The sequence below is a fragment of the Marmota monax genome, unplaced genomic scaffold (assembly GCF_021218885.2).
Source record: "Marmota monax isolate L192 unplaced genomic scaffold, Marmota_monax_Labrador192_F-V1.1 WCK01_AAM20220418_F8-fsc00016, whole genome shotgun sequence".
Classification (NCBI taxonomy): Eukaryota; Metazoa; Chordata; class Mammalia; order Rodentia; family Sciuridae; genus Marmota; species Marmota monax.
Window position 1 is genome coordinate 5,240,068 of NW_026695209.1, and position 72,089 is coordinate 5,312,156.

General features: G+C 33.0%; 2 pseudogenes; both read left to right on the top strand.

Annotated features, from left to right (window-relative positions):
- The first annotated feature begins 8,002 nt into the window (after positions 1–8,002).
- LOC124083740 (large ribosomal subunit protein uL30-like 1) lies at positions 8,003–22,044 on the top strand (annotated as a pseudogene).
- Positions 22,045–40,600: 18,556 nt separating this feature from the next.
- On the top strand, positions 40,601–40,727 carry LOC124083811 (U2 spliceosomal RNA; annotated as a pseudogene).
- The last annotated feature ends 31,362 nt before the right edge of the window (positions 40,728–72,089 follow it).

Genomic DNA, 72,089 nt, shown 5'->3' on the forward strand with positions numbered 1-72,089 from the left:
AGGCCAATTGCAGACGGGAACAAAAAGGAGCCCAAAGAGAGAGGAAACCACAAGATTCGAAAACCAGTTCTCTGAACCATGGAGACAATGTACCCTGGAAGAGGAAAAACCACTTTACACAGAGAAGTGAAAAAAAAAATTCTATTGTTTTTGAGCATTAAAAGTCATTGAATCAACTTGTTCAAATAGTTCCCATTCTGCAAACTAACATCATAAAGACACTAATATGATGCCCCTACAACACACAAAACTTGCCATTTACTAAAACCACCTTTTGTTCACTATCCTCTTGCTAATTGATATACTCTGTTTTTGCTGTTTTCACTAATGTACTTATGGACTAGAAAAAAGTTTGATACTATTACTTACTACTCTGCAACCTTCTTTGAACTAGAAAAGGGTTGCTTTGCTTACTTATCTCCAAAAACTAAACAGCTTTAACAAGAGGTAAAATTAAACTTTGCTGGTCCAAACTAATTAGCAATTTTGTACCACAGGTACATAATTTTGTTAAATCATTTGTATTCTTAAATTAACAATACAAAAATTAAAGCCTGTATCCAGCTAATTTTTGCTCTATTCTACATGAATATCTTTTTTGTGTGCCTCTTTGTCTGTTAAGCCCAGCTCTTCAGCTCTTCTCCATTTGGTTTCATTTAAAACATCAGATATAATGAAGGAATAATTTACTTATTTGAAAGTAAACTCACAGTATATACCTCTTTTTTGTGTGTATGTGATAGGCATGGTAAGTATGGATGATTGTAAGGGATGGCATAATTAATCTCAGTGAGAAAAATAGTACATTAATATTCCCTTTCACCACAGGGCAATAGTGGCATTATCTCTTCTGCTTTCCTCTTTACATCTACTGGTGATAGATTGTGATGACTTCCTTAGCTCGTTTCCTGGATTATGTTGGCATCTTTTCTATGCATCAGATTATCTTCTTTCCAATTAAACACTTCCGAATAGATTTTTTTCTTGTCAGGGCCATGACTCATGCATCTCAGTGAATGTCATGGAACAGGGACTGAGTTCCATCTTTGGTTTGATGTTTCTGAAAAGTGTCTAAAAACAGAACTGAGACAGATTAAAATACGAAGCTGACTTTAAACATTGCTATCATTTTATGTCCATAAAACATAAAAGAACCATTTGGTATTTCTTCAGTGTTGGTTCCAAATATGTTAAAATACACAAGCATAATCAACACTTTAATGTCATAGCACATTTTCTCAAAGCTTTTTACTCTTAACATAACTTTAGACACAAATAATCACTTTCTTTTTGTACATTCATGTCTCAAATGTCTCCTCAACACTGGGAGTCTACCTTTCCTATCCTAGTGACACGTGCCTATGTGGATTTTTCAGCAAAGACAGGAGACGTGCAAGTAGCTATAATGGTAAATCTCGAATGAGATCAAATACTTCACAGAAGACAATGAAACTTTCTTGGAATTTTGAAAAATATTGTGGGCAACATTAGAAGATAATATTTCATAAAGAAAAAATTAAGACAAATCTCAAATGGCAGGGAATCCCTATCAAAAACTTGAGTGGCACAAGCCTGAAACATTAAGCAAAATGTTTATGTTCTACACATGAACTTGTGTCATTACACTCCTTGAATTCTTATTTATTTGCATAAGTAGATCTTGTGAAATATTTGTATTTCTTTGTTGTACATTTGCTGTACATATTTAGTTTTTGTGCAAGACTAAATTCTTGCAGAACAGAGATTTTGCATTAAATATAAAGACCAAAGTCATCACTGCAACAAATAGGTTGATTTTTTAAAAAATTCTCATTTTCATTAGGGTTTTAGGGATAAAAAAGACCAATAGGACATGTTAGATATATTAGAGGTTATTTGTTATGGAGGTCAAAAAGTTCTACAATATTCTGTATACAAGTTCTAGACCCAAGAAATCTGGGGGTGTAATTCAGTCTACATCAGAAGACTTGAGCACCTGAAAAACCAATGGTGTAACTCCGGGTAGTAGACCGAGATCTCAAGAAGCGGCTGCATGAAGAGGATAGCCTGGGTCTAAAGGTTCAAGAACCAGGAACTCCAATGTCTGCAGGCAAGAGAAGACGGATTGTCTTAGTTGGAGAAGTGGGAGACAATTTGTCCTTTCTCCATCTTTTCTCTTCATTCTGCCTTTAACAAGTTACATTATGTCTGCCACATATGTGAAGGTACATACTTTTCACTCACTCTGGTGATTTCAATGCTGATCTCTTTTTGGAAACACCCTCATAGACACACTCAGAAATAATATTTTGCCCTCTATATGGGCATCATCAAACCTAGTTGGTTTGACACAAAAAATTAAACCATCCAACTTAGTGTCCTACACTATAAGCTACATTACCACTTCTTCACTTCTTCCATACCCAAACATGGCAAAGTAATATGAACATCTCTAAATAGTAGAACCTTCCATATAGCAAGAAAAATGAGAACATTATGTACTCTTATACTCAGAAGTTCTGTTTCCCTGCCTTCAAATCCCTTGTTGTCTGTTCTTTATTTTCAGTAACTAGAATTTTTCGAGAATCCTATTAACCAGTTTCATTTTTTTGTTTGTTTGAAGGGCTGGTATACTTAGAGATTTGATAAGAAAACTGCTTGAAGTTATAGTTTAATATTTTATTTCCCTGTTTCTTTGAAATATAGTCACATGTTATATATATAGTTGACTTCTGGATTTTCTTGTCTCTGTGAAACAGTTATTTGTTTTGTTTTGTTTTTAAAGAGAGAATGTTCTCAGAATGGAGAGTAAAGGAAGGAGGCTGAGGAATGTAAGGGAGAAATAAATGATTTAAGATATCTCTTTCTTCTCTTACTCTACACAAGTTACTCTGTCCCTGTAGGGTAGCTTCTTACCTAGGTATAATATCACTCTACTACTCTTAGTGAAGATTTTTTTTTCAATCCTTAAAAATTATTTTCTATCTGTCCATATTAGCACTTGTTTACAATTGTATATAACATTTGTGTAGTCTGTAAATATAAGTAGATTGGACATTATTTTCCAGGAAGTTGGCATGAATGATCTTCTTTAAAAAATAAATCTTTGAGTATAGTTTGATGGTCTCATATGAATTAGTTTATACAGTACAATTTTGGTTTTGTATATTTATCCATTTTCATTGTATATTATTTTTTAAAACTCTTATTTTGTTGATCCTATTCACTTATTGAATGTATCATTTTACTTCAGGTAATAGTATATGTTATGGAATATAAAACCTTGATATTATTTAGAATAGTAAAAAATAAAATATTTTAAATATACATAGTTGGTGAAAGTTAATATTTTTTAGTATTTTTTACTTATTTACTTTTGTTGTTTTATATATACATGACAACAGAGTATATTTTGACATATATAGATGGTGTGTATTTTATTGTAATTAATATTCCATTCTTGTAGTTGTATATGATATGAGATTCACTGGGGTATACTCATATATGAACATAGGAAATTATGTTGAATTCTTTCCACTATCTTTCCTATTCTTACCCCCATTCCCCTTCCCTTCATTTCCCTTTGTTTAATACAGTGAACTTCAATTCTTCCTCCTCCTTTGTTGTGTGTTAGTATCTACATATCAGAGAGAACATTTGACTTTTGGTTTTGGGAAATTGGCCTATTTCACTTAGCCAGATAGTCTCCAGATCCACCCAGTTACCAGAAAAATTTATAGTCATTTCTTTTTATGGCTGAGTAAAAGTCTACGATGTATATATACAAGAATTTTTTCATCCATTCATCTGTTGAAAATCATCTAGTAGTTGGGTTCCAGAGCTTAGCTATTGTGAGTTGAGCTGCTATAAATCAATGTTACTGCATCACTATATTACGCTGATTTTAACTCCTTTAGATATATACAAGAAAATGTGGTATATCCAGTTCAAATGGTGGTTTTATTCCTCATTTTTTTTTTTGAGGAATCACTACGCTGCTTTCCAGAGTGATTGCACCAATTTGTAGTCCCACCAGTAATGCAGAAATGTAATGAAAGTTAATTTCTTGATGCTATCCAATAATGAACTTTATGAAGCAACAGAAATACACAGTAAAATTTGTCTTAACTACACTCTTGGTGCAACAAAACCTCATAAATTATGAATTTATCAATAGCTTAGTTATAAACTTATTACATAAACTTTTCAACTCAACAGAAACCACCAACAGCCACCAACTATATCTTTCCTCCTGTTTGTTATGAATAGGTTAACAAATTAATTCAATGTATATTACTAATACCCTCGTACATGCCACATCTTATGCCAGGTTTTTGCTATAAACTAACCACTTAAGAGACCTCTTTCTTTAAATGGAAATTAATCAAGTGTTTAAGTTTAAAATATCAAATGTGACAATTTGTTACAATGAAGAGTTTCTACAAAGAAGCTTTAAAAATATATTTGACTTAGTAAGCTAAGTTCTTATCTGAATGAAGCATAAACATTAAACTGATGGAGTAGGAGCAAAAGAGAAATAGTTTGTAGAAAGGCCCATGATAGGAAAGACTGAAATTTGGTGTAATTTGGGGATGGACAAACAGTAGAGTTAGTGCATTCAGAAGAAGCAGACATCTCAGAGTGCGGAAGCTTAGGACTGTGATTAATAATAATATTCTTATTATTTGAACAGAAAGCTGCCATTAAAAGGTTTAAACAGAGAATTGACTTATTTATCAGAGAAATTTCAGCAGTCAGAAAGGGTACTGGTTTCCAGGAGACTTACATATTCAAATAAGGAATTTCAATGCATGAAATGAACTTAAGACAGTGTATATGAGAGATATTTGTGGAATAAAATCAACTAGAGTTTTAGTAGGTCGGATATACATTTATTGAGGTAAACATTCAGGAAGAGACACAATTCCCTTACCCTTATTTTACCATCATGGCCAAATACATTGACTGAACTATTTAAAAACAAAACAAAACAACCCACAAGCACTCCCCTTTGGAAGTACAAAGCATAGAGTGAAATCTCCACTGTTTAGTGACCAAGTAAATGCAATAATACAATACAATCATGAAAAAACAAGGGCTCTGCTTAGAGACAGTGGGATAGGCACCTGTCACTGTAAAGACAGGAAAGGTGACATGGAATGGTTAGTGCCAAAAGCAAAGCAAAGCCAGGCACCATGTAGGTATTTTAAGGAAATTCATTTTGTATATGGATATCTCTTTTCTATTTGTATATGTGATTTTTGTGTGTTTACCTTTTTTCTTTAAATTATTTTTTGATAACTTATATGGAATTTCCCCCCTATGTACATATCCCAAACACTGCCTAAAATTCTGAAGTGTTCTCCATTTTTCACAGGTACAAAACCATTGTATCTTTAATTCATGGTGAAGGAAAGCAGATAGTGGTTACCATTCAGGAGTGGTATCAAATAGAAGATTTTATGAAGGAACTTTCTTGAATGAAGCAAATAATTCTTGAGTCTTTGTTTATATGATGCCTGCAAGTCAAATTATCAAGCTGTACACTTAAATATATAAGAACTTTTATATGAAAAATTTCTTCAATTAAAAATAAGTTAAGATTAATTTTAAAATGGGTGAGGTAAATAATTCTATCAGATCTTTCTGTGTCTGAGGTAAGGGATATAAAATATTAAACTACCCGAGTGAAAAAAATGAACGAGTGGACATTATAATTTGAATAGAAATAACTGAAAAGAGACCTGATAATTTTTAAGGCATTTAAATTATTATTGATTTCCAAATAGTGTTTAAATAGACTTTGTAGCTTCAGAAGTGAAACGAAAATAAGAGATAAAATTAAGAGTTGGAGATTAGTGTTAGATTTCAAGGAAACTTCTAGAACATTTGATACTTCTTATAATAGCAACATATTGAGGTAGGAAGCTTAGACAGAGTATGTTCTAATCAGACACAAGATGAATGGTTGACAGAGATATTAAGACACATTTCTACTGGTAATGGAATTAGCTAGGAATCCTTTCAGGCTTTTACTGACTTTGAAATTCTAGGATTCAAAAATTTCTATTTCAACATACCAGAACTTATTACCCTAGCACAGCTGTTCTTGTAAGTATCTGAAGGCTGAGTTTCACATACCATTGATAATACCTCACTGTCTGACACATTTAACATGTTTGTTATCACCTTTGTAGTAGTATCTTTATAGACTTGGGTAGAGTGTCTAGTAGTGTTTTATATTAAATTTATTTCAATTTTTATGAGTTTATTTGAGTCTTATTCCTTGTCTTATTTCCTATTTCAAATTCCATATATTCTAGACTTAACAAAATAAAATTAAGCAAAGACTTTTTTCCTCAATTATTGTCTAAAGAAACATGCAATAAAAATACATTCACTACTAGCATTTATTAACATTTAGTTTTCTGGTATATTCAGCTTTTAAAACATCCCCAATTATAAAATAAAATGGTAAAGGAAAACCTCAGCTTGACCTCGTTTTTAGGAGAATATTTCCATGAAGTATCAAAATAGTATAACAAAGATTTTAACGTATTTTTGGAATTCCTGGATTATACAATTATAATAAATAAATGATACGTGAATAAGTACTTGGAAATAGAACTGATCTAATATCAAAAATTTACTTTCACATGTAATGTCTATATTTAAAAACATATAAAACAACTAAAATCTAATGTATTATTATTTTATAGAAATATAAGGAACTTTAAAGGCCCTTGAAAGTAAATCAAAGTAAGGAATGCTATTCATGATATTTATTGGTATGGTATGATCAAATGACCCATCAGAACATACATGGGCTAATAAGACTTACTGGTTTATATTGACTATCATCACTCTTGGATAATCATAATGTTGAAATTAAAACAAAATAAAAATGTGCATTAACTACATTTTGTGTGGTTTTTTTTTTCATAAAAAGCCATTGCATTGTCCTTTTGTTTACACGTTGTCTGGGATTATAAAATACTTGCTTCGCATGAATTGTTATTCTCCAAAAAATACTTGGGCAATGCTGATCTCAAATATCTTCCCAAAAGGTTCATGAACACTTAGGGGGATATCAGGAATGGGGGAAGGCAGATTTCACATGGTACTTATTGAACCATATGCTTTGAAATCTAATATAGGAGATGGCTCTCTCAGACCAATGGAGTAATCTCTAAGCTCTGTCTTCAAGAAGGCATACAGGCTATTTCAGCTACAAAATAAATATGAAATGCAGTATTAGATTCTATTCCTTACAAAATTTTAAATCTAGTTATAGAGACAAGGTGAATGTATTGAAATGATCAAAATATTTAATGTGATGCATAGAAAGAGATGAGAGTACAATAGTGCCAAGATACACAGCCAAGGGGATAATTTACAGCAAAATACTTATTTTTTGAAAGTTAACTTAATCTAGAAAGAGATTTTTTAATGCAATGAATTATATTTATGCTTTGAGATACATAAGATTTTTAAGCATGCTCACAGCATATCCAGCAAGGCATATGGCTCCCTATATTTAGATATCAGAATCTGAGTTTAAAGTGTGAGAATGGACTAATCTGGGTGGGAAATGGCCATATGTGCATCTCTGCTTCGTGCTCCACAGGAAGTCTATGGTTTCCTACATATGGTTAGATGGGCACTTAATTTGACGGTGCTAACTCTGTTCCTAAAATAATTTGTTAAAGATATTGTAGGTTGAAGAATTTTAGCATTCTGTGAAGCCACCCCCCAAAAAAATTATAGTAGACTGAACAAATATTTGGGTTCTAATCAATGAAATAGTGCATATTGTTTTATAGGCAAAAAGATTTATCAAATATTTGATCAAGTTAAGGATCTTGGGAAAGGAAGATGTATTAGTCAATCTTCCATCTCTATGCCCAAAATACCTGATAAGAACAACATAGAGGAGGAAAGGCTTTTTTTTTTTGATTCATAGTTTATGACATTTCAGACCAGTCAGCTCCATTGGTCAAGCAGAACATCATGGTGGATAATCATGAAGAAAGAAAGCTACTCATCTTATGGCAGCCTGAAAACAGAACAAGAGGAACATGAAGAGGCCATGGTGAAGGTGAATTCTTCCAAGGTAGCTCCCAGTGACCTTCTTCCTCCATATCTGCTCCACTTCCCAGATGTCTATTCTGTCATCAGCAAGGTGAGTGTTCATAATCCAATTATTTCCTAAAATCCCCACCTCTGAACAAATGAGGCTTTGGGGTCTTTCTAGTTATAACAGAAGGGTTTCCTGGATTATCTGGGTAGGACAAAATGTAATCACAAGTGTCCTTATAGAGGGCCATAGAGGGATATTTAAAGACAGAAGAGGAAGGAGGGAAAGTAAAGAATATAGGGAAGGCACTAAGCTAAGAAATGTCAATTATTTTCATCTATTTTGTGGTATTTTAATAGAACACATGAGATTCAGTAATTTCTAATAAATAGACACTTATTTCCCACAATTTTCACCTTGAGAAGTCAGAGATCAAGGGTCTAGCATGTGGCAAGTTTCTTTGAGCTTCATTTTCATGTGGCAGAAGGCAGAAGAACAGAAGAAGAAGAAGAAGAAGGAGGAGGAGGAGGAGGAGGAGGAGGAGGAGGAGGAGGAGACAACAAGGAAGAGGAAGAAGGATAAAAGAAGAAAAAGAAGGGGAGTAAGAGGAGAGGAAAGATGAGTCTATATTCAAATTGTTGATGAATGGATAAAAAATGTGGCATTTACACACAGTGCAATATCACTCAGCACTAAAAAATAACAAGATCATGGCATTTGCAGGGAAATGGATGGCATTGGAGCAGATTATGCTAAGTGAAGTTAGCCAATCCCTAAAAAACAAATGCTGAATGTCTTCTCTGATATAAGGGGGTGGGTGACTCAACAGAGTAGGGAGGAAGAGCATGAGAAGAAGATTACCACTAAACAGGGAAGAGAGATGGGAGGGAATGGGAGGGAGAAGGGGAATTGCATGGAAGACGGAAGGAGACCCTCATTGTTATACAAAATACATATATGGTGTGAGGGGGAAGGGAAAAAAGAGAGAGAGAAATCTGTCACAGTAGGTTGGGTAGAGAGAGATGATGGGAGGGGAGGGGAGGGGGGATAGAGAGGGCGGCAGAATACAACAGACACTAGCAATATACGTGGCTGTAAAACCAATGTGATCCTGAAATCTGTACACGTGGAAAAATGAGAATTCATACCCCATTTGAATCAAATGTATGATATGTAAAGATCATTGTATTGTCTTGAGCAACTAACAAAAAAAATAAGAAAAGAAAAGATATTACAAATTGGACAAAGGATTTGAACACACATTTCTCAAAATGAGACATACAAATGACTGACGGATGTTTGAAGAAAATTTAGTCTCACTAATCATCAGGAAATGCTACCCAAATCCAAAGAAATACCACCTTACACCTGATGGAATGGCTGTTATCAGAAAAATGAAAGATAGCAACAGTTTGAGAGAACGCCAGAGAAAAAGGAGCCCTTGTAGACTGTTAGTGGGAATATAAGCTGGGACAATATTGCTAAGTCAAATGAGATGCAGGAAGGCACATATTGCATGATCTCACTTACATGTGGATTCTAAAAATGTCGAATTCAGGGTTGGGATGTAGCTTAGTGGTACAACATTTGCCTAGCATCTGCGAGATCCTAGATTCAATCCCCAGCATTGAAAAAACAAAAGTCAGATTTGTAGAATTAGAGAGTAGAATTGGTGAGTGACAGGGATTGGGAGGAGTAGAATATGTGGAGAGGGTGGCTAAGGAGTACAGCATTTCAGTGGGTAAGATAAGCTATAGAGAGCTAATATAAAACAATGTGACTATATTCAACAATATTACATACTTGTAGTTTACTTAGAAGATAGATCTTAAGTGTTCTTAACACATAGGTAAATATATGAAGTTAAGATGTTACTTAGCTTGATTGTGGTTAATATTTTACAATGTCTACATATATCAAATTATCAAGTTGTACACCTTACAAATATATACAATTTTTAGTTGAAAACTGACTATCAATAAAGTTGGGGGCAAAAAAAATCACAAGAAGATTTAAGGTGGTGTGTGTGGTAGTGGACAAAAGGGATTATCAGGCTTTTGAATGAATAAAGTTTTATGAATAGTTATAAAAGAAAGAACCCAGTCCTATAATAACCAGCCCACACCTGATCTAAGAATAGCAATGCATTCATTATGGTAGAGACTTCCTAGATTAATCCCCCCTCCAATTTTCTATGATTTTTGGTCTCTTTAGTCTCATTTTGAACTTTTTACCTCCATAACTATAATACATTTGTTTTAACCCATTAGGTTTCTGGCAATTTGTTATAGTCACAACAAGAAAATAATACATCAGTGTAGAAACACTTTTGCTTTTCTTAAATATGTTCTGATTTCATACTTAAATGATGTTGATTTCAGTGACTTCTAAAATTGGCAAATAGCCTCACTTCCTGCAATTATCAACTGTGTACTATTATTATATACTTACCTAATTTTTTAATTAGATGGCATTTTCTGCACTGCCAGATTCAAGGTGAAGTCATATTTAGTATTATTTTTGAAAGAGCTTACTGAAAATCAAATAAAATTAATTTATACCATCTCTTATTGGAATCTACATAGCTCATGAAGTTGTGAACAAAGTAGGGCCTGTTTGACTGCATGTTTTTTTCAAGGAAATAAAATAATTGACAATAAGGAGGCAATTTACATCCTCTTCAATTAATGCTTAAATGTTAAAACAGCATTTCAAATCTATATACATGTATAAATGTGTGTGTGTGTGTATGTGTGTGTATGACACAAATATAGATTAAAGTGACCACTATCACATAAGTTACAAAACTGTTTTCTAGAGGATACTTACATGGTCATTTTAGGACTAGACCGAATTTCCTACCATTCTCAGCATTCCTGGCAACTACTGTTTGTCTATTTCTATAAACTTGAGACTTTAAAAGTGAATGGGAGAGCTGGGGTTGTAGCTCAGTGGTAGAGCACTTGCCTAGCATGTGTGAGGCACTGAATTTGATACTCAGCACCACATAAAAATAAATAAATAAAGATCCATCCCAAAGTAAAAAAATATTAAAACAATAAGTGAATGGGACGAGCACAATTTTTGGAAGGCAAGAACTCTAACTGGTCCTGCACCATAAGCTGTGGCATATGAGTGCCCAAGAGCCTGGGTGATTGGCAAACAATTAGTTCCGTGGGGAAACCAAGCAGAATTTGATATTGGGAGTCCTCACAAAAATAAATCATAATCAAGGATATCATGGAAGAAAATTATCACTTAACTTGAGCAGGACATTTGCATATCCTTAATTTAGATTTATAAAAACTTCAACTCCTAGTTATAATAGAAAAGCATAAGGGTAATTTAGAGGAAGATAAATATTTTGATTTTGGAAGCATATTTCCTGTATAAGTTAAAAAATAATCTGCAAAGTTCTTTTTGTGAAGAAGGTACTTTTAAAAGAAGTACAAATATGTTCTATACTAAATTCATCCTTTTTACAAAAGTGAGTAGATAGTAACCACGTGTTCTTTTTCTTAAGTTCGTGTATAACATTATGATCATGAGACAGGTCTATTATTTTTAATTAAAAAGTTGTTGATTTCTTTCCACAGTCATAAAATACTTTAAAACCATTTTTACTAGTGACCTGTATTAGTACAAACTTGTGTAAAATAGATTTAGACTTTTAGCTTCTTGAAAAGAAGAAATGCCCTCCTTACATCCTAGCAAAGGGCAAATCCCATTTCTTTCCTCAAATGCAACCACAGGTGCGAGTCCTGAGCAGGGAAGAGGAGAGGAATACAGTTTGTGCAGGAATAAGTCAGAAGCAGTTCACGGACTGTTTTTAATGAAATTTCTGCAGAATTGTACTTTTCATAGGTTCTATTGCAGGAAAAATACCACAGTGGGATTTAATAACATCAGAGGTTAGTAATAGAAAGAACATTATGGGAAAATAAAAAATAAAATAAAATAAAATCTTCCACTCCATAAAGTGTACCCTTCCCACAGAAATTACTAGCATATTATGTATGAAATTGCAGTAAAAGGAAAAAGTGCATAAATTTATGATATTTTTTACACTTTATAAAATGAATAGAATGGCTTTTTCTCTTTACCTGCTAAGACCTGAGTTCAGGGATCAGTTCTTCCGCAAGTGATTATGGCTTATGAAATGATCAAAAGACTGTTTTCTCCTCTGAGCTTCAGGTATTAAACTAAAACTAGAGACAGGGGAGAAGCCAGCAGGAATGGAAAGACTGTTTCAATTATATATGACTATATATTTTTGTGATATAGTGGTCATATTTTATTGACTTGTTATAGTGGGAAGCTTCATGGGTGCTAGTTAAAATAGAAATGTCTTTTTGGAATATTGTTTTTCTTATAAACAGATTAAGTAAGTACCCTATAAATAGAACAATAATCATAATTTTGGAACTAAAAATTAGATAAAATAATATTATAATGAGTGTTAAAACCTATAATCACTCATGAAAATATTACATGGGGCTGTTTTAAGGACTTAAAAACTAGTATAGGAATTTAAAAAAAACATTAAATAAGAATACAGAAGTAAAATAAATCCAGTCTTTGTTTTGCATTTGTTTGGATGGCAAAAAAGAAAGGGAATTAATGGCATATGAATCAGAAACTCCAGTAGAATAGGATGAAACACAAACTCTCTGTGAAAAATTGAGTGCTTTTTAATCTATCTGTTCATTAAGAATAAAAGGAAGTTTCAACACAAGACAGTTAATTTATACTCAAGTGGAATATCCTCCAAAATATATTGGATTGTCATATTTTTCTCCTTTAGAACATTTTTGTGGACTAGGAAATGCCTAGATAGAACATGGACATAGTTCTTATTAACTGCCAGCACTCAGGTTTAAGGAGGAATACTCTCTGACCATTAACTACCATTTATTCTTATGGAGCACTTTGATGCATACAAATATTATGTTTCAGAAAAGAAGATCAGTGTGCATTAGAATGTCAAGGAGGCACACTGGAGACCAAGTTTGATAGACAAGGCAAAAATGATGTCTTCACAAAGACAAGGCAAGAGAGAAGCCACCAAAGCATATATGAAAATTTGGAGAATCTAGATTTATAATTTTATATCATTTGTAAAGGTCTGATTAAAATAGCTGGGTGTGGTTGTGCATGTCTGTAATCCCAGTGATTCAGGGAGCTAAGGCTGGAGGATTGTGAGTTCAAAGCCAGCCTGGGAACTTAGCAAGGTACTAAGCAACCCTGACTCTAAAAAAAGAAAAAAAAATACAAAAATGGGTTGGGGATGTGGCTCCAACTTAATCAATATGACATTTACCCATTTAATCAATATAACATTTCCTTTTTTTCTGAAAGAGAAAAGAACAGAAAATATAGTATTTCTTGCATCTAGTTACACATATCATAATGTGTACATCTGATAAGTTGAAAGAAAATGAAATAGAGTGGGGAAATTTAATATAAGGAAATTAATTTAATATGAGGAAAGCAGGGTAGAATTCTTGGGTAAATGACCTAAGTCAGGCAAGAGGTGGTAGAATATGTGTCTGAAAGGAGGAGTTGGATCTATGGAAGAGCCTCCATGGTTTGTCTGTGGTCACGTGCAGGTATGTGGTTTGCAGATTCATCTAGGGTCGGGAAGTTTGTGGGGTTCTTCTTCTGATTGCTTGACTCAGAGAAGTAAGAATCAATATATCAGCTAAAATTGAAAACAGGAAAATAAGTTTGAGAGGAGAGGAAAGGTATCAAGGAGTCTGGAGTGTGAATACCTGAAGAGTCTAAGGCAGAATGCAAGGTTCTCTAACAGCACCGAGAGCACTTTGTGGTTATGAAATTTTTTTTTAGTTCAATTAGATGACAAATAAATGCATACATAGTAGTTTCATCAACTGAATAAAATCAAACAAGGAGAAGAAAAGGTAATATTGGACACATTTATTTCAAGCAAGGAATGGAGTAAGATCATCTAGAGGGTGAAGGAGAAGGAATAGCTTGTCAGAAAAAGACACTGGATTGCAGAACTTTGTGGGGCAGTGCCCTAGAAGAAATGAGCTCAAAATAAAGAACCTGATGGACAGGAAGTGAAGGCCTGAAATTAAGACCATAGAGGAATTGGTAACTTTAAACAAAACATACACCACCAGTAAACAATAAGGAAAAACTAATAAATGACCATCCATAGGAGTAAACATGGATAAAATTTCAAAACAAAAATAAATTTTGACATAAAGATCAAAAAACTAGCATGTTGAAACATTTTCCAGGTTCATATAGACATCACCAAAATTAGAGCCAAAGTTCAAGTGGGTAGGGTATAAACTGTCATTTGAAATTGCCATAGAAAAAGAAAAAAATTCAATGTCACTAAAAGACAACAATAATGAAATGCCATGCTGATACAGTCTAATAAAATGAAATTTAAGGCTGAGAGCTGAGGAGGCAGGAGGAAAATGATTTAAAAGAGAAATGGCAAAAATTATGGTTCTAACTTGAAGGCCCAGTGGGAAGAGTACCAGGGAAGGGTGAGGAGAGGGACTGTCTCTAACAGGACTTCAGGAACACCAGTATTCTCAGGGTAAAACCAGATTTCTGTTGTATAAATCAAATTAAAGAAACACTCAGAGAAAAGGTTGGATGTTTGGGAAATTTCACCAAGAATTAAATATGAGTTCCAGGAGGTAGATCAGAAGTGTCAACAAATCAAGTGTTGTGTATTAACACAACAGAGTGCACACGATGTGAAGCCTAGGAGTAGAAATAAGGTATACATTTCAGAATCAGTAAGTGTAGTGGATGGAATCCTTGAATATTTCATAGTGAAGACAGGCAGGTAGAACAACTGAATATGTGATAAAATACTATGTGGAGCACTGATTAGTGAACACAGCAGGAGTAATGTAAGAATTATAAAATGAAATTGAAGTTAAACAAGAGGTCAGGTGAGCAGTCTGGTCAACAGGTGAAGTACAGAATATTTATTACACTTTTTCTTGTATGTGATGTGCCACAATAGGGGATTTGTTGCTGAGTCTGTGTTGGTGACATTAAGAGAAAATATTCCCCATGACAGTGAATGAAGCTATCATAGGTAATCTAGGAGGTATGGAGAAAAGTGTTAGGAGGTAAATTCATTGCAATTTTTACATAATTTCTCCATGAACATCTTTTGAGAAAAAAAAGAGATGAGAAAAACAATAAGGGGGCCCTCAATCATAAAACTGGTACTAATGGCCTTGGCAATGAACAGATTTGTCAACAAGCCAAACACTTAGAATAAGGCAAACAACAACAAACAAACAACCCCCCCCCCAAATTATAGCAACAACAAAAAACCCTGAAATATTTCTGCACTTTCTCACAGTTTAATTTGTTCATGAGGTACTAAAAGATTTAGTGCATTTGTTTTTTTTTTTTTTTTTTGGTGAAGATTCTGACATGCTTTTCTCACCCATGGATAATTGGCCTTTGTCTTTTTTTATCCTATTGTCCAATGCAAGAATTAATATCAGAAATTTTAAAATATCTAGTGCCTTCAGCTTTTACCCAACTAAACAGTTTTGAATATTATGTTGCTGGTCAACAATAAAGATGAAAATTATCAACAAGATATCTATATAAAAAATTAGATGTCACAGTGGGCATATGAAATATAGAAGGAACATGAATGGTAAGTGGATGGATATAAATTAGTAGGTTTTGTTATTTATACTGAACTCTTCTTTTTCTTATTATTATTCAAAGAAGCAAAAAAAGAATTCATAGAACTCAGTTCATAAATTTGATGCTTTAGTTCTCTATAATATTTTTTATATCTGCTTCAATTTTTAAAAAAGGCAACTCTTCTTGCAGTTAAAATCAAATTGTAGAAGGAAAATACAGGCGACAATAAGCTTCAGAAGAGAAACACATAATTTCAAGTACTATTTTATATTGGTGAGAGCTGAAAAGCAAGGAGATGAACCATTTCTCAAATAAGTTTCCTGCTGTTATCAAACACCCTGGGGTGAACGCACAAGACTTATGGATATCTTTGGAAATGGTTGAATGCTCCTTACCTATTCTACTCTGAAGATTGTTTATCACCTAAATAATATGGTGGCATTGATTGTGTTGCTATAACTGGATTGGCTTCATAAAAAATAGTTTATGCTCTACAATCTCAGTTTATTGTTGCTTGAGAAATTTCTTCTATACTTATCTCTTAGTTGCTATGCACAGTGTCTACAATGTCTCTGCCCTGATTATAGGTTGTATTTTATGATGGCTGGCTTTGATTGCATATTAGAAGCTTGTGCATTTTCAGGGTAACCACCATTTATACTAATTAATGACTTGCTTATTTTTCTTGGGAAGAGAAGCCTGATGATTCTAGAAAAGAAAAACTTTAAATAGTAAAAACTAATAAAAACACAGAAGCTTCTATTATTTTCTTAAATTGATAAGAGGGACGCTGGTTAATTCAAACGTTATTATCAACTCTTGAGAAATGGATTTGTTGCACGAAATAAATGTAGAAGGAAAATAGAGAGATAAAAGTAAATCTGATTTATTTTTTCTCTGTTTCTTGAATTTTCCTTTCAACTTTCACTTAAAAAAAAAAACTTAAGTATGCAAAAACCTAGGACATTAGTAAGATAGGGAAAAGTAACTGCTTTCAACACTTATAAAATCAAAATACTAAGAAGTGACTACTTTCCATACATATTAGCCTTATAAGGAATTTTTTAAAAAGGCTTTATGGAGAATTCACAAAAAATGGGACTAGAGCTTCAGCTACTACAAAATATTTTTCAATTTCCTAAAAAGATGCAAAATTACATCTCTTCTAAGTTAGTGCTTCTCTTATGCATTTCAAGAAGCATAAGTAGACTATATAAGCCATGACCATAAAAGAAGTAATAAATTAAAATTAAATCACCTTAATATTTAAGTCATATGGGAATATTTTCTTCCACTTAAAGGCTGATTAGGCAACATTATTTGTAAATGAGAAACACTTAATAAGGAAGAGTTTTTTCATGGTTTAATATCAATGAAAGGGATAAACAATTAAAGGATGGTTTCCTAGAGATGTGTCTTCCCTGTTGAAGATGCCAGCCACAGTTACATATTATTTCATTATTATAACTGGGTTCTTACTCTAATTTACCATTAATGAAACTAGCTGCTGGGGATACAATAATTAACAAATTGATATTTTCCTCATTAATAAAAACACATTTGTTATACTTCAATTTGAAAAATTAATTTTATGTGGTAATTTTTCTTTATTAAATAAGGCTTAATCAGCTTAACTTATTATTACTTTAACATTTTATAATTGTTTCTGAGTTTCACTTTCTATAGATTATTAAATATCAATTGAACTTGGAATAATTTATAAATTTGGGGATTTTTTTGTTTATAGGTGATGATATGAAGCAGATAATAAAATCCAAATCATTTCATTGTAAACAGTAAAGGAAACTGCTTTTGTAGCACCCAAGCAGCAAGAAAATGATACTCTATCAATTTTTAAAAGGTTTGGGAAAATCAATTTTGAAAAAAAAACTGAATAGTCCACTTATTCCATAATAGGAAATAAATAAATGTCTACAGAAATAAGCAATTATATTTACTTGCAATTTGTATTACTACTTTAGAAATAGAACAATATTAAGTAATGTTATGTTTGATCCTTTAGTAAAAAGTCAATAAACATGGACCCTCCTGAAATTCAAAACACAGCAGAATATCAAGTTAAGCATTGTTAAAATGAAACTTATTAGAATGTAAGAAATGAAAGAAAGAGGACAAAACTGAAATACAGGCTGGATGTGGTGGCACACACTTGTAATCCAAGCAGCTAGGGAGACTTAGGCTGGAGGAAATCAAGTTCAAAGCCAGCATTAGCAACTTAGAGAGGCCCTAACGAACTTAGTAAGACCCTGTCTTAAAACACAAAATTTTAAAAAAGAATTAGGTTGTGGCTCAGTGTTTAAGTGTCCCTGGGTTCAATCTCCAGTACAAAACAAAACAAACAAACAATTGAAATTCAGAAATACCTAACAGAAAATTATATAGTATTTAGAATATAGAGATTTTAATTTTAATAAGAAAATGTAGTTGCTATAGTTAATGTGTACTTTCAAAAGTATACCACAGTGATGACATACTATGGCACTGAAACATTGCATGCCTCAAGAGCACTACTTATCTTTTCATGAATAAGAGGGATTTATTTGGTGGTAGTTGTTTAGTAAAAAGTCATTCAATGGTAGTTCAAACCTATAACAGTCAAGTTGCACTAGTTAAAGTTGTGAGGGCAGTTTTTAAATCTCGTGTTTCTCCATCTTTTTATTCATTCTCACCATTGCAAAAGAAAAAAAAAAGATTAAATCAAAATGTTCTTATTCATAATGTATATCTTGTAATTATAACAGTTTATTTTTTTCTTTACTTTTCAGGTTGAATCAGTGGGGTCTCTACTCATGTGACTTATTCTGAAGCACCCTCTGTCTGTCACACACCATCACTGAAACACAAAGAGAGCTGGGAAAAGCACTTGAGGAATCTCAAATCATATTCTTATAACTGACTGTAAAACAGGTTCTGTGTGCACTGGTTACCCATGTGTCTGAGTTCAGGGAGACAGGACACACTTCTATGCAACAAGTAACATAAAAATCGATTTATTACTTTACATATAGAAAGCAAGGAACAACAGAAGCTCCCTCAAGACTTAAGAAGTCACCATGGTCCAGTCTCTGATTCAGTTAAGTCTCCATCTTCCCTCTAGTTGTGCAAGTCAGAAATATGAGGACTTTGTATATTGTTCCTTTACACCTCCAGATTTGTCTTATCTGTGGGCATGATAATTTTTATTCTGAACTATATCTTGAGTCAATGTACATTTCAATAGTTGCCCACTACCTCTGGTCACATTGTCTCTCCCCTACGTGTTTGCAATTAACTTAATGTCTGGTACTCTCACATCTCCCTTCCCTACCTAATCCTTTCATACTCAAACACTTTAATCACTGAAGCCAGTGTAAACATTTAATTTTCATATTTATCATCTGTCCTAATTTCCGATTACTTTTAGCATAACCAATAAAGATATGCTTCACATGTTCATTTTCCATCATGCTCCTTCCATTTCTATCTATTACAACCACTCTGAGCTAATTTATCTCTCTTCATGCCTCATGCATAATAACTGCAAGAGACTTGGCCTGAATCCCTCTCCTTACCCTATTCATTGTTTTCCATCAACCATCAATCTCAATTTCATTAACTCGTCATCAGGCCCCTTCTAAGAGGTTTTTGATTAATTTAAATCCCCTATTGTGAGAGTGCTGTATTTGGGATTGGGGTCTACAAACTTCGTGACTGTGACATACTTGGTGACTAGGAAGTTTCTGTGCAAAGACACAGAATTCTTGGCCGCTAGGATATATGTGGCTACTGGGAAACTCCTGTGAAAAACCACAGGGTGCCTGGCTGTCATAGCAATGTCCTTCACAAGTTTACCCTGCTTCCCGGGCCTAGGATGCCCAGCCATCTCCCTCTGAGGTAATAAGGTAACTAGGCAGGCACTATCTGGTTTCCACAGTAATGCCCCTGGAGAATAAGGGCCCCATGTTTATTCTCACATGGACCTTATCTCAGCTAGCACTCAAGGTTAAAGAAATATTCATTAGAATATAGTCATAGTAATGGGAGGTATGTGTTCTTTGAGTTAATAAACTACCAGGCAGGGAGGAGCGGACCCTTCACTTCTGCACCTCTTCTTCACAATTTCACCTCACTCTCTCTGCTCCATCCTGTCTGCCTGCTTGTACCCTGTGTCTATGTCTGTTCGTTGTGCATCTCCTCACAGGCTTTCCCTACCATGTTGCTTTTCACCTATTGTTAGCACTTCTATGGCCATTCATTTCCATTCAGAGCACTTGCCACAGTACAAAATTCACTTTACTTGATTATTACTTAATACTTATCTCTACTACCAGTTCTTAGCTGTGTGAGTTTGGGAGTTTGGCTTTGTCATCATTGTTTTTCACCTTTATTTCCTCGGCAACAAAAATAGAGAATGTCACATAATAGGTACTTGATGAATATCTAGTTGATTATTCATCAGTGCTTAAATCTGACAGCAGTAGGTGTGAGTTTAATTTGAATTACAAGGAATACACCAAAATAATAATGATAGTAATAACAATAAAGAGGTGTATATACATAGGTAGTTCATCATTAGCATAATTCAGAATTGATACTACCTAAAAATTCATCAAAGTACTTATCCAATTATAAAAGAAAATATAGGATGAATATATTTGAGCTACTCCATTTACTATTTTTTGCTCTATTGATCTGAAGGAGTAACCTATTACTAAAGGTAGGAAAGAAAATTACTGGATACATATTCATATGTTATGTACACAGATGGATACCAGGCATTTAATGACTTAACATTTTTAGTTTACAGCATTAAAATTTAATCTATAAAGAATAATTTAGTTTAGTCTATAAGAATATTTTGTTCTTTGTCATAAATTAAAACAAAATATTTGCATCATCTTTTGGAGGATCAAGATATTTATCTAGATATTTGTAAGACATTTTCCATGAAGAAAATTCATTTTGCTACATATTTTTGTTATTTTGTTATAATTTAATGAGACAACCTTCTTCATATTTTATTAGCATTCCTTATTATCTAGTTAACAATATATGACTAGTTAATAATATGTTCTTGGCTTTTAATTGTTTTTCAAAGCCTTGGGTCTACTTGGAACACACTAAATATCTAATTTTAAGATTTTCATCCTGAACTATTGTATTTTACCCTCAGAAAATTTCATGATTTATACTACATTTTTTATTTATTTTTATGGTCATTTATTCTCCAAGACATACTAAAAAATGTACTTGAGTTTGCCGGTCAACATACTTAAATTTATTTCTAACGCAAAAGCAGATACATTCAAATGAAAGTGTTTTGTGAGTGTGTGTGTGTGTATATGTAGCTTAAAAGGAAATAGATGGCTTTTGGAAATGGCATAGGCTATAAAAACTGTGAAAGGGTGTGCATCCAGGCACCATGACGTTCATGAATTTTTAAGGCATTGGATACAAGTAAATATTAGGGCTCCATTTTGAAGACTGGAGTGAGAAACCACAGGTTTCAAGACAAGCACAATGCTCAGGAATTGGAAGGAATCAGTGTTTCCAGAAGTACAGAGAATTTAACTATTTTGGAAATCATTGAGCATTTGTTCCTAGATATTATTATTCCTGATCTTAATTTTCCTTATTAGGCAAATAGAAAAGATCCTTTTGATTCCAGAATATCTCGTAAAAAGTTGGAAGTCTTATAGACTCTCAAAGCTACTTAGGCAAAGCAGGTACTTTTGACAGAAATGATGAAGAAAGGAGAAAAAGTTCACATTTAAGCAATTGGAATCTTCCTATGTGATTCCTGACTAGAAGTGAAATGACATGCTTTGGAAGTTCCTGAAAAACATTCCTTGGCCTTTTTTATATGTATCCAAAGGGTTGATGGGGTGAGTTGACTAATGCAGAGAAAATTGCCAAACTTCTTTAGAAGAAAATCTTCAGTGGTTTTTTGTCAAAGTCACCCCCTAGAACCAAAAAATGCTACAAATAATAAAACTTATATGACCCGGGGACTTCCAAATCTGAATTCCTCCCAAAAATTTATCTTGAAACATGGAGAGGGGAAGGTCAAGAATGATACCATCCCCTTGACAGGCAACACAGGGATTGAGGAGCTCCTTGGGAGGTTTGGTGTCTTTTGCCTGAAAGACCTCATTCATGCTATTCCATTCCAGGTAAGTATTTCTAGCAGATCTTCTGGTTCTTGAACCATGTCCACCTCTCTGTGAACTGTCATGCTACCAAGAATAGAGTTGGCTTCAAGGAGAAGAGCTCACCCCAGTTATGGTGGTGAACACAGAAATCAGCACATCCTCCAGCTGAACTAAACCCAGAATATCTGAAAGCAGTGCATTGGAAGCATATGTTTTTGTTTTATGGAATTGTTATCAAGTATGTTCAGAAAAGATTATATTCTGCAGTATCTTCAGAAACTGGAAGGAAAGGATTAGGTTATTATCATGGCCGACACCTCTCATCACAGCCCAGTTCCAAATAAAATCCCATCATTGTCCACATTGGCCACCTTGGCCTGTGAAATCAACACATTTCATGGAGGAAGGAGTCCTGCTTCCTCACATCTTCTATCCTAGGGTTTAATGTTGATGAATGAATATCCCAAATATATACGTAAGCCTCCCTAAGATTTTTTGCTATAATGGACCAAGCCCAGTAACATCCTTGAATCTGGGGGTCACCAGAGCCTTTGTTTTGAAATGACTTGAAATACTTAGGGAGAAATCCCCAAAACCAAGTGCTCATTTTTCTCTACTGTGGGTCCATGTTCCACCATCTCAGTGACAGCTTTGTAAGTTCTCAGACTTGCCTTGACTCTTAAGTGTGTCTGGGAACTTTTCTATTGTAGCCTGTCACAGACTTAAGTTATTTTCTCTAGCTCAGAATTTGAGAAAGAAAGGACACTTCACCCTAAACGTGTATATATTCAAAAATTTTCTTGGAATTTTAGAGTGTTCATAGACCCTTCACTTTCAGCACCTATGCATGTTATCTGAGGAAGCCCTGTTCTTATGAGAATTTGGTCACCCAGGCTCTAATCTTGCTACATATAATATTCTTTAGCTCCATGCGGTATAGAAAACAAGAATTTACCAAGAAAATTGGGTGTTTTCTATGAAGAACATAGTGACAGATTGTTTGCTTCCTGTATCATCTGTAACTTTGTCTTTCCAATCACTCCCAATCACTTTGTCTTTCCAATCACTTTCCAATCACTTCTAGGTTTCCGTGATGATCTGCCTCCTCCTTAAAAACCAGATAAGGTAGAAGGGAACCATTTTCTTAGTTTGGCATGGATTAAATTACCACAGTTTGACATTTCAAGCTCTCAACAGGCAGCTCAATTGGATCTTTTCTTTGCATATTGTGTTCTCCGGAAGTATTGACCTTTGTCTTCCTAGTAATGATGTAGTAGATAAACAACAAGCCTTCTGGGAATGCTAATTCTGAAAAAAAGTCGCTCTAATACTGTTTGTGTTTTCATCAGTGTCTACCCCTATATGGGGTTTTCTTTTATTCCCTCTCAGTTGCCTCAGCTTACCATCTAAGCAGTTGGTGAGGATGTGTCAGAGCCCAGTTAAACTGGAAATGTGCTTAGCCATTATGTTCCTTGGTCCTTTGAAATCAGATTTGCTGCAGTGTTGACTCTTGGGACCCTTAAACTTATCTGGGAAAATTGAGTAAGAGGTATAGGAATGCCTGAAGATGTGCCAGATTATGAGGCAATTAATTAGGTTGTTTTGTTCTAGAGTTTAACCTGCCAGAAACAGATATTCTAAGTGTTACTCATATAGGAGAGCACTATGAAAACAGATTATTTTAAAATGATGTATGCAAAGTCGTGGAAAAACAGTAATAGGTATAGAAGTTTGTGTTTTACATTGCAGAACTGTCTTACTAAATAAAGGAACAAGGCTGGACTATAGCTCAGTGGTACAACCCTTGACTAATATGTGTGAGGCCCTGGGCTCCTTCTTCAGTACCACATTAAAAATAAAAAAAGAAAAAATAAGTGAACAGTATTTCTACTTTTGTCTGTAAAATTGAGCTGATGTCTTCTAGCTTGTTTGCCTCACATGGTTATTAAAACAACTAAAGTAATAGTTTTAAACTTATAATCTTAAATAAATAAAGATGATCATAAAATACATAATGAGATATATGTGGTTTTATTACTATTTAAATTGTAAAATTACAGAAATATGGAATACATGTTTTAAGAAAGGGTTACCCTGTAAGGGCTATTTGATGTTTGTCATTCAGGATAGATGGCTGAGAAAGCTGAATGTCATCAGAGAGAATGTGATATGCATGAAGCCAGTACAACTCACCAAGTCTTAAGTGATAAACTGTCTTTGAATGGAGAGACATAAAAATGCTTCTTCAAACCTGTAGACTTACACTCTAATCTTTGCTAAATGACTTTACTCCAAAACATAGCACTGTTTATCTGCATATCTACAATCTCAAAGATATTCAAACACATATTAAAACCAGCATGTTAAAGTAAGAAAAACAATAGTTAGATGTCAAAGTCCTAGGTTTACATCCTTACTCTAGAACATTTTCCCAATGTGGTTTTGGAGAATTTCACTTTGCAGTAAATATTTAATCTATACAATGATTTTTAAAATCAGAATAGAATATGCAGAACTAAGGGGGAAATGTAAGATAAATGAATGATCTAATGAAATTATGAGAATTTTGTAATTATAACAAAGTTATTTTTTAACTATCTTTATTATAATGGAGAAGGCTAAATATGTACATTCATCCTAATGAATGCATATCAACAACCTTATTTTATTATAAACCATAATTTGACATGCCTGGATATGATTTTCATTTTTAAAAGACTGGTGGAATAAAATAACAAATTATTTATAATCGCCCTTTGGAAGTTTGGGAAGATTAGAAGTTGCATAGCAAGTGGTGCATTCTCTGACCCAAGGGTCAGGCAAGGTCAATTTCTCTCCAGCTTGTTGCTCTCTTGTGTTTTCTACACCAGCAGTTAAATTACAGCTTTCAGAGGTGACAGATTTAATTGGCCTTGGGAGGTAGTGATAAGTCTGAGTCCACAATTCCCTGTATTTGACAGTTTTGATTGATAATATAATTGTACATTTTGCCAAACAATTAAGTTTGAGAAATTATAGTTCTATACTTAGAAGTAGGCTAGAGAAAAAGATGCAAAAATTACTACTATAAGTGCAAATGCACAGCCCATTGTTATAATTATCCATGACTAGACTGAACAGCCTGGAAAATGTATTGCTATTAATAATCATAACTTCTTTGAAGACCCAAATGATCCACACATGAATTCTGCTTATGCACATAATCAAATATGGAACAGCAACTGAACTTTCAAGAAAGATCTGTTATGCCAGGCTCAGTGGGGCACAACTGAAATCCCAGCTCAGGCAGAAGGATCGAGAGTTCAAAGCTAGCTTCAGCAAAAGCAAGGCACTAAGCAACTCAGTGGGGCCCTGACTCTAAATAAAATACAAAATAGGGCTGGCTATATGGCTCAGTGATTGAGTGCCCCTGAGTTCAATCCCTGGTACCAAAAAAGAAAAAAAAAAGATCTGTCATACCAGGAAGCATATCGCTAATCACAACTATATAGGACATTTTAATTTTTAATGTTATAAATCAAATGGTAATGTAATTAATATCTGCTGTTAGGTTCCAAGTATCCTTCATAAGATTAGGCCATGTATTGGTCATTTTCAACTTGACTCATCTTGGGCAACATGATAAGGAAGTTATATTTCTTTTGGCATTTTATTACTTGGAAAAGTCAGCAAGTATTATTTTAGCCAAGTTGTCACAAAGAAAAGCAATGTGAGCCCCTTTCAATTAATTTTGTAAACAGGGCTTCAAAAACTACTTACAAAGATTCCTTTTCCTTGGATGGTTGTATAAATATATCACTACTAATTAATGACATTTTTTGGAATTTTGCCAGGGTTTTTCTGTAGTATAATTGCTCCTAAGGTGACAAAGACAGCTTGAAGGTCTATCATGGAAAAGTTTACATTCCTGGATATCTTGACTCATACATTTCCACACAACCCAAATTTTAGAACAGTTCACCTGCTATTCCTACAAAATTATGAAGAAAAATGGCTGCTGTTCACTGAATTTTGAATGAAAATTGTTGGCTACTTTTTTCAAATCCTTACGTTATTTAATTCCTACTAATCTTCTTTATTCTATTTCTTGTCAACTGCACTTCTGAAGACTAGTGTTTGTTATTTGAATAAATAAAAAACACTGACATTTATCTTTTAAATAATTACAAAATTCATGAAACAAGATTTATTTTCCTAATTATATGCAGAACAATTAGAATTAGCTTTTTAAGTAGAGTAGTGGAGATTGGATTGTTTAACTATTTAGGAAGTGAATGGGTATTCTAACTGTGGTTAAAAATAGAATACTTTGGTAATATACACACTTTATAATTTAATGGAGAACATAATGCTTTAGCTTCTCTTTGAAGATATCTAAAAGACATATCCTAAAATGCACAATTTTCTGAAGCCCCAATGTCTAAATTTTATTATTTATTCATCAAATACAAATATTTTAAAATTTTAATTAAAATAATTCATGTTATGTATGAAGATGTGAATTTGGTGTCAACACACATTATATACAGAGATATGATAAATTGTGGTATAAAGGTGTATTAAGAATTGTAATGCAAAAAAATAAATGAATAAATAAATAATTCATGTTATAAAACTCCCATGACAGATACTTTTACAGGATGGGCATCCATTATGTTGTTATTCAAATCAAAAATCACTGAAAGCAAACAAAGGATTAGTTAAATGCATCTATTGTGGTTAGATTTGCAAAGTCATTCAAATGCTTTTGGAGTTTATAACAAATTTAGGATATTTTCTTGGAAAATAATAGCATTTCAACTTTTATATCTCTAAAAGTTCCTTATTATTGGTATTCTTCACATATATTTAGTGTCTTGTGTTGCCGTATAAACAATTAAATTGCTCTTTAAAGTCATAAATAATGCATATGCAGTTAAAAAAATGGCAGATAAACTGTTAGTGTAGGAGCTGAGGCATAAACTGTTAGTGTAGGAGCTGGGGCTCAACAATAGAGAGCTCGCCTAGCATACATGAGATCCTGGGTTCAATCCTCAGCACCAAATAAAAATAAAATAAAGGTATTGTATCCAAATACAACTAAAAAATTAATATTGTTTTAAAGAAAACTGTTAGTGTCAATGAGGGAGATATGTCTTTCTCACTCAGAATAGTATAGAGAGATGAAAGATTGCCCACATGACTAAGTGCAGAAAAAAATTTATATATATATATATATATATATATATATATATAAACAATGATGTCTTACAAAAGAGGATCCTGTCACAAATGATTACTGTAAATTTTTTCTTGATACATCACTTTAAATCATTTTCCAGATCAAAAATGTGGCTTACTTGTATTGGAATAAAAATTGCATTTGTTACACTTTTACTCTCACTGCACTTTAGGAGAGGGTGACATGAGGGATGCAGTTGGCAGCACTCACTGGAAGGAAGTACTATGTAAGTGCTTGCTGACTTCAAATGCTTAGAAAAATAAATCTGCAGTATTAATGTATTACAATTGTGATTAAGTCCATGCAAAAACATATTTAAATTTTCCTCTTCTCCATAATTGCTAGTGACTTTGCCACTCCATTGGTGCTGTTACCGACTTCTAACTTGCTAGAGTTTAAATGGTCAATTCTGAACCTGTGTTGTGTTCAGTATTTGTATATTTGTTCAGATTCAAAGAGTAAAGGGAGAAATCTTAATTGTCTAAAATAGTTTTCTCATATTCAGATTGCAGACTTAAACTTCGTTAAATAAATTCGCATGACAGTTGTTATTTTAAAATGTATATAGTTTTGTAAAGATCAATATAAAACAAATTCATGTGCAAGATGAACCTGGTAGAGAATTTCACTAAGACATGATATATCAGAAGAATTTCTTGAGAGATAAGGAAGTGAAAGAAGGTTGGCTTCCTGCCTGAAATTCACTTAGTTTTTCTGTCTCTTCACCGCACCAAAAGTAAAAGAGTAAAATTACTCGTTAAAAACATTATTCTTATTGGGCATGGTGGTGCATGCCTTTAATCCCAGTGACTCCAGAGACTGAGACAGAACGTCAAGAGACTGAGATACTAAGGTCAAGGCCAGCCTCAGCTATTTATCAAGGCCCTAAGTAACCTAGGGAGACCCTGACTCAAAATTAAAAATAAAAACAAACAAATATGTCTCTTTTTTTTTGCTTTTTTTTATTAGTTGTTCAAAACATTATAAAGTTCTTGACATATCATATTTCATACATTTGATTCAAGCAGATTATGAACTCCCATTTTTACCCTATATACATATTGCAGATTCACATTGGTTACACATCCACTTTTTAAACTACTGCCATACTAATGTCTGTTGTATTCTGCTGCCTTTCCTATCCTCTACTATCCCCCCTCCCCTCCCCTTCCCTCTCCTCCCCTCCCCTCCCCTCCCATCTTCTCTCCCTACCCCATCTACTGTAATTCATTTCTCCCTCTTGTTTTTTTCCCTTTTCCCCTCACTTCCTCTTATATGTAATTTTGTATAACAATGAGGGTCTCCTTCCTTTACCATGCAATTTCCCTTCTCTCTCTCTTTCCCTCCCCACTCTCATCCCTGTTTAGTGGTGATCTTCTTCTCATGCTCTTCCTCTCTATTCTGTTCTTAGTTGCTCTCCTTATATCAAAGATTACATTTGGCATTTGTTTTTTTAGGGATTGGCTAGCTTCACTTAGCATAATCTGCTCTAGTGCCATCCATTTCCCTGCAAATTCCATGATTTTGTCATTTTTTAGTGCAGAGTAATACTCCATTGTTTATAAATGCCACATTTTTTTTATCCATTCATCTATTGAAGGGCATCTAGGTTGGTTCCACAGTCTAGCTATTGTGAATGGTGCTGCTATGAACATTGTTGTAGCAGTGTCCCTATAGTACGCTCTTTTAAGGTCTTTAGGGAATAGTCCAAGAAGGGGAATAGCTGGATCAAATAGTGGTTCCATTCCCAGCTTTCCAAGGAATCTGCATACTGCTTTCCAAATTGGTCTCACCAATTTGCAGTCCCACCAGCAATGTACAAGAGTACCCTTTTCCCCACATCCTCACCAGCACTTGTTGTTGTTTGACTTCATAATGGCTGCCAATCTTACTGGAGTGAGATGGTATATTAGGGTGGTTTTGATTTGCATTTCTCTGACTGCTAGAGATGGTGAGCATTTATTCATGTACTTGTTGATTGATTGTATGTCCTCCTCTGAGAAGTGTCTGTTCAGGTCCTTGGCCCATTTGTTGATTGGGTTATTTGTTATCTTATTGTTTAATTTTTTGAGTTCTTTGTATACTCTGAATATTAGGGCTCTATCTGAAGTGTGAGGAGTAAAAATTTGTTCCCAGGATGTAGGCTTCCTATTTACCTCTCTTATTGTTTCTCTTGCTGAGAAAAAACTTTTTAGTTTAAGTAAGTCCCATTTGTTGATTCTTGTTATTAACTCTTGTGCTATGGGTGTCCTATTAAGAAATTTGGAGCCCGACCCCACAATATGTAGATCAGAGCCAACTTTTTCTTCTATCAGATGCAGAGTCTCTGATTTGATATCAAGCTCCTTGATCTATTTTGAGTTAACTTTTGTGCATGGCGAGAGAAGGGGATTCAGTTTCATTTTGTTGCCTATGGATTTCCAGTTTTCCCAGCACCATTTGTTGAAGATGCTATCCTTCCTCCATTGCATGCTTTTAGCCCCTTTATCAAATATAAGATAGTTGTAACTTTGTGGATTAGTCTCTGTGTCCTCTATTCTGTACCATTGGTCCACCCGCCTGTTTTGGTACCAGTACCATGCTGTTTTTGTTACTATTGCTCTGTAGTATAGTTTGAAATCTGGTATCGCTATACCGCCTGATTCACACTTCCTGCTTAGATTTGCTTTTGCTATTCTGGGTTTTTTATTTTTCCATATGAATTTTATAATTGCTTTATCTATTTCTACAAGAAATGCCGTTGGGATTTTGATTGGCATTGCATTGAACCTATAGAGAACTTTTGGTAATATCGCCATTTTGATGATGTTAGTTCTGCCTATCCATGAACAGGGTATATTTTTCCATCTTCTAAGATCTTCTTCTATTTCTCTCCTTAGGGTTCTGTAGTTTTCATTGTATAAATCTTTCACCTCTTTTGTTAGGTTGATTCCCAAGTATTTTATTTTTTTTTGAGGATATTGTGAATGGGGTGTTTTTCCTTATTTCCATTTCAGAAGTTTAGTCGCTGATATACAGGAATGCCTTTGATTTATGCATGTTGATTTTATATCCTGCCACTTTGCTGAATTCATTTATTAGTTCTAGTAGTTTCTTTGTAGACCCTTTTGGGTCTTCTAGGTATAGAATCATGTCACCTGCAAATATTGATAATTTAAGTTCTTCTTTTCCTATTTTTATGCCTTTAATTTCTTTTGTCTGTCTAATTGCTCTGGCCAGTGTTTCGAGGACTATATTGAATAGAAGTGGTGAGAGAGGGCATCCCTGTCTTGTTCCAGATTTTAGAGGGAATGCCTTCAATTTTTCTCCATTCAGAATGATGCTAACCTGAGGCTTAGCATAGATAGCTTTTACAATGTTGAGGTAAGTTCCTGTTATCCCTAGTTTTTCTTGTGTTTTGAACATAAAAGAATGCTGTACTTTGTGGAATGCTTTTTCTGCATCTATCGAGATGATCATATAGTTCTTATATTTAAGTCTATTGATGTGGTGAATAACATTTATTGATTTCCGTATATTGAACCATCCTTGCATCCCAGGGATGAATCCTACTTGATCATGGTGCACAATTTTTTTGATGTGTTTTTGTATCTGATTCGCCATAATTTTATTGAGGATTTTTACATCTAGGTTCATTAGAGATATTGGTCTGTAGTTTTCTTTCTTTGAGGTGTCTTTGTCTGGTTTCGGAATCAGGGTGATGTTGGCCTCCTAGAATGAATTTGGAAGTGCTCCCTCTTTTTCTATTTCCTGAAATAACTTGAAAAGTATTGGTTTTAATTCTTCTTTAAAGGTTTTGTAAAACTCTGCTGTATACCCGTCTGGTCCTGGGCTTTTCTTGGTTGGTAGTCCTTTGATTGCTTCTTCTATTTCATCCATTGATATTGGTCTGTTCAAATTGTGTGTATCCTCCTGATTCAGTCTGGGCAAATCATATGACTTAAGAAATTTATCGTTGTCTTCACTATCTTCTATTTTATTGGAATATAGGGTTTCAAAATAATTTCTAAATGTCTTATGTATTTCTGTAGCATCTGTTGTGATATTTCCTTTTTCATCCCGTATGTTAGTAATTTGAGTCTCTCTCTTCTTCTCTTTGTTAGCATGGCTAAGGGTCTGTCGATCTTATTTATTTTTTCAAAGAACCAACTTTTAGTTTTGTCAATTTTTTTCAATAGTTTCTTTTGTTTCAGTTCGGTTGTTTTCCGCTCTGATTTTAAATATTTCTTGCCTTCTGCTATATTTGCTGTTGTTTTGCTCTTCCTTTTCTAGGTTTTTGAGATGACGTGTCAGCTCATTAATTTGTTGTTTTTTTTTTCTTTTTTTGAGGAATGACCTCCAGGCAATGAATTTCCCTCTTAAAATTGCTTTCATTGTGTCCCATAGATTCCGATATGTTGTGTCTGTATTTTCATTTGTCTCTAAGAATTTTTTGATTTCCTCCTTTTGTCTTCTGTAACCCATTGATCATTCAGTAATATATTGTTCATTTTTCATGAGATGTATGATTTTTCCTTCCTTCTTTTATCATTGATTTCCAGTTTCATTCCATTATGATCAGATAAAATGCATGGTATTATCTCCACCCCTTTATATTTACTGAGGGTTGGCCTATGACATAATATATGGTCTATTTTTGAGAAGGATCCATGTGCTACTGAGAAAAAAGTATATCCACTTGATGATGGTTGATATATTCTATATATGTCAGTTAAGTCTAGGTTATTGATTGTGATATTGAGTTCTATAGTTTCTTTATTCAACTTTTGTTTGGAAGATCTGTCCAATGGTGAGAGAGGAGTGTTGAAGTCACCCATAATTATTGTGTTGTGATCTATTTGATCCTTGAACTTGAGGAGAGTTTGTTTTATGAACGTCGCAGCACCATTATTTGGTGCATAAATATTGGTAATTGTTATGTCTTGTTGGTGAATGGTTCCTTTTAACAGTATATAATGTCCTTCCTTATCCCTTTTGATTAACTTAGTCTTGAAGTCGATTTTATTCGATATGAGGATGGCCACCCCTGCTTGCTTACGAGGACCGTGTGCGTGGTATGTTTTTTCCCAACCTTTCACCTTCAGCCTGTGTATGTCTTTTCCAATCAAATGTGTCTCCTGGAGGCAGCATATTGTTATATTGTTGGATTTGTTTTTTTTTTTTTAATCTATGTTACCAGCCTATGTCGCTTTATTGGTGAGTTTAAGCCATTTACGTTTAGAGTTACTATTGATATATAGTTTGTACTCCCAGCCATGTTTGATTATGTATCTTTTTTTTTTTTAATTTGCTTTGTTTCTCCATGATTAGCTTTCCCCCCGCTCTCTGGCTTTACTGAGGTACTTCCCACTGTTGGTTTTGGTTATTGTTTTTCATTTCTTCCTCGTGTAGTGTTTTGCTCAAGATGCTTTGCAGTGCTGGTTTTCTGGCTGCAAATTCTTTTAACTTTTGTTTACCATGAAAGATTTTATTTCATTGTCGTACCTGAAGCTTAATTTTGATGGATACAAAATTCTTGGTTGGCATCCATTGTCTTTCAGTTTTTGAAATATGTTGTTCCATTCTCGCTTTCAGCTTCTGTGATGAAAAATCCGTTGTTAACCTTATTGGTTTACCCCTGAATGTAATATGCCTCCTTTCTCTTGTAGCTTTTAATATTTTCTCTTTGTTCTGTATATTGCATATCTTCATAACAATGTATCTTGGCGTTGGTCTACTGTGATTTTGTATGCTCGGTGTCCTGTATGCATCTACAATTTGTACATCCATTTCCTTTTTTATATCTGGAAAGTTTTCTATAATTATTTCATTCAACAGGTTGTTCATTCCCTTGGTTTGAACCTCTATACCTTCCTCTATCCTGATGACTCAAGTTTGTTTTTTTTTATTTTATCCCGTATCTCTTGGATGTTTTTCTCATGATTTTTTACCAGCCTTCCTGAGTTGGCTAGACTCTTTTCAAGATAATATATTTTGTCTTCATTATCTGACGTTCTGGCTTCTACTTTCTCCACTCTGTTAGTGATACTCTCATTTGAGTTTTTAATTTGGTTTATAGTTTCCTTCATTTCTAGAATTATTGTTTGATTTTTTTTATAATCTCCATCTCCTGATAAAGATGCTTATTTGCTTCTTTTATTTGCTTGTGTAATTCATTTTCAATGTGTTCTTTCATTGTTTGAATTTGCTGTCTCATATCCTCTTTAAGATTCCATTCCATCTGTCCAAGGTATTCCTTGAGTTCTTTATGTGACCATTTTTCTGATGCCTCTAGGTCCTCCTGTATATTTAGGCTGTCCTGCATTGTTTGTACTCCTTTTCTTCCTTGCTTTTTCATGCTGCTTATGTTACTTCTTGCTCTGTTTGACTGCTGAGTTACTGTTTACTCCTATAAATTTATTTGGTTTTTTGTGTCTCTGGGGTCTCTCTTTTGTGATGGGAGACTGTGACTATAGATGATGAGTTTTGTTGCACTTTAGTGCAGACTTATTCATTTTCTAAACTGTGTACGGATTCTGATGGAATATAGTGATCTGTGGTTTGGTCGTGGGACTTATATTTAGGTCAAATGATATGATGGTATTGAGGTTGGTATCTCTTGGCAACCTTGGAAGGTTGCTCTACTGACGAGGGATATTAACAGGAGAATGGTCTGGAGTATTTGGGGGAAGTTAGGGTCTTGGTAGCACTATATAACGTCTTGGAACATTGACCTATACATATTTAGTAAATTACATAAATAGCGTCGTGTTGCTTGGGAGGAAAGGTATTAGAAGGGAAGGGAAGAAGTCACTAAAGAGAATGAGAGTAAACAGATAGAATTCAAGGAAAGGGGAATAGGGAGATTGAAAAGAAACGAAAAGACAAAAGAAAAAAATAGAAAATATAAAAAGAAAAAAATTTAAAAAAATAATCAAAAAAATAAATAAATAAAAATAAAAAATAAAAAAATTATACCAAAAAATATTTTAAAAAAATTAAAAAAGAAAAAAAAATAAAAATTAAAAAAAAAATTTTAAAAATGCAGTCTTAGAGTTCGATTAACTTCTCTTCCTGTAGCTGGAGCTGTGCCCACCGGGCCAAGCTTCTCCTCTCAATGCATGGGAACCAAACACTGTGCAGCAGCTCCTCCTCCCCGACTGGGCGGGTCTCCACTCCTGAGTGCCTCGGGCCGTTTCTTGTGTCTAGTCACCTCGCCACTGGCCCCGTTGACAGGTGACGCTCACCACAATACTGGTTAGGCGCCAGGTCTGCTGCTCATGGGAGCCCTATTTTCTTGAACAACTGGGCACACTCTCCCTGCTTGCCAGTGCCTCAGCCCCTAAGGTTGTGGAGCTTGGGTCTGAGAACCCTCAGCATATTTTGCTTGCCCTCAGGTAGCCATGTCCCTGGGAGCTGGTGCAAGAGACCTTAGTCGTCTGCGCTGGTGGGAGCGGTAGCCGGGGGTCCCTTGCTGCGGGTCCCACACCACTCCTGAATCCCTCAGTCTGATTGTAGCGCTCACGGGAGAGCTGGGAGGGGCCCTTGAGGTTTCCCTGCTGTGTGGAGAGGGAAGGCTAGGGCGTTACACACCTGCTGCTGCTGGCTTCAATGAAGTTATCTCCTCTGCCGCATTCTGATGACGTCATTTCTCTGTCATGGTGGTATCCCATGTGAATGGCAGCAGTTCATTCCCTTTGCCGGGTGACCGAAGCAACGGGTGGGTCCTGACTGGCCCTCCCAAGCCCCGTCTCAATCCTGTGGCCACTGCCTATGAAGGCTCGGTTGATATTTACCTCCACAGGATCCGTTGGGACTGGGACTGACAAGCATTTTCCGCGGGATCGTTTAGCACTGAGCCAGAGTGGTTTGTCTGCGAGACACAGGTGAATGGGAGCCTGAATTCGGCCTCTCCGGGCTCAGTGTGTGTTCTGAGAGGAGCAGGCTATTCGCCCCAGATCCAAGTTAGCTCAGCAATGCCTAGTGATCCTGAGCAAACAGCATTTAGATGGTTTAAGACTCCCTATGCCTGCACAGCTGAAGAGGTCAGAAATTTGATACCTCCGTGCCTGCCGCCATGTTGGATCTCCCTAAAACAAATATGTCTTAAAAATTAAAAAGAAAAAATGGGGATGTGGCACAGTAGTCTTAGTGGTTAAATATCTCTGGATTCAATCCCTGGTACTGAAAAAAATAATAATCTTGATCAATTATGAAATTTTAATAAGAACAAGAGTGTCAAAACCCAAAATTTACTCACCAGTACTTGAAACATTGTGAGGGGTTAGGAAATGAGAATTTTGCCAGAGAAACTTCCTCTCCTTGGTTCTCCATTTCATATGTTGAAAACTTTTATAGACTTTCATAGACTTTCATTAATCAGAACAACAATCCAAACTCAGGATACATTAAAACTAATAACCAAAGTCACAACTTTGACCTTTCAAAATAAATTTGCTGTATCCTACTCCCTTTTGGATTTCTGAACTAAACTCTTGTATTTTCTTTCCATATTTTCATCTTCCACTATGAGAAAATAATGTGAAAAGCAAACCCCTAATCCCAAGGCACACCAGAAGCTCATTCACTTCTATTTTCCTTTGGCCATGAGATTTCCCCACTCAGTTTCAGGAATAAACAGCTTCAAAATGCAATCTTTATAGCTTTAATAGCTCATGGCATTCACAGTCTCTCAAGCCCAAACCTTGCTTTAAAAGTCCCCTTGTTCAAACACTTGAGGCTTCTGGATTCAGGCACTCAGTGCTCTGAAGTCCCTGGGGTTTTCTGCTTTCCTTTCCTCTAGCTTCTTTTCTTCTTAACTGTATACATTTGAACCTGCTCTGTGTCAATCTTTTCAGTGAAATAAATCACTGAAATATTTTAGAGCTGTTTACACAGCTCTCATATAAGCCTTCCTGCATTTGCCTGTACGTTGACTTTGAGATATCTGTGTCTGCATTTGACATATTATCATTTTTATAAGTTAGGGTAAACTGTTTGTTTGGTAAAGGCAGCTAGGAAGTATATGTTCTTTTAAATTATTAGAAGATGTGGCTCTTGTGGAAGGTAATTCTTTTGACAAAATCATCTTGTATGGGAATAGATTAAATGTTTCCTTAAATTATTCTAGGACTTCAAGATCTAAGATGGAACACATTGGCCACTTATGGCTACTTAACATGAAATATTGTGAATCTTAATTGAGATCTCCTCTAGGAATAAAATGCAACCTGACTTTCAAGATTTAGTATGGAAAAAAAAAATGCAAACTATGTCTTTGGTTTTTCAGTAGGTATATTTTGAGTTCATATTTACGTATACTGGATTAGTGAAGATATATTATTATATGTAATGTGACTATATTATTATACTTAATATATATATGATAATGTACGAATAATAATATGATATATAATATTAATGTAATAATTTATATTAGAATATGGCTAAAATTTTGAATTTATTAATGTGGCTTGCATTTATTACACATGTGATTTTATTATACAACATTGGCAGATTAATAAAAGATGATATATAGACAGGGAAAGTTAAGTTATATACTTAGATTGAATCAGTAAACAGTTAATGATGATTTATAACATGTATATATTTATCTATATTCAAATTTATATGTACAGTGTTATGGACTGAATGTTTATGTCTTCCCTAAATTCTAATCCCCCCAATAAAATGTAATGATGTTTCTATATGGGGATTTGGGAAATTAATCCAGATGAGGACATCAAAATGGTTCCTATTCTGATAGAATTAATGTTTTTACAAAAAGGGACACCAGGGAATTCTATTACTGCGCATGGGAGACACAGTGAAAGGGTGAATATTTACAAGACAGGAAGAGAGCCATTACCAGGAACTCTATTGAGAATAACCTTGATCTTAGACTTCCCTGCCATTAGAACTGTAAGAAATAAATGTTTTTATTTTGTTACTTCCTGCTTACTTTTGAATTTCTAAGCCACATATTCTACAGTATTTTGTTTTCTAGCCTGAGATAATTAATATATACACCTACATCCTTATGCATGTTTATATGTGTAATACATGAGTATATGTTTATGCACAAATACTTGAACATATGCTTGAATTACAGCTAGTGAAGCAGCTCTCTAGAATTTTGAGGCTTGTATACTTTTCATTGCCATGGCATATTCTGCATCTGCTATTGGAGCTTTTAAGTGGCTTTTAATTTTTCTCTGCTGAAAAACAAGCAATAAAAAAATGTAGCCAAATATAAATAGAAATACAGAGGTTAAATTTTTCATTACTTTTTTATATGTGTGAAAAGACTTCTCTAAATTCACTTTGTTGCTTGAAAGAAATTAGAATTTTCTCAATTAGATTTGAGATAGACTTTGTTTTGCTATTGTAGAAATATAATCATGTGTTTTTGAAAAAAATAATACCAATGTTTACTTTTTAAATGCAGCAATAAAGCAACACTTCAAAATAACATTATTTCCTACTATTCATTTGTAAGGTCATAATTCAGGAGTGTTGTTTATACCAAAAAATCTACAAAACCAAGAACAAGAATCACTGCATTTCCTTCAAAAGATCTGATACTATTCCTTTTCTCTTTTCTGTTAATATCTTTTTGCAACATGTTGTCCTTTGGGTTGAAAGGACACATTGTTGAAATTTGCTGCAAGTATTTAATGCTTGGGATGTGAGCACTCACAATTGAGTATTTTAATATGGATTACTCATTTGATAACAAGAAACCTATTTTGGTCAAATAGAGATCACAATAACAATTGAAAACTCTATGACATTAGAAACAGTTCAAGGAGAACCAGACAGAGATTTAGAAGAAGTCTCTAACTTTAATACATTCAATTTATGTACACAGAACGGACATGTGATCAAATAAAATAAATGTAATCCACACATTCAGGTATTAGAAATTGAGAAATGCTGTGTTATTTAAATGATAGGCCATTGAGTAAATAATGTAAAATAACTTCATAATTTTGAAAGCATGAAATCAATGTCATTGTTATAATGAAATTAGAATTTCTTCTAAAAAGAATAACTCTTTACAGAAGTAAAGCATATTTCTTTAAGGAACATCTAATAAACAATAGAATAGCTTTCTATTACAAAATCTTGCTTTAATTCTTCCCATCTGTGTGACTGTGAGGACCCCAATCTCTAATCTCAACTCCCTAATCCATTAAAAAATACAATTATAATCACTATTTGCTAAAATCTCATGAAATTCAGCAAAACCAATGTTGTTTTAAAAGTATTAGAAAAGTACCCATATGTATTATTTGATTTAAACCAAGCTACAATTTTCAAGAGTCAGAAACTGTCCTATAATATAATGTTCAAATAAGGAACTAGTGATTCAAACAAGATTACTAAAGAAACTGTCTAATTATTGTGAAAGCATGGGTGGCAGATATTTCAAGAGACTTCACAGGAAAAAAAAAAAAAAAAGAAGTGTTGCATCCTATTCACCAGTGAGTATGAGAAAAAGTTTTTATTTGCCAGAAAACACAACATAAACTCAGATTGTCAACACAATATGTATTGATAAATATACACTTTTAGTAATTTTAAAGAAGATTTTGTTAACTTGACTGGATTAGAGGATGGCCACGTAGCTGATGAAATTTATTTGTGGGTTCGATTTGAAAAGATCTTTTCATGAATTAACATTTGAATCAATAGACTGAGTAAGAAGATTGACCCTGACCAAGCCCACAATATTGTAAACAGAAATTAATGGGTGCTTGGGATCATGGCTCAGGAGACCAGAATGATGATAGGAATGCAGTCAGTAAGGGCTAGAGTGATGAGACTTCAAATAGAAATGAGGCCTAGAGGCCACCTTCTTAAACCATAGCAAATAATTCTCTTACATTTTGTTCTTGACCCACAATTTTATGGAGGGCTCAGCTTAAGGGTAATGAACTAATTTGTCTGACAGATAAAATTTCAAGGCAGCACTATAATCAGGCAATAGCAGAGATGCTAGCATCAGCTTTAGTCAAATTGTGAGGAAAAATCAATCAAAGAGGACACAACAGAAAAATTTGAGAAACTCAGAGTTTTGCCAGAAAAGGAGCACATCTAAAGGTGCAGCGAAGGAGAGCTCAAGTGCTAAAGAGATCAGCACCATTAAAAATAAGTGAAGCACTTTGCAGTGGGACAATAGAGAAAATGCCATTTTTCAAATATATTGCTCTCATTTCATCCTTAAATATCCGAAAGATTTCAGTGGTGAATACAAAGGCCCTTCTTTTTATTATTATTATTATTACTATTATTATTATTATTAGTAGTAGTAGTAGTAGTAGTAGTAGTCCAGAAGTATGTTACTCATACTAAATAAGAAATGAAAGGTAGACAGGTATGCAGATATATAAAGATTATAGATATACATGTAGATATAGATAGCTAAAGAGATGAGAATGTGGTAGACAGAATAAGACAAGGTGATCTTAATCCAAGTAGTACCTGACAAATTTTCAGGTTGCATGTCAGTCTTTGTAAGGGATTTCTTTATCATTTGGTTTGCACCACTTTTGGAATAGCTTTTTAGGAGTCTTATTTGAAACATGAAACATTTAACATGCCAGTTTATTTTCATGGTATAGTTCAATCTCCATTTTTAGGGGAGTTGTGTGTGTGTGTTTGTTCTCAGTACCTCAACCCTGCCGACAGCTCTTTTAGAATTTTATCCCCTTTTCCACTGCTTTCTTCATAGTTTCTCAGACATGTCCTCTCTAGCAGCTTAGTAATGGACACTGTTCCAACAAGATACAAATTTGGGGTTCACATCTATGCAATTCCTTTCCATTCCAATCCTGATCCCTCAGCATCTAACTGGTTTGTACCTCGGAACCACAAGGCCTGTCCTACTTTGGGGAGAATGGCAGGTTCTGAGCCAACACTATACTAAACTATATCTCACAGAGCCTCCGGCTGGCAAATTCTTGGAGTGGAAAATTGGGAGAAATGATCAGGTGTGAGTAAATCAATATGTCACTTTACTACTCACCAGGGTCATAATTCACCCTCCAGCCATATCACTGCTGCCTCGGTTGCTGTTTTTTGATCCTTTAGAAGGTATTTTATGTTTTCCAGACTTGATAATTTTTCCCCCCCAGAGGAAATTCTTGTCTGCATCAAGCCACTCCTTTATTTCTATATCCTATATTTCTATATCCAGACCTCAGAACTGTGCTAAACAGTCCTGTCTCTGGGCTTTCAGGAATGATAAAGCTTCTGTACTTTCCAATATGCAAGCACAGTAGTACAAGTTAGAAAGAGCACCTCAAGAGAGAATAAACTGTAGAAAATAAGCATTTGGAGGAATTGCAGAAATGAACCAATTTCATTTATTTCTTTTCTTTTCTTTTGTAATCCACTCGGGAAACAAACTTCTTCTACAAAAAAAAAAACAAAACAAAAAAAAAAAAAAAACACACACAAACCAAGAAAATACCATTCTCATAATAAGTCAGGAAAGGTGTGAGTTCTCCAAGAGACATCTCTCTCATGGCTTCTCGGCCTTTTGGCTAAGATCAAGTGTGGAGACATCTCTCAGATTTTCTCCTTTATTTCTTTTGATAAGGGTTAATATTAACCTAATATTTCATTAATGTCAAGACATGGTATCCCCTGTTCCACCTCTTCACTGGAAATAAACACTTCTTTTTATTATTTTGTACCTTTTAGATATATACTCTTATCCCCTTCCTGTTTACTTATGTTCTAGTGTCTTCTTTTTTTTTTTAAGTCACTATCCCTCAGCCTTCCATGTAGTCCCAAGTTACATGTAGTTATAGATACACTTACTTATAGGTTTGCCTATGAAATATATACACATAGGAGGATATTTTTTATCTTCATTTTTTGGGGAAAGTTGAAATGCTTTATAAATCTTTTTACTTCCTTTTTCTTGAATGCAAGTTAAGTACGGTGAAGCATCTTATTAGCTTTGCTTAATATTCTATATTTCTATATCCAGCCCTCAGAACAGTGCTACTCAGTCCTATCTCTGGGTTTTCAGGAATGACGAAGCTTCTGTACTTTCCAATATGGAAGCACAGGCCTCATGTAACTAATGAGCTCTTGAAAGGTGTCTAATACAACTAAAGTGCTGACTTTAAATTTTACTTAATTTTAATCAATAACATTAAAATTCAAAAAGCTATATATAGTTAGAGCTCTAGAACTAGATAGGTAGGTTTAGAGCATGTGTCCTACATGTATGCACTGAATATAAAAATGCATGTCATTATTTTGTTTGATTTCAGAGTTAGATATACTCAAAAATCCCTTCAGTTCAAGTGAACATTTTATGTTCATTTTTTAAAAATAATTTAATGCTTCATGTTCTACCTCTCTCATAATTTTGTTTCCATTCATTTATTTCCTGAACCTTTCCTTTGCTTGCTGGCGATTTTATTTCTGTGTAATAAATCCCTGGGACTAAGGTTATATAGTTAGATATACTTTTATCTTAATAAATAAAGCAGCTGTTGGGCAGACTATTTTTTTAAAGACATAATATTTTTGAAATGTGACCTGCGTACTAGCAGTAAATACTAGTGATAGATTTTCTCATTCTAGACTTTCACCTATCAGCAATATAGGGGTAACAAATTGGAATTTTATTTGCATGCCCATGACTGTTAAAGTGCTTAAATATTTTTACATACATTTTTAGATGGGATATTTCTCATATGTGAATATTGTTTGCACACTGTCTCTATTATTCATCTTGCTAACTTCCTATCAACATGGGAGATTTTTTCTTGCATATGTACATATATTTTTATGTGTATATACATACATGAACAGAAAATATACAAAATTTTATTATATAAAATGTCACCAATTTCTAAATGTCCTTTATGTTTCACTGATCTACTTATTTATGTTCCAATAGAATAATGATTTGGTTGTAGTGACTTTGTAGAAATTCTGAAGATGCAAGTTCTCCCATCTATAATCTCTTAAACATGTTGTAGTATCTCTTCCTAAAAATTTCAGATGATTTCATCCAATCAAAAGATTTTTAAATATTTCATTCAAATTTAATTATCTTTTTTGATAGCTATTAATTTTGAAACTGTTTTAAATATTACATCCCCAAACATGTCATATCTTTGCATTTTGATAACTAACTTTATGCCACTTTATACATTAGAAAACCACTCCTATTTTTATCTAATTTTTCATAATTTATTCTGCTGTTAACCAGCTTAAATTCATGGTTCACTCTTTTAATAACTGTAATGCACTTAATTTCCAGAATTCATGGTTAATTGTTTTAATCAATCTAAGGTATTTAATTTCCATTCTCTTTGATCTCTCATTATCTCATTTCATCATGCCCCTTGGCATAGCCTTGGCATAATCTCAAGCCTAATTCCATTCACATTTCCACGTATGCTCAGCATGTACACGTGCTTGGGGGTGGGGAGGGGCTTCTGACTGATGGTTCTCTATATACATTCTCATCTATGTAAGTTATCATCTCCTTTTAATAATATTTTTGATATTTCAGAAAGTCCTATAACATGTTTTCTTTGTTCTCCTGATTACTGTGCTCTCCATTTTATGGACTAAATGAGCTTCACAGATTCTTATGAGAGTGTCTTCTCTTCGGGATCTGTGCTATTTCAATATTCATTGCTATGAGCCTGCAGTGAGGGAGAATATCAGGGCAGGGAGATCGTGGTGAAGCAGAACAGTTCAACTCATGGGGGCTAGAAAGCAAAGAGAGGGAGAGAAAGACAGAAAGAGGTTGGAGATAAGATGTACTCTTTCAGGGAATGTCCCTAGTGACCTGCTTCCTATATCTGTGCCCCACTTACTTTGGTGTCCAATACTTCCCAATATTTTACCCAACTATGAATCCATCCATGAATTATTCCATCCATGAGTTGAGAGTCCTCATGATTCAATGACTGCTCATGAGCTCACCTTTGAACATTGCTGCAATGAGGACATGGGACTTTGGGAGACATTGCAGATCCAAAACATAATAGGAATCAATGTTTATGTTTAATACATGCACAAGACTAGTCATTATTTTGGTTAATCAAAGTTAATAAATGCAAGGCTTTACTCAAAGCTCAAGTCAGTGTAGCATATTATACAGCTGTCTTCATAGAATCTGAAAGATAAGTTTTGCCTTGAAAAACAATTGGCCTTAATAGAGATCTTTGCTTCATATATCATAGAAATTCACTAGAAGGCTTTTAAGGGGTATAGAAGTTATAAATTTATATAAAAATTAAGGAAAAGCAGATATAAGGGTCACTTTCACATATGTGTCAAAATAATAGATATAGTACCTCCTTATATATTTTAATATAAATGAAAATGGCATGCAGAGAGCAAAATATTGTGGGAAAGTAAATTGTAGTGACTGTAACTTAAACATAATTATGATGGTTGAAATTATTTTTAAAAAAATTCTAAAAATTCTACACTTAATAGTAAGATATAAAGATATAACTAGAAGTCTTTTGTTTGCTGCACAAATGAAAACATTGTGAAAGAGTAACTAAAATTTATTCTCTTTAATTGAATGTTAAGACAATACTAGGTAAAAATAAATCATTTTTTCTATTGCTTTGGAAAAGATAGGTCACCCCTATGTGGGTTTACTACTCATTCATGAGGGTATAAAGCCTGGAAATGTATGACAGGAGTCTCAGTTTAAGGACATTGTCTGCACAATGACTTTTTTTATTGCCTTACTTTTTGTAGTGGTAAGTATGTGGACATATATGCTTTGGGTTCAAAACTCCTGTCACCAGTTTTGAGCTGTGTGACCTCAGGGAAATAATTTGGCCCATGTTATGATTTGGATGTGAGGAGTCCCCCAAAAGCTCACCTGTGAGACAATGCAGGAAGGTTTGGAGGAGAAATGACTGGGTTATATCCTTAACCTAATCAGTAGATTAATCCCTGGTAGGATTAACTGAATGGTAACTGGAGGCAGGTGGGATGTGGCTTGAGAAAGTAGTTCATTGGGGGTGTGGCTATGGGGTATATATATTATATCTGAAGAATGAAGTTGTTGTGAGGAGATAGCTCAGAAACCACACAGAGTCTGAATATAAACCCAATTAGAGAGCTTTATAACATCGCCAGGGACTGTATCCCATAGAGACACAGAGACTATAGTCTCTAGGGAGAAAAGAAACTTCTTGGTACTGACCTTCATCATTTACTGAGGAAAACCACAAGCCTTGGGAAGTCCCTAGCATGCAAGCTAGCCAATCACAGAAGCTAAAGCAGCAGTTAGCAGAACTTAAGAAGCCCTAAGAAAAACTAAAGATCCCCTAAGGTGGGTGTACAGTTTGGGTTTTAGTCCAGTTTCAGGGTACAGATTACAGAAGATACAACTTTTGGGGGGAAGACAGCTCAGATGCTGATTTACCAGAAATGGCTCTTGCCTACAGGAATAGCATTGGGGTCACTTTATCATGCTTACTTATGTTGGCCTACAAAAATGTTTGCCTTAATATGACTATGTCTTAATTATTTGTATCTTGTAACTTCACCTGTATCATCTTAACATTTGTATATGACTATAGTTAACCTATAGACCCCCCCCACATATTTATAACTTATATTATCTATAACTTATCACTAACATCTTTAAGTCTTATGTCTATGTACTATGTAAGACTATATGTTTATACTACTGTATAGTTATTTCTATCTTAAGCCCTAAAACATATTTAAGTATCAACATTAACTTTTATTTTTATTCATTTCTATTTATTAATTTATGTCTGTTAATCTATAGCCTATGACTTATCAATATGACTTATTAATAATCTATGATTTATCTCTAATAAAACTGTTGCTTATTTTAGACCATAACAAAGTCTCTCTATCTCTCTGCTTCTGATTACCATGTGAGCTGCTTCCCTCTTTCACATTTTTCCCCCATGATGTCCTGCCTCAACTCAAGCTCTGAGAAATGAATCCAGCCTTCTATAGACCATGACCTCTGAAACTGTTAGCCCTCAAATAAACTTTTCCTCCTCCACAGTTGTTCTGGTAGAGTTCCTTAGTTACAGCAGGAAAAGAGCTGAATAAAACAAACCAATTCTAAATTTCCACATTAGGAAAATGGAATATAAATGATTTTTGTTAAAATCAAAGTAGATCATTTATCTAATACCCTTCCACAGTCTATCTCATCTTAGAGATTTAAGAAAAAGTTATGTGCTACTGTCTTTCCACATAGTTTGAATTCTGGGTTCATTCTATTTTTTTTTTGTTTTTAGCCATTTAGCAAATATACATTGAGAAACTGTATCTTTGAAATGCAGTAAAAGGATTCCCAGATATTACTTTCCTGAGAGGTGGCATGTACAGGACAGAGCCTATAATCTGTTTGTGAGTTCATAGATTGTAGTAATCACAGTGTTTTCATGTTTAATTGAAAGATTTACTAATATTAAAAATTGTTATTTTGTGAGAAAAGTATACATACTTGGTTAAGTGCATGTAAATATTCTGTACTTTCTCCATCCATACATAGTTTCTCAGAGACCAATCCCTTTTGAAGGAACTGCTGACATCTGTGTACTTGGGAATAACTAGACTTTGAGGAATTATGCAAATGTTACTCTTGTCCTATCAGAAGTCTTTATGTCATTACATCTGTGTTGTCAGCTTTTCATTACTATAATAAGATGTCAATAGTAATAAACTTATAAAGAGAAAAATTTTATTCGGACACAATTTTGGAATTTCTAGCCCATGATCATTTGGTTCATTTGATTTTGGATCTGGGACAAGGCAGGAGGTCCTAGCAGGAGCACACAGAGAGCAAAACTGTTCACCTCATGGTAGGAAGAAATAGAGAGACAGGGAGAGGGTCAGGTTCCCATAATCCCCTTTGAAGGTATGTTCCAGTGACAGAAAGACCTCCCAGTAGGTCCAACCTCTTAAAGTTTCCACAACGTCCTCGTGGCAATACTTTTGCAACCAAGACTTTTAACATGTGGACTCTGGGGAAATACATACAAGATCCAAATTATAGCAATATCCTTATATAATAAAATATTTCTCAGTTTTCTTTTTCCCCCCTTTTTTAGAACAGAACATCCAACTTGCATTCTTACACATGCTAGGCAAGGGCTCTAACTCTAAGATTCATCCCAGTCATCAATAAAATGGCTCCTTTATCAGTGATTGAGTTAAATGAAATATTTTCACATTCATGGATAAAATACTCATTATTTTAAATGTACTTCAATAGGGATATCTTTTGATTAGTTACATGTTATCATATAGCTGCAGTGAGATTGCTGAAATAGAAAGGCAGTTTCCTTTTGGGGGGAATCTGAGATTTGTGAAGCAACCAGGCAAACAACTAGAAGTGGTCACATTGTAGTCTCCTTTGTGAGCAGCTAGGAGGAAAATGATTGATTCTAAAATACATGACGTTAGAAGTTTCAAAATGGAAAAAAAAATAAAATAGGCAGATAGGAGAAATAATTTGTGTTAATCTTTTCCTTCAGTTTTCCAGAAAGTCCCCCCAAATCCTTCTTTTTCTCCTTATTTTTTTTTTTTGTTTAACTTCTTGAGTATTCAATGAGTTTAAACTGGTTAGATGTGGTGAACAGTTTGCATAACCAGTTCAGAAGCACCTGCAATATGACTCAGGACAGCCTGGGTGTGCAGCAGACAAATGAGTGGCTGGGGACTTCAAGAAGGTCTGATTTGTAGCAAACCTGAGAAGTAGAAACTGGAACGGTGTGAAATTTCACCTCCTTTACTGTCTGTCCTTGAGGGAGTCAGGGAACAAAAAAGGAGAACAGCATTGTAAAATGCCATACAACATATTTAAAAAACCCTAATGGACTTTAATTTCATATTTGACTTAATAGTTATCCCAGGAAGACAGCGGAGAGTTATGTTGTTGTTGTCATTGTTAGTATAAAGTAATGCTTATTAAGTGAATGGAAAAAATTATCATCTGCTTCTAAAAACAATTTCTTTTCTGCTTTAATGATGAAACTTAACTGAAAAATTATTTGATTTTCATTAATGAAAAAATTACTAGAATAGTTTTTGCATACTAATGTACATAGTTTTGAAAAAATAAGATAATATTTTAAAAACTTGATTTCTGAGACCACCAGATAGATGCAAATTATAATCATATCCACAGATCTCAAAGGAACCAATTTTTCTAAAATGCTACCTTCACTTTTATCAGTTTTTCCTTTTTTTTCTGTAATTACTATTATAAATTCTATTCTCAATCATTCAGAGCAATTAGACTCAAGTTTTGATGATGAACTTTTTACACATTGTCATTTAATTGTAATCAAAATAAAACCATAACAAAACTGTGAATGAAAACACATTTTCAATCAGCCTTAAGAAGCAGGGAAAATATATTAATTTAAAATTGATAGTTATACAGAAATCTATAATGTGTGATACTTTTTGAAGGGTTTTGTTTTACTTTTGCATGTAAAAAAGTTTAATACAGAAAAGCCAAATCATTTTTAACTCATTGTTTGCTGAAGTGCAGAAAACTTTTGCTGAGGGATTTTAGTAAAAATGATTATATCAATACTATTTAAAAATCAATATGTAAAAAAAAATTGTACCCTAGTTGTATAAAGATTCCAGACTCTAAATTTTAAAATATCTGGTTTAATTTCAATTTTACTTTTCATTAGCTGTATTTATTCATGTATAAAATTTTTTAGTAGTATTTGTTTCACAGGGTTAATGAGAGGACTCAGTATAATATCGTCTTAAATATAGTGCTCCAAAAGCAGTAACTATTCACCAGAATTTATCCTCTATAACTGTCATTTAAATTATCAGATACAAAATATCTACTAGGAAGTAGTATGCTGATAGGAATCTTTGAAAGTTTAAGTATTTAAGTATGAAATATGGAATTGTATATCTGAATAAAAAGTCCTATCAGGTCAAGAAAAGTAAAGAATTGTTTTTATAGTAAGAAACTATTGGATTGGGGTTGTGGCTCAGCGACAGAGTGCTCACCTAGCATGTGCAAAGCCCTGAGTTTGATCCTCAGCCCCACATAGAATAAAATAAATAAGTATAATAAAGGTTTTGTTTCCAACTACAACTCAAAGAATAAATATTAAAAAAAGGAAAATATTACTTAGGAATCCCCAAGGAAACAATAAAACAGAAGTGTTTTTGTTTTCTTTTTCTTTTTCTTTTTTTTTTTTTAGGCAATGGTTAAGGTTTAGATCAATTTTCAATGTATGTTTAATCATATAGATATATTTTATTTGTAAAAACCAAAACATGTTTATATTATGCAAAATAAAAATCACTTTGTTTTTGATTAAATAATTTTGTCAATGAGGAATCTCATTTTACTTTTTAAAAAGCTACATTTATTTGTATACATCCGGTTAATTTTAAACATGGGGGGAGAACACTTATTACATTATCTTAAAGTCAATTCTTGATAATCACGAAATCTATGGAGAAAGTTAAAACATGAAATAAAATGTGAATTTTGTGATGAAATTTAAAAGGGCAATTATTGCCTGTGTTATCTATTGCCAACAGATAACAAATGTTGTAGAGAAAAATTCGATGTGTCCGTAATTTTTGGAGATATTTAACATTAAAGCAGGCAGTCATGGATCCTATTTGGATTTAAAATCTTAAGCACATCTTAGAAGAATTAAAAAGAGCATTAAACCTTTCTGAGCTCCATAAGATTCATATCCATAATTAAATCACTGGACTTAAAGACTTCCAGACTTACACAAAAGAATAACTCAGGGCTTGTATGAGAGGTAGAAAAAAGTCAAACCAAAGCAAATCAGAACAAAACAGAATCATTCATATCATTTCAAGCCATAAGATGAGATTCAGTGAAGATAAAAAACCATTGTGAAGTAAGAAGTAAGATATTATCAGTGGACACATAACTTTCTGGTTGTATGAAATGGGACATTTAAAGTTTTCACAGTCACAGCTTCTTTCCAGTGTAAACAGGAAAAATTTACTTACATCATCATAGGATCTAAGAGTGTTTACACAATGTGGGCAAATGCTGCTTATAAGGTTTAGGTGGAGGTTGCTTCATAGCATGTTTCACACAGAGTAGAGCCCTTTTCCAATAATGAATTTGAAATATATTTTCAGGCAAAAGGAACTATTGAAAATAAAGCAAAGCCCATCATCTAGCACCAAAATTTTTGTGTTCTGCTGAAGATAAGTTATCCATGGTCAATAGGCAGGTCTCTGGGAAAAAAGATTCCATCTACTAAGGAGGTAAATAAAGAGTTACTACTGTTCTTTGGTCTGTAATTTCTGGATATCAAGGTGTTTGGAATCACTGATATTGCCAAGCTACTGAAGATGGATGAAGTCCTTAAAGAAAAAGAGACAGGGACAAGAGAGCCTAGGTCTGTTGCTGCATTATCAGGGGTAAGTTGAAAGAACAGAATAGCTGATTCTAGTACTGCAGATCCTGGTATTTAAGGAAAGTTACCTTGAGAATGAGGTGTGGTGGTGAGTGTGGACAGCAGAGAGGGAGAGAATAATGTCAGAAGAGGAGCCTTAGGAACTCTTGACCTATGTTTACTTGCAATCCCATTGTTGGAAGGCTGAGGGAGAAATTTAATAAAAACCTAACTCTAGTTCCTCTTGATTATAATTGGGCCCTTGATGTTTCCTGTGACTAGGTTAGCTTAGTGGAATAAAGACTTTCGCATAAAATGATGCTTGTATTTTTTAATTTAGAGACCAACACATTTTTTTTTTCCTTTTTAGTGTTGGGGAGAGAACACAGGGCCTCACATATGCCAAACAGGTGTGTGAGCCACATTGCTTTACCACTGAGCCTCATTGCTCCAGCAATGGTGAAGACATTTTAGAGAAAAACAGAGGTTTGGGTTGATTTCAATTGGCAAATAAGGAAACATCTTTTTGAATTAATCTTAAGGTAAGCAATGATAATAGTGAAAGAAGTCAATTTGATAATGAGACATGAACTTAATTGGATGAAGGATTCCATCATACTGTGATCCAGCCGCAAAAAGAGACCAAACTATAACTATGAAGAGCTTTGAAACTAAAGAACAAAGAGATTTCCAGGAGGAAAATAATGTGAAATTGTATGGTAAAATATGTAAGCTATAATTTCTTTGGCCTTTTTTAAAAGTGTAAAGGTATAAGTGAAAGAAGGGGAAAAATTATAATAGTTCAAAAACAATTGTTCAGGTACAAGGCAGTCATGATGAGAATACACTGAGCTGAAAGAAATACAAAGAAAAGCATACCACTTCAAAGCATAATTTCACAGACCCATTAATTTTCTTGGACAGGAATTTCTTGATTTATGTAGTAGAAAGGATAAAATATGATAGATATTTTGCTTATTGTTATTTTCTTTTGTACTCTTTTGTTTGACCTTTCTTTATTTTTAGGTAACAAAACCAAACATTTTTTCCCTTCCATTTTCTTTGCTTTCATTGTGGAAATTAAAGTACTGTAATTAAAACAAAAACAATTTTTTTAATATATTTCAGCAAACCACCAAGGTAATCTAGCTCCTATATACCATAAATAAGGAAATTGAGACAGCAAGCGGTTAAGATTTCACACAGCATCTCCCAGGAATTAAACAGAAGATTTGTGACTAAACTCCTGTTTTCCGAAGTTAAAATAAAAGGCCTAAAGAAGTATGTCATTATCATGCTTTATACCATAGCTCATGCCTTAAAAAAGATTTAATATTAGATGCCAATCTTCTGGTTATTGGCTTTCTTCCCAAAATTAGCTAATTCAAATATTCTACTTTTTATTCACTAATGAGTTAATTTTCTTCTAGATCTGGCACTGTTCAAGTTAGTGGGTGTGTGTAATTATGCAGCATATGGAACAGTTGAATGCATTCTTGGGTGTGCTACTTTGTATTCTCTGTAATGCCACTCATTATTCTGTTTGACTTTAATTGTGTTCTTAGGTGGATATGTTAAAGATTAATGATGCATTTAGCCTAAATCAAGACTTACAGAGATGTGAAGATAAAAAAGAGAGTAGAGGCTATAATAGTTAATGATTTTACTTTTTCTTTTTGAAGAGACCATATTCTGAGGATTTTATGTGAAAAAATTGAAGTAGTTATAGTCAATCTCCTGGTACCTGTGTTACTATCCCATATCCTTGCCATAAAGCTGATATTTTAAGTCTGCCATCCAACCTGGAAAAACAGGGTAAGCTGGTGTGCAAAGAGAGACATTATCCAGTTCAATACTGTTGTTTTTAAATGAGCAGGGTGTTCACATATTTACATTGTCTTAGTAAAAGAAAAAAATACAACTTTCTGCTTTGTATCAAACAAGATGCTAGTCTTTGCATACAAAAGTAGTTGTCTAAGTCTGGAACAATAATTTCTTGTGTAACTAATTGAAAGGAATACATATTGACAGGTGCCAGTTAAAAATGGAACTATATTTTCCTTTCAAAATAAAATTATAGTAACATGATGAGATTAGATACATTTTTCATTAATTAATGATTATTTGGTTTATAATAAGTATAGTGATTATGATAATAAATATTATGATTATATTAATAGAAGCCATAGTAGATATGTGACAGCAGCAGTAGGAAGAAACATATTTAGCATTATATGTAATGTAACCAAAACTTTGTATGTATCAAATTGTTAAATGTTGATAATAATCCTATAAAATAGGTCACAATTTTGTGCTCATTGTATGAATCATAGAGATTGAATAATTTGATAAATGTTGCATTCATAGTAAATTGGACATTTGGAACTGTAAAAGAGTTTTTTATGGCAAGATTCTGTATTCCTGTGTATGTGTGTTTATATGTATGTAATAACTTTAATGAGCTATAATTATACATACATTCATTTAAACTATACAATTAATATCTTCAGTATATTCACACAGCTTTTAAAATATTACATGTATTTTAGAATATTTTCATTGCCCCCAAATAAAACACTTCTCTGTTAATAATTACCTTTGCTATACCCCAGCCCTTTGTCCCTTAGACAATCACTAATCTACTTTCTATTCATATAGATTTTTTTGTTCCAATCATTTTGCATAAATGGTATCCTAAAATGTAAAGTCATTTTTTGACTGTTTTCTCTCATTGGAATGTTATTAATATCCATCCATGTTGTGGCATGTAGGTACTTCATTCATTTTTTGATGAATGATCTTCCATTATAAGAATATAACATATTTTATTTATTCATTTATTAGGTAGATGAACATTTAGATTGTTTCAACATACCACTGTTTCATAGTGAAACTACTATTGCCAAATTATATTTTTATGAAAAAAATGGAGTCCAAAACTGTGGAAGAGTCTACAGTATCTAAACAAATCACTAACATGTTGTTCTTATCTTCTTTGTAAAAGAAACATTCTGCTTACTAATCTCATAAGAGAATGGTGTTAACTCTTCAAATCCATTAAGTAAACCATTGCCTATTTCTATTTAGCTTTTAAGGATGGCATCAGAACTCACTGGAGGCAAAGGAATCAAAATGTAGTCTGAGTTTTATCCATCTTTATTGAACTTTATGCATTTTTTTTCTCCACAAGTTTCTACAGGGTTTAGTATATATTGGTTGCTCAAATTCTTTGCTGAAATCAAATCCTGCCCTCATCAAAAATAATTATTTGTTGTCGATTTTGTCACCTTCTTGGTGACTGGTCTTTTTCCTAGACATTACAAATGACACCAAAAAGGCTTTAGTCCAGTTGTGGAAATCACTTCAGGCATGTACATATAGCATTATCTTTCGAGTTGTCCCTACTTTCTACCAAATTTTTTGAAATGTTTTAACAGAATATATACCAGTTTCTTGAGATTTTGGGGATAATATTTTGTATTGTACTTTTCATTGAGATAGTTTGTGATGTTTACTACTGTCCTCCACATGGAAAAAGACTTTCAACATATCTATTTATTTCCTTACACAGCATCACCATGTCAGACTGATTAAGTACCTTAAGCCCTGAATACATACTAGAAGTGACCTGACAATCCATATTCTCATAGTTTTCTACAAAAAAAGTGACTCGTATTTATTTCTTCATCTAAATGAAACAGTAACTTGATTCTTGATTTTCAGTTCATCATTTCCTGCAACAAGTTGGGTTCTTTCCCCTGTGATCCAGCCCCTTTGACTGTAACTATGATGAGGTGTTGTAGCTTCATTTCCCTAAAAAAGTGTTTCTGCTACATTTTCTTCTCATACATGCAATGAATGAACCAAGATCCCTCTTGTTATAGCAATATTCCCTCTACGATATCTTTATTGCTTTCATCTGTGGAGAGTTTCTGACCCCAAAACTTGATACAATTAGCAAATTTATCACACACCCTGTGATCGCTGATCTCTGTATTGGATATTGCATACTTACAGTCACTAGCTTCTCTTTCAGTCTGGCTCATTTTATGCCTGTGTGGACCACTTCTCCTCAGGATTGCACAGCTGAGGCTCCCCCGTGTTTCTCAGCTGATTCAGTAAAAACTAAACTTGATTTTCAAACATTTGACTTCATTTTCAAATGAGATGGATTGAGAGAAAGTTCATGAGGCTGTTCCAAAATGCATTTTATATTTTGTATAAAGAGACACCTCTCAAAATTAATTAGTTAGAATTTTAGACTTTTGATATATAATGAATAAGCAAGCTTATTTGTTTGTGGCTTTGACATTTAGAAAATAATGTGCAACAGGAAAACATTTTGATTAGCAGCCTTAGTTTATATTTAACGTAAAATACTTCATGACCACATGTTACCAGAAATATTTGAGAATTTCATCCTGGACCTTTAACATAAAGAGCATTGTTCTTGATAATGTTTCTATCTTTTGTTCTTTAACTATCTTAATGAAATATTTGTTTTATTTTCAATTCACAATGTAAACTATTAATTATAAGTGAGAATTGTTTTGTTTCTTTATCTCTTTGATGTTTTTTTATTTTCTTTAGTTTTTTTTTCCTTGTTTTTTTCTTCCCCAAAGAACTTGGTTTTACAATCAATAACTACTCCTACCAATATTAAACATACCTTAGTTAAGCAGATTTTGTTCATTTTAAGTTATGTGAATTTCATCAGATTGATGGTCATATGGTCATCCTTTTGAGTTTCAGTGTCTCCATCAAAAGCATTATCAAAACCTATAAATTGGGATTAATGTGAGGATTACAATAAATGTCTAAACAGCACAATTATGGAAATGAAAAGTATCTCATTGACACATTTTTATTATATATTTTATTAAAGTACTATCATACCATTTTTTCAAACAGGGATACAGAGTAGAAGGATAGTCAAGAAAAAATTTTACTTGATTCTCTGATTTTATCAATTTTACATCAACTAACCTTTCTCTGTTCAAATAAACAAAATGCAAATAATATTTATTTTGTCATATGATAGGATAACAAATGATATTTATTTTGTCAGATAATGTCCCAAGTGGTATTTTTTCTAGGTGTTGCCCCCCCCCCCCCAACACACACACTGAGCTTTTGTTAAGTGTAGTTATGCCCTCTTACTATCAATCAGCACACTTTTAATTAAGCAATGACTTACTCATCCTGTTCAAAGTTCTATGGGTCACACATACTGTTAATAAACTTAAAGTCTAGTTGTTAATATTGTAGTAATTAATGCCATTTTGATGGATTAATAAAGAATAACTGAGCCCATCAGGCAGTAGATAGATAGAAAAGGAACTAAAAGCCATAATTTTTAGAACTGACATCTTTCAGCATTTATCTCCCCAGATTTTGTTGTTGTTGTTTTGAAACAGCATGGTGCCAACATATGCTTCCAATTTTTGAAAAGCTTCTATGCGGAAATATATTGAACTAATGGTATGGAAGATTTGTATTTCACTGTAAGTACTTTGTTCTCCTTGACTGTTAAGTAGTGCCGAAACTCCAGGCTGCACATTTTTCAAACAAATTGGCAGAGCTATTGTGGCAAAGGGATTTGACAGAACAACACATTCATTTCTTTGCTGATTCAAGTTACATTGTTGTGCTAAGTCTATTTCATTTTCCTGAACTCTTTCACTGAGTCAGTAAGATTATAAACTCAATATAAATAACTAAAGATGATTTAGTACATTCAAAAGCACTAGAATAATAGTCTCATATAAAAGAGGTTTTTTTTTTCTTTTCATTTCAAGACAGAGATGCCTCTGTTCAAAACTGCATCCAAATAGCCAAAAATTTAGATTAGTTTCCACAAGCTGTTCCTTCTTTTACTATCCTTAAACCTTCAGAGCACAGACCTCTTTGACCTTCCCTCTTGGTTCAATTATTACTCTTAGATATTAGAAATAAGAGGTTTTTAGGGTAAAGTAGCAAAGTCAAATTAACAAATTTTCAGTATTGTAAGATTTTTTAATATTAGATTTTTATCAGTGCTTTGATATTTCTCTTTTTTCTTTCTTTAATTTTTTTTTAGTTTCTTATTTTAAAGAAAAATAGAATCAATGTCCCATATAGTTCTGAGATTTTCTTAACAATGTGTATGTCAGATGACTATAAGATTACTTCTGAAATCATATTTTTATGATCTGTGAGCATGTTATCTCACAGGAAGGTAAATTTCACTGCTCTAATATGTGATGAACTCAAGTTTGACTCTCCTTAGATCTAAGCTCAAACCTCTGGGAAAAAGGATATCAAATTCATTTACCTTTCATGTATTGGGTTTCAGATATTTACATCTATTTATATTTATATCTGTTCCTTATTCCATTTATACTAATACCAGTACTTTGGGCTTCAGATATTGTTATAGGTATTTTGGTTGATCAAATCATAAAAAAAGAAATAAAAAATAAGATAAACCTCATGTAGTTTATAATCCACCACAAAAATAGAAAATAAATGAAAGACAAGCTCAATGTCTATTATTTAGTATTATATGATAACTAGAAAGTAAAATGGAGCTAGAGGATAAGACAAGTGTGGACATTGTGTATGTGTAAAGTTTGCTCTGATTCTATTCCTATAGAAGACCTGACTGAGAGGTGATGTTTAAATACAGACCTAAAAGACGTGAGGGATTTAGTCACACAGATATCTCATGTAAGGCAGGCACAGACAAGACAAATATATAGAGTTCTCTAGACAAAATCTCTTCCTTTGCTCAATGCCAGGCCTTTTAAGTGTTAAATGAGCTTATGTGTGTCTTCTCTAGGTGAAAAGTCTTTATTTTGGCTGTAGCATGATTGCACATTCTTTATCCATTGAAAAACATCCTCCTTCTGAATATTTTCTATTTTGTGTCCAATGTATTTCTTCACATTTGCATTCGATGACAATTTTGACTAACTCAGGAGTAACTGAAATAAATTAGTGAAAAATCCATATGTTATGTATTTGTGGGTTTAAGTATACACTTCATTGCTAAATACTTTTGAATATTCATAATTTTTAAAAAATATCATCTATTTTTTTTTTTCTTTTCTTAACTCTCCCTGTTCTTCTTTAAATAGAGTCAATACAGGACTTATTGTTCCATAAGTCTTCTTATTCTTTCCCTGGGAAATCAAATAATGGCCAAAATGGCTGAGGGATTGTCTGACAAGATCTAACCTTGCTCACATATCATTTGGAAACTAGCAGCGCATTTGCAATTTTTATCAACTTCATGGTTAGAATGTATGTACATATGTGGGGGGGTGTGTGCTTTGCTCATGTTTTCTGTATAAGTTAACTCAATTAAAATCAGTAAAACAGGTTAGTAACTTCCTGTTCCTTGTTCATTTAAGAAAATATTACCATTTTAATCTGATTTGTCAATAACACATGTTTTCAATACAATATATTAAACAACCTGATAATGTTTGTGTATATAAAGTGGAACTATTTGATGCTAGGTAATATATATGAACAAGAACAATTACAGAAAAATTAAGACTTAAGGTCATTCTAGTAAAAAGATTTTTTTAAACAAAGTTGTCTTGCATAATGTCTCAGATCTAGAGTCAGTATGCAGGGAAACATTCTATCATAGTTGTGCACAACCAGGTGTGTGATATTGGGAATTTGGATTGTCCAAACTTCAGTTTCTTCATCTGTCAATTATAATTAATAATGCTAATTATCACATAGGATTATTGTAAGGATCTGTCAAGTAAAACATATATATATATATATATATATATATATATATATATATATATATATATATATATATATATATATATATATATTTGGTACCAGAGATTGAACTCAGGGGCACTTAACCATGAGTCACATCATTTTGGTCCTATTTTGTATTTTATTTAGAGATAGGGTCTCACTAAGTTGCTTAGCACCTCACTTTTGCTGAGGTTGTCTTTGAAATCCAGATCCTCCTGCATTAACCTCCCAAACCACTGGGATTACAGGAGTGCACCACCACGAGTAGAACATAAAATTTGACTTAGCAACAATACATGCTTGAAGATAAAGATATATTTATCCTTATTTCAACATTGCACAATATGTATATGTATTGACATATTAAATGGTACTCCAGTAACATGCAATTGTATTTGTTATTTGAAAAGATAATCATAAATATAATGTAAAAAAGAATAAATTTTATAATCAAAAAGTTCACAATTTAAAGGGTACTTTAACCTATTTATATTTCAAATACTCAATTCAATTATAAACAAACTGACTATGAAATTCTAAAGCAAATGTGTATAATAATTTGAGTAAAAATAGGTTTTAGTTGGTTATTAAAATAGATTGCTATTAAAATTGTTTTTGATACTAATGGTTTAAATTGCATGAAACTATCAATAAGAGAAAAACACTTTTATTATGTCTAACTTCTGACAATGTTTAAAACATTTAGATGCAGTAAATTCTTTACTTTTTTTCACAAACCAATGCACAGGTATTGCAAATAAAATGGAGAAGAGAGAGATTAATGGATTAACTCAAAATCTCACATGTATTAAGTAGCAAATCTGAAATTTAAGCCCAGGTATTCTGGCACCTTAATTATATTCTTAACAGACTATACTGCCTTTAATATAAAGTACATTAAGGTATCTATCCATTGAAATATTTAAACATGCATAATTTGAAATTCAGAAATTTAGACAAATTTTTTAAAATAAAATAACTGGGTAAAAGTTATAGTGATTGTTTATGGAAGATTAAGGAGAAGTCAACCATTTTAATATCATCAAATTGTAACATAAACATATGGGGAAAAAATCAAGTTCACATTTGATGAAACTATTAGAAACTAGAAATTTGTAATGAAAATTTCAAAGTAAAATAGTGTAACAAAAGCTAGAAAATGACAATCCAAAAATCAGCGATTATAAACATTTTGAAAATTAAATATATATATTGATATCATTCCAGAAAAAAAATAAGAGGATTGAATTTCATCAATACAACTTGTAAGAGATTTAGCAAACTTTCATTCAATAATATGGTTATGAAATTAAATCTGATCTAAATGTATAGATAACAATTAAGACATTTGAAAATATAGACTTTATAAATGAATTTTCCTGTAAGTTTAGATTTGCTTACTCTTTTAAAAAACATAACAAATATGGAATGTGTGGCACAATACATGTGAAGTTCTGGTACTATATTCAAGTATAGCTGTTCATCAGAACTACCAGTTAGTATCCATGGAAAATACTACAATGATGGTCAGCAATTTCCAACATAAGAGAAATTTAACATGTAACAAATTCTAATAGTTTGCTTCCTATTTATGTGTTATGATCAAATATGAATGGCCCTCAAAAGCTCAAGTGTGAGACAATGCAAGAATGTTCAGAGGTAAAATGATAAGATGTTGAAAGTTGTAACCAAAAATGTATTAATCCACTGATAAGGATTAACCAAGAGGTAACTAAATGTAGGTAGAGTACAGCTGGAAGAGATAGGTCACTGGGGCCATTCCTTTGGGTTATATGTTTCATCCCTGGTGAATGGAGCTTTTTCTCTGCTTCCTTTTTGCCATATCCTGAGATTCTTTCCTAAACCATTCCCCTCTGTCACAATGTTCTCCATCAGCTCATCCCCAGCACTATGGAGCTGTCTATGGACTGAGACCTCTGCAACCATTAATGTCAAACTTTTCTTCCTCTAATTATTATTGTCAGGTATTTTGTCACAGATATAAAAAGCTGAATAAAACTATATGCTTCCAAAATGAAGGCAAACTTCTTGAGTACAGAGACCCTATTTTTAGTTTAATGGTGTTATTTCTAACTTGTAGTACAATGCCTGGCACATGATATAACTGCAAACATAATCTGGCTAATTGAATTATTTTTAGTATAATCTAAAGAAAAGATAAATGAAAAAAAATTAATTAATTTATTAAGCTGGAATTAGGAATGTTGTTGGGTATGTGGTGTTCATTACATTGTTTTCTATCATTTGTTAGAAAGTTAAGTTTCTTTTAAATGATGAAGATGTCATGAGATTAGAAGTTTCTTATAATAACTATTATTAGGTTTTTCCAATTAGTATAAATGGAAGGGGAAAATTAGGTCCAATGATTAAAGTAATTCTAACAAAACAGATCCGTAGAGACATAGGATACTGAGTTTTTGAAACAGTCCAGGAAGCCCCATAACTTTATTTTCAATTACATCTATTCTTTTATTTAATGCAGTTGATTTTGTAAAGAATAAACTTATTGTTTAAAAATGAACCATACTTCATGAGTGTCCATGTAGATGGTTATTAATAAGGAAACCACATCATTACATACCTGATATTTTACACCTGATTAAAGTTCAATCCTGAGGAAGGTGAGAGGCATTTCATGATTTAGTATAAGATTCTGATTTAAATATAAGCATGTTGTCTTCAATGCTCTAGAACTGAGAAACTTAAAATTAAATGAGAGAAGCATTTCGTTAAAACTCTGCATGAGCCCTTGGTGAGTGGTGATGAAAAGATGGAGATATGATAGAGAGAAGGCCTGTGGCATCATTTAGTCTGTATTTCTTCCAGGTAATAGTTATCAATGCTATGCCATTTGCAATTAAATTCAAAGACCACTGGGAGTCATAATCCATTTAATTAAACTGGAGAAATGGAGCGTAAGAAACCAGATCACCTGGATTACCAGTTGGGCAGGGAAGACAGAAGGTATGAGGAAAGCTCCCCTTGCCTTTATGTCTGCTCTGTCCTCAGTGCTTTCTCCTCCTGCTCACAAAGGCATCAAGAATTGTAGAAATAATTGATGACCAAACATAAAAGTTTGCTGCATATCACACTGGAAATTCAATGTCATTTATATTTTCCAAATGTTCTCATCAGATACTAAAAATTGTTCATGAATCTGTCCCTGGAACTGAAAGCAAATACATTTATTGAGAAATACAGGTAAAGAAATGGAAGTTGTCTTTAGAGATATTATTATGCTATCAATGCTTACAAAAACTTTTTGTCATATATATTTTTATTCAATTATCTATCATTAAATTTCTTTAATTCTGAGTTATTTTAAAATGTTTAAAACATTATATCTTCTACAATATATATTATAGGGTCCTTAAGAAAGGCCCTTTTTTGTGTCATGATTATTTTCCACAATCATCTTCAGATTTGATACAATCCTCACACGAAAATCAACTGGGAAATTTATATTTCTCTGTTTTTAAAACCCAAAGCAAAACAAAACAAAAATAATGACTAAGACTTTTCCAAATCTACTTGATCTAATTTAGGGTAAAAAGGTGCTGCCAATTGACACATTTGCATTTTCCCATATAAAAAACTAAATAATTATTGTTAGATTTTGTTTATTGTTGTTGTCACTGCAACAGCATAGACAAAATTATGATGAAAACCAGATTATATAAACAAAGCATTTTATTGCCTTATCAAACTACAAGTTCAAGTAATTATACACTTTTAGGTATAGAGTTTCCCCTTTCTCCTTCTCATGATACTTAGTGCTTTTGGTTTCTTTAGTCTTCTTCAGTTTGTTGAAAACACTGTCCCAGTTCACCTGGCCTAGACTATTCTAGGGAGTGGGAATGCCTAGTTCTTCCACAACCCTGCTACCCGTCTTTTGGTTAACCCTGACTACATCTGTCCCCAGTGACCAATCAAGCACTGTGTCCCAGAGAAAGGAGTTAGGGAGAAGTTTTGATAGAGCTGACTGTTAGATTGCCTGAGTAGTTTTGTGAAATTGCATCAGACTTTTCCTAAAGACACAAGATTTTAGTCAAATATTAAAGTAACAGTAAACCATAAAATTAATGAGAAATTTAGTGAAGTATAAAAAGTGTCTTGCATCAGTAGTACAGAATAATTAGTTCTAGTTTGAAGTTTAATCCTGGCTAACAAATCTTAACAGCAAGGCTGTTAAAAGCATTAACCTAATTGCAAAAAATCACAGTGTTTCCCAGAAAAAAATTCTGAATATTTAGAAATATTAAAATATACAACCCTCAACAAAATCTATCAGGAAACTATTAACATGTAAGTAGAACTTGATGTTTTACCTCTGATATTTAAAGAAAAAGGATGGTTTGTCATTCGTTGTCACTCTTGCCCTTCCCTCCCAAAAAATGTGTGTGTGTTTGTAAACTGAATATGAAAAAATTTTCCTAGACTTGTTAGAAATCTGTCACAGGACAATCCAGCTTCTAAATCTGGAACCAGGAATGTCTCAAACATACAAAGCTTTTCTTAGGTGAGATCTGCAAGCCTAAGGCAGATATTAGTGGACCCTGATATATAAGAACAATTTCATTGATAATTTTGATTATTTTTTAGTGTAGATGTCTCTGAAAGTGAGGCTCCTAGGGCCACAATCCTTGTAGTCAATAAAATTTAATTGGATATTTTTTTCAGAAAAAACATGAGGATCTCAGAGTAAATGAAAAAAAAAATTCTTAAGAAGAATCTGGTAGTGGGAGAGGAAAAATAATAAATAATCATTGTCAAAAACACTAACAGTCTTCTTCATAACTGGAAAATACAGAGAAATGTCATTGATTATTTAAAATCTGCAACTTAATTTCAGCTGTATTACAAATTCAGGCATTAGGGATCTAAGAATTTTGAAATTCTGTGAAGAAGCACATAAAAAAAGCCTCAAAGTCAAGATGGGGGAAAAAACATACAAATAAACCCAAAAACATTAGGTGAATTTGAAGCCTTTGAAGGCCATATATAGAACACACATCATACTTCTTAGGAATGCAAAGGCAAAAATTATTTGATGGAAAAGTAAATCAAAACAGAAATGCAAAAAGGGAACTATAAATTGTGACTATGATTTATTCAAGGTATGTAAGTTTGATTCAATATTGTAAAAATAGTGAAATTAATCCACCACATCAACAAACCAAAGAGGAAAAATCAATAATTATAATATTGATAAACAAGAATCACCTGACAAAATCTAACACTTTTTTTTTCATGATAAAAACTTTAAAACTGTTAGCAGTCTGGGAATGTAGGCCAGTGGTAGATAGAGCTAGTGGTAGATAGAGCATGTGCAAAGCCCTGCATTTAATCCTAGTACAAACCAAACCAAACCAAACACACACAAAATTTAGAAAACCAGAGGAGCATTTCCACAACTTAAACAAGAACATATACAAAAACCCTACAACTAATATCATACCTAAATGGCAAAAAAATTGATGCTTTCTTCCACCCACTTCCCAAGATCCTGCACAGGAAATGTATACTCTTTCATGATTTATATTCATTATAGCAGCAGTCGCATCTATTTCTTTTAAAGTTATAAAGATAATAAAGAATGAAAGAAATAAATCTCTCTTTGTCACAATTGACAAATGACTTCTTATGAAAAAAACTCCTCAAAATGACAAAAATAAAATAAAGTAAAATTTTCATACTAATAAGTGATTATAATTCAGTCAGAGGAAGCATATTTAATATACAAAATTCAATGTCATTCTCTATACACCAGAAACACTGAACATTTAAAATATAAATTTATGTGTATATAGAAAATAATGTTTTATATGCATACAGTAACTTATGATAGCTTCAACAAAATACTGAAGTCTAAATCTAAGAATTTTTTTTAATATTTCTGTGTGAAATTTTCTGATGAAAAAATATATAAAGAAATGGAGATATATTGAGTCTTCAAAATTTATATTCAATATTAAGATGTCAATTCTTTCCAATTTTATCAATATATTTTGAACTCAAATCTCATCAAGTCCTTAAGATTGTATAGGTTGAGTAAAAATGTATAATATTCAATGAAATACTGAAATAAAAAGTTTGTAAGACTCATACATTCCAAATTAAGACTTAATTTAGAGCTAAAATATTGGAAATATCAAGAATTTTGGCGAAAAATGGACACATTGATTAGTGAAACAAATAGAGAGCACTCAAATATGGATCCACACAAATATAGATGTCTAATCTTTGACGAAGTAGCAAAGGCAATTCAACAGAAAAAAGAAAGTGGATTAAAAATAATTTCTATTAAAAAATGAACCTAGACAGGGGCTGGGACTGCAGCTCAGTGATAGAGTGCTTGCTTGGCATGTATAAGGCACTGGGTTCGACTCTCAGCACTGTGTATAAATAATTAAAATAAAGGTCCATTGACAATTAAAAAAATATTTTTTTTAAAAAAATGAACCTAGACAGAGTTTTATACTGTGAATAAAAATTAACCAAAACTAGTCATATTCTTTTGTTTAAACAGAAACTAGTCATACTCTTAAATGTAAATGTAAAACTAAAAAAAATTCTAAAATGAAATACAGGATAAAAACTCTATAATATTGGACTTGGTCATTACTTTCAGATACAGCCTCAAAAAGCATGATCCATGAAGAATAGTGCTGACAAATTGGACCATGCATAATTTAATGATGGAGATCCATTCTGAGAATTATGTCAACAATCAATTTCATCCTTATGTGAACATACTGTGTACTTAGGTAGACCTAGAACATAATTGAAGATGTGCTAACACAAGTGATTTTGCTCTATAATAACTTCATCTGAAGTTTCAAAAATTCTTCTGTTGTTTTACATCAAAATTTGCAGATTTCATAACTTATTTTCACCTTATGGAATGAGTATTTATTCTTGAATCATGCAAATCACCCAGAGCTAGCAGTAAATTCAAGAATGTGGACAGCACCATACTACCTTCCAACATGGTAAATGAACTTTGGTTTTTGCCATGATTGCCATGGTGATGAGAAGGATATGCCTCTGGTTTAGGTCTTCAATCCAGTTTAATAGAAGTTTCTCTATATCTTACATAGGCCCTTCTAAAATTCCTGTTAGTCTCATTGCCTTTAATAAAGAAGACCATGTAAAAACTTCCATTACTTTGTTCTTGCTCTTCATGATTGTACTTGTGTTGGAATGGGACTTGCTTATTTATGAGTAATAACCATCATGGGTTTTCCACCTTCCTAGTCTTTAATCATTTTAAAGTTAATTTCAGGGTCAATCATTCAATGGAGTCTGCTACAGTCAATGTTAAAAGGGGATTTTTGAACACTTTGTGACCATGGTGAACAAAATAAGGAATTAAATAAGACGCAAGATAAAATGGTTCAATCAAAACCTGTAGTGAACACAGGATGAGCGAGGATGCCACTAGTCACCATTCACTGAACTACAAGAACTTTTATGATTGTGAATGAAAATGCATCATGGCATAGTTACTTTGGAAGTCAGTTGGAAGTTTCTTAGAACACTGAAAATAGGTGTTAAATATAGTAACAATGACACTTTTAGGTATTTTACAAAATGATTGGAAAACAACTAATATCTACACAAAATCTTATATGTGAATGTTTATACAAGTATTATGCATGATCATCCCAAACAAGATGAATCAATATGTTCTTAATTAGATGAAGGTATAAACTAAACAAATATGGTATATCCATACAATGAAGCATTGTGATACAAATAAAAACTATTTCCTCATTAAATACATGAATAAACCTTAAATGTGTATTGGAATTAGTGTATCCCACAATCAGACTTTGTCTTCTAGTACCATTATCCATTAAAAGAAATCAGATTATCTTGCAAAAAAATGTCTGATTTCAGGACTTAGGCAGAAAACATATACAATAGGTCCTTGAATTTTATAGTGCCAAACAGTAAAAAGGTGCTTAAAAGAAATCAATAAAATAGGGCTGTGTGTGACAGAAGGAGAGATGTGCTACCCAAAAGAACTTTTAGGGACAAAATCTGGAATAATTTGTACAACAGAATAAACATAGCAATATTATATTATAATTTAAAGTAGAAAGTAAGTTTTCACCAGACATAGCAGTATAAAAAATGGGTTAAACAAACTGGAGGAAAGTGGCAAATATCTAATGCAGAAAAATTTTAAATAATTTATTGAGCTTTTTCTCCCTTAAGAAGAACCACATAATACCATGGTAGTTATTGCAGTCTTTCTATGTTGACTTTGTTTAGAAAGAACAGTATGGCAGGTGCAGAAAAATTATACCTCTATAGAAGACAATACTCTAGAAAAGACTGCCTCAGCCAGATGATCAAGGTTGACATAAAAAAACAATGTCCTATTTATTTTACATACTCATAGATAATTGTGATGAGAATAATATGTTCTCTTTCCCCTGTTATACAAAATCCTTGTTTAATTATGACTCAAGCAATTTATCAATTAGTAGAATTTCAACTGATAGAAAATCCATGAATACCTCACTAGTATTAAGTAAAACTGTCAAAATCATCAAAATCACTGAAAGTCTAAAATTTTGCCAGCTACAAAGAACTTAAGAAGACATGACAGCTAAATGTAATTGTGATACTCAAGATCAGGATTTAAAATAGAAAAAGAATATTAAGATAAAACTAAATAAATATAAATAAAATATGGACTTAAATTTATAGGAAAGTTAATATTGGCTCAATATTGACAAATATAATTTGTTAATAATACAAAACTGAGTGTGACATATTTGGAAATTTTCTATATGATTTCTGTATCATTTGTAATTTTGTAACTCATTTCAAAAAATATATTGGAAAATTACCAGGCTCATTTCTAGTTTCGTATAATGGTATAAGAACTGATATCATGTTTAATATTGGCCTAAAGATAAAAAATAGTTTAAATATATTAATATATACATATATATGTATATAAAAAACAAGCTTAAAACATCACTCATATATAATACATATATATATATATATATATATATATATACATGGAATCTAATTTTTTACAAATGTTATATAGACAATTCAGTGATGAAAGAATGAAAGACTATTATTCACCAGAAATAATGTTGGAACTATATAAAATAAATTGATCTTGATCTATATCATATATATAAGTAAATTCAAAATTTAGTTAGCCTAGAAACTATAACATGTACAGATTGAAGGATGAGCGAACACATTTATGACCTTAGTTTAGGCCAATATTTTTATGTGAGAAAAAAATAAAATAATGTATAAATTAATACTTTATAAATGAGATCTCACAATAATAATTTCCTTCTTTTAAAAAGACAATCTTAGATGAAGGATGAGACAATGTAAATTAATTTCAGTTCAAATATCTGTTAAAAATGTGTAACTAGATAAAGAACACTAGTAAACAATAACCAAAATTTTAAGAAAAGCCCCACTGACCAGCAGATCCACACCAGTGCCCAGGCACAGGCCATGGACATGGTTTTCCCCATGCAGTAGCCTAGAAGCAGCTGCATCTCCCAACAGGCAGTATTACAAAGCAGTGTAAGATCCACACTTTCAGCCCCATCACTGAAAGTGGTTGCATCCATCTTTGGACACCCCCAATGTTATCTCAAGTTACATCTTCTATAGCCACCACTACCTTTAGTTTCAGTAGCATTAATTGTGGGATACAGGCGATGTCTTAAAGCCCAACACCAAGGTGAGGTAGAGTTAATCTGCATGGATACTACAAGTTTATAGGGTAGAAATTGGAATACCTCAGATCTGCACTCCAAGAAAGAAAGACACATAGACAACATGAAAAAGCAAAGGAAGAAAGTACCCTAAAGAAACCGGATATTACAATAATAGAATCCATGGACAAGCACAGTTGATGAAACGTCAGAGAAGGAGTTCAGAGTATATATAATTAAAATTATCTGTGAATTAATGTACAACTTAAATAGGCAAACACAGGCAAAAAATGATTACTACAACAAAGACACAAGGGAGCAAATAAAGGCAACCATTGATCACACCAACAAAGATATAAGGGAACAAATACAGGTAGTGAAATATTACTTCTACACTAAAGGAAAGGCCAATCAAAGGAGACACCAAGTCAAGTTAAAAAACAAAAATAAACCAAAATGTCTGGAAATACAAATCATATTTCAATAATAATCCTAAATATGAATGGCCTAAACTCATCAATTAAAAGACATAGACTGACAGATTGGATTTTAAAAAAATGCCCAAAAATATGTTGCCTTCAAGAGACTGATTTCACAGGACAGGTGACTGAAGAAGACTCATCTCACAGAATGAGGGTGAAAGGTGGGAAATAAAGTACCACTCACATGGACCACATAAACTAGCAGAGGTTTCCATCCTCATATCATATAAAGTAGAAGTAAAACCAAAGCTAGTGAAAAGGAATAAAGATGGAAATTTTATACAGCTTAAGGGATATTCATACATTAACAAGACATAACAATCATAAATATCTACTCCCCAAACAATGGGGCATCTATGAATGTCAAACTAACCCTTCTCAAATACAACAACCAAATAGACCACAACACGATAATACTGGGTAACTTTAGTACACCTCTCTTACCACTGGATAGATCTTCCAAACAAAAACTAAACAAAAAACTATAAAACTCAATAATATAATCAATAATTTGAACTTAACAGGCATATATATATATATATATATATATATATATATATATATGAGTGAATATACTTTCTTCACAGTAGCACATGGATCTTTCTCTAAATAGACCATATTTTATGCCACAAAGCAAGTCTTAGCAAATACAAAAAAAAATAGAAATACTACCTACATTCTATCTGACCATGATGGAATGAAATTAGAAATCAATGATAAAATTTAAAAGAGAATAGAATCCAGCACCTGGAGACTAAACACTATACAAATGAATTATGGATAACAGAAGACATCAGGGAGGAGACAAAAAAGTTTTTAGAGGTAAATGAGAACTTTGATACAACTTGTCAAAATCTCTGGGACACTTTAAATGAAGTGCTAAGAGGAAAGTTTATTGCGTTAAGCTCATTCATTAAAAGAAGAAAAAGTCAAGAAATAAATGATGTGACATTAAAGCTCAAAGCCCTAGAAAAAGAAAAAAAAAACACCAAAAGTAGTAGAAGACCAGAAATAATTAAAATCAGGGTGGAAATCAATGAAATTGAAACAATTGAAAAAAAATTGACAAAACATAAAGCTGGTTCTTTGAAAAAAATAAATAAAATTGACAAACCCTTAGCCACCCAAATGAAAAGAAGACAGAAGAAAAATGAAATTGGGCATGAAAAAGGAAATATTGGGACAGACACTATTGAAATACAGAAGACAATTGGAAATTATTTTGAAAATTTACACTCCAGTAAAATAGAAAAACTAAAAGACAAATTTCTAGAAAACCAACAAATTTCTAGAGGTGTATGATCAGCACAAACTGAGTCTAGGGGACATACACAATTTAAACAGATCAATTTCAAGCAAAGAAATAGAAGATGCCATCAAAAGCCTACCAACCAAGAAAAGCCCGGGACCAGATAGATTCACAGCTGAGTCCCACAAGAATTACAAATAAGAATTAATAACAATACTTCTTAATTTATTTCATGAAATAGAAAAGGAAGGAATCCTTCCAAAATCATTCTATGAAGCTTAACCAGCAGAGACAATATCAAGGAAAGACAATTTCAGACCAATGTTCCTGATGAGCATTGATGCAAAAATTCTCAATAAAATTTGGCAAATTGCATACAAAAAATATTAAAAATATAGTGAACCATGTTCAAGTGGGGTTCATTCCAGGGATGCAAGGTTGGTTCAACTTATGGAAATCAATAAATATAATTCATCACATCAATAGACTTAAAAATTAAGAATCATATGAAAGTATCAATTAGTGCAGAGAAAGCATTTTTAAAACTATAGCACCCCTCCCTGTTTAAAACACTAGAAAAACTAGGGACAATAGTAACATACCTCAACATAGTAAAATTATTTATGCTAAACCCAAGGCAAACGTCTTTCTAACTGGAAAAAAAATGGAAGTATTCCCACTAAAAAATGAAAAAGACAGGAAAGCCCTCTTTCACCACTTCTATTCAACATAGTCCTTGATACTGTAGTCATAGCAATTAGACAGATGAAAGACATTAAAGGGATACAAATAGGAAAAAAAAGAATTCAAACTCTCATTAATTGCTGACAATATTTTTCTATACTTGAAGGATAAAAAAACTCCACCAGGAAACTTCTATAATTAATTAATGAATTCAGCAAACTAGCAGAATATAAAATCAAAACCTATAAATCAAATGCATTTCTAAACATCATTGCTGAATCTTCTGAAAGAGAAATTAGGAAAACTACCCCATTCACAATAGCCTCAATCAATCATTCAATAAACTAAAACTCTTGAGAATCAACCTAACAAAAAAGGTAAAAGTCCTGTATAGTGAAATCTACAGAACACTAAAGAAAGAAATTAAAGAAGACCTTAGGAGATGGAAAGATCTCCCATGCTCTTGGACAGGAAAAATAAATATTGTCAAAATGACCACACTACCTGAAGTGCTATACAGCTTCAATATGATTGCAATTAAAACCCCAACATCATTCCTTATAGAAATAGAAAGAGCAATCATGAAATTCATTTGGAAAAATAAAAGACACAGAATTGCCAAAGTAATCCTTAGCAAGAAGAGTGAAGCAGGAGGCATTATAATACCAGACCTTAAACTATATTACAAAGCTGTAGTAACAAAAACAGCATGGTATTGGTACCAAAATAGACATGTAGATCAATGGTACAAAATAGAAGACACAAAGATGAACCCACTAAATAAGTTATCTCATATAAGACAAAGGCACCAAAAACATATATTGGAGAAAAGATAACCTCTTCAACAAATGGTGCTGGGAGAAGAGAAAAGTCATATGTAGCAAAATGAAACTAAACACCTCTCTCTCACCATGCACAAAATTCAACTCAAAGTGGATTAAGGACCTAGGAATTATACCAGAGATCCTGTGCCTAATAGATGAAAAAGTAGGCCCAAATCTTCGTCACATCGGATTAGTCCCTGACTTTCTTAACAAGACTCCTAAAGTACAAGAAACAAAATCAAGAATTAATAAATGGGATGGACTCAAACCAAAAAGCTTCTTCTCAGAAAAATAAACCATCAATGAGAAGAAGAGAGAGCCTACATTTTGGGACCCATTTTTTGCACATGTATGTTAGATAGAGCACTATTTTCCAGGGTATATAAAGAACTCAAAACTTTACCACTGAAAAAACAAACAACTCAATCAATAAATGGTCTAAGGAGCTGAACAGACATTTTTCAGAAGAAAATATACATTCTATCAACAAATATATGAAAAAAATGTTCATTATCACTAGCAATTAGAGAAATGCAAATCAAAACTACCCTAAGATTTTATCTCATGCCAGTCAGAATGGCATTTATAAAGAATAGAGACAACAATAAATGCTGTTGAGGATATGGGGGAAAAAGTACACTCTTACATTGCTGGTGGGAATGCAAATTGGTGCAACCAATATGTAAAGCAATATGGAGAATCCTTGGATAACTTGGAATGGAATCACCATTTGACCCAGCTATCCCACTCTTTGGTCTATACCCAAAGGACTTAAAATAAACATACTACAGTAACACAGCCACATCAATTTTTACAGCAGCTCAATTCACAATAATTAAACTGCGGAAGCAATCTAGATGCTGGTGAATAGATGAATGGATAAAGAATATACAATGGATACACACACACACACAATGGAATGTTACTCAGAATTAAAAGAGAACAAAATTATGGAATTTTCAGGTAAATAGATAGAGTTGGAGAATATCATGCTAGGTGAAATAAGCCAATCCCCCAAATCAAAGGCTGAATGTTCTCTCTGATAAGTGCTTGCTGATCCATAACAGGGAAGGTCATGGGAAAAATGGAGTAACTTTAATTGGGCAAAGGGGAGGGAAGGTGGGAATGGGGGATGGGAACAGGAAAAATAGTGGAATGAAATGGATATAGTTACCCTAGGTACATGTATGACAACACATATGGTGTGATAATACATCGTGAAAAATCATAGAAATTAAATTTGTGCTGCAATTGTGTACAATGAATCAAAATGCATTCTTCTGTCATATATACCAAGTTAAAATTAATTAATTAATTAATTAATAAAAACAAAGTAAAAAAAAAGAAAAAGAACATTAAGGAAAAAAGGAACATTAAATAGTTAACCAATTTGGGCGTGTATCAACAACAGTGACAGTAAACATGTACATGAAGTAAACTTCAGTGTTGTTGCTTATTAGTCAAATGCAAATTAAAACTACAATGAGACAGTTATATACACCTAGGACAATCATGAAAATTGAAATATAAACTAAACCAAATAATGAGATATTCAAAAAAATAAACTTTTAAATACTGTTGGTAGAAGTTTAAAATAATATCATATGTGAAAACAATTGGCCTTTTTCAAAACTTAAGCATATAAGTGCCACATGAACAAGATTTCCTAGATGTTTTCTGAGGAATAGGAAAATAAGAATACAAAGATTTGTGCATCAATATACAGCTCCTTCATTTATCACAGTACCATGAGTGAGTAGAAAAAAGTGTTGTGATATATTCATAAGGTTGAGTATTTCTCAACAATAAAATTAATGAGGCATTGGTGTATATGAGAAATACAAGTAACTCT